At 47.1% G+C, this 72,089-nt stretch overlaps 1 long non-coding RNA gene across 2 annotated transcripts; it reads left to right on the forward strand.

Annotated features, from left to right (window-relative positions):
• The first annotated feature begins 7,550 nt into the window (after nt 1-7,550).
• LOC131402158 (uncharacterized) lies at nt 7,551-32,773 on the forward strand. 2 transcript variants are annotated; one of them, XR_009218324.1, is made up of 4 exons: nt 7,551-7,599; nt 20,912-20,960; nt 25,989-26,058; nt 32,733-32,773. It is a non-coding gene; the product is annotated as an uncharacterized LOC131402158 (long non-coding RNA). The 2 variants fall into 2 exon arrangements; XR_009218323.1 differs by lacking the exon at nt 7,551-7,599 and adding an exon at nt 12,917-12,974.
• The last annotated feature ends 39,316 nt before the right edge of the window (nt 32,774-72,089 follow it).

A 72,089-nucleotide genomic window follows, 5' to 3' on the forward strand; every position in this document is an offset into this window, starting at 1 on the left:
CAAAGCCAGAGAAATATGTTTTAAAAATGAATAGTCTTATGTTAGTCTTAATATATTTCTCTTAAATAAACCTAATTAGAACTAGTCAAGGATCATACCTAAAACATATCTCATCCTCATACAGGATACTGGCTTCAGAAGTTCATGCAAACTTATCAAGAATGAATGAGGCTAACTAGATTTTGTCTTACAATACAAATCAATGTTTTCTAAAATTCTAACCTATAATTAACAATCCTGCCTACAAATAACATCAATTTCTGAATATCATTTATTTTGCCTTGCCTGCTTCAAAAAATGATTTAAGCTAGCAAAATGTCCAAATCAATTAAAAGCCAAGCCAAGAATAAAGTAGTCCAAGGATTTCTGACCACTCTTGTGTTCTCTAAAAATAATTCCAGAGAAATTATATGGAGGTACCTAATCAATTATGCTCATCAAATTTATCAAATTAGGTCTCATAACAACAGTAATGAAGGTTCCTACTACAGATACCAACAGACCCAGGCAAAAATATAACCTACCTTGACAAGTTGATGAAGTGCCATTTCTTTCAGAAGGTGGTGTACTTGGACTGCTGAAATGACGTGAAGTTCCTCGGTCCTCGTCATCGTTTGTAAAATTCTTTGAATGGCACGTACAACCACGTGACAATGGTACTTCAGCTTTTTTGCTTAAGCTTTCATCCGCTGGCTTCCCTAAAAGTGAAAGAACCTCTATTTATAATATTTCTAATTCAAAAGACATTAATCATCCTCTGCAGCTACAGTGAGCAAGCACTCGAATTTGCCCAGGATTGGGAGATTTCCCAGGCTGTAAGATTTTCAGTGCTAAACCTGGGAAAGTACCTGGCAAATCTGGACAAGTTGGTCACCCTATCTGTAGCATCAAATTAGGACAGGAGAGAAACACTTATGATGTCAGAGACATTTATAGAGAAATTATCATCAATTTGCATAACTTACAAAAAGATAATAGTCAAAAATTAATAATGTAATAAAGGCACAACCACTTGAGTATTTGTTTATATTCAGACTTATTAAAATATCAAGCAGGGAGGATTAAAAGAAAGACCAAAAGTATATTCTTAGTTACTGCTATTTCTTTAAATGAATCATTCTGGATAAAAAGTACTTTATTATATTTTTTTCCAGTCCCAATAATCAAGCTGAATATATCAACCAAATACTTACCACGAAGAAGAGACTGTTGCCACGCTAAAGCAGCACAAAGTAAAACTAAGCTTTTCCCACTTTCTGTAGGGCTCTCCAACAAACAGTGCTGCTTACTTTTTAATCCTCGGACAATCTATTGACACAAAAACAATAAAAAAATAATCAGTAAACAATTTACTTCATTAGGGTCTGTCTCCATCACAAGTACAAACACAACAAGAAGTAAGGTTGTACTTGAGGGAACATAGCAATAGCAGAAGGGAGAATTAGTATTTAGTTCAATCTAGACCTTATGCCTTTATCTTTCTCCCTAAAATTATGTTGGACTTAAAAGCATATAGGCATAAAAGAAATGAACAAAGCAATTTGTACCTTAATGATGCAAGCACCGTCATTTCTGTAAAACTAGAGTACACTAATATCATGGATGAAAACTTAATGGAGGATACTGCTAGGGGGAGTGTAAATCGCTACAGCCACTTTGGACAGAAATTAACAATTTCTAGCAAAGTTGAAGATACCCAACACCAGGAAGTCCAGTCCTATGTATATATCCAAAACCTGTCCCACAGGAACATAAGGAAACATGCATAAGAAAGTTCATAGCAGCATTGTTTATAATTGCAAAAGAATGTAAACAACTTAAATGTCTGTCAAAGGAAAATGGATAAAAAATTTCTGGTATATTCATACAATGGAATACTACGCAGCAATTAAAATAGATGAACAATCAATAAGGCTACTTCTTAAAAATAATGTTAAGCAACTAAAAACACTTCTGAACAAATATAGGTACAGTATCATATCATTGTACAAAGTTTATAAACAGGTAAAGTAATGCTCTATATTGTTTACGGATACATACGTATGTAACAAAAGTATAACAACACGTCTAGGAAAGAAAAAGAATAAATTCAGCATACTAGTAATGTTACTTGCAAACAAGGTATAAAGTAAATATGGCAAAAGATTAAGATTGAACAACTCTGGAAAGTTGGCTTACTCATTTGTCTATTAATTTTCTATATGATTGAAACATCTCAAAAAATATTGTGAGAAATATAGTATTCTGTGTAAAAGACAGTAAATACTTTGTAGAAGGTAGTAATTCCGTAAAGTAAATAGAAGTGCCAAATGAGCTGAGAATAGTTTTCAGAATATTCCCCTTTGCCTCCTAACCATATACAGTTTATAGCAATCAGGATTATTTTTTGAAAGGTTACATGTTCTTCCATGAACCCAGCAAATATTTTCAATCCATTTACTATCTGAGAAAATGAATGTAGTCACAGATTCAGTATACGTTATGAATTATCAGCATCTTTATCTTAACGAAGACTTAAGTATGAAAAATATTTGCAGAATTCATTATAGCAAGCTATGATGGACAAGCTTTACAAGGAAAGTTCATCTTCACCCCACCAACTGTATATTCAGACCATATTGAAGAGTCATGCTTTCTTGTTTACTTAGATTCCTAACTGCAGCAGAAACGAAAATCAAGACTGAAACAATGCCATTCAAAGAAAACCAGATACCCAACTAGACTAGGACAGAAGTCTAGAAATAAAAAGGGGATTCCTAAATGTATAAACGAAACAAATGCAAGTAAAAAAATTTCCTAGTCTTAACCATCACAGTGGTTGAGAACATGTCTCAGAATCTGACAAATCCGGATTTGTATCCCTACTCTGCCAAAGCTGTGGACCAGGAGGTAGAAGTACGAGTTCTAGATCAGGTTCCCACAACTCAGATGTGTTTCCTTGATCATGTCTTCACTTCTCTAGACTAAGATCCTTATCTGTAATAATCCCTAATTGAAAAGCTGTTGTAAGGAAGAAAATGCCTCGGCACACAGTAGGTGCTTGATAATTCTGATTTAAAGGTCAGAAGGGTATAATGAAAAGAAAATGGGCTTTGGAGTAAAGCAAGCTTAAGTGTGAGTCCCACTGTGTGAATCACTGAACCTCAGTCTGTTTCTTCATCTGTGCAATGGAGATAAGATTATCTACCTGATAGAGTTTTGATGAAAATTAGCCAGGCATTGAGTTAAGAATTAAGTAAGGTAATGGATAGAACGTGCCTAAACTCCAGTATTTGACACAGATGAGGTGATCTACTTTAATCCCCACCTCTTCTAAACCACCTGTGCTTAATCTAGGATCCAGAGACGGAAGTCAGAGACTGTGCTCTCTTGCTATTGCGTGCAGAAGTCTTGGTACATGACTGCGTTTCTCTGAAGAGAAAGTCCGTGGATTTCTCATTCCCAGAACTATATCCTAATAAAATAACTGAAAACAGAGGGGACACTGATATGCACTGTTATCAACTGAGGACTTCCTTGCAATAGTGGAAAAAAACGGTAAATTCGACCTGGGGATGGAGGGATGGTTAAAGGGGTAATTCAACAGCTTATGAAGCCAATTATACCCTGACCCCTAGCCTGTGTTCCAAAACAAGCTAATAACCACTATTCTGAGGTATTTCCCAGTTCTAATATTCTGTGACTCTATCTGTGCAACTCTTGAGTAGAGATTTGGTGGACTCTAACCCCTTCACCGAAGCCAATAACGCAACGCCGGCTAGTTCCTCAGATACAGCCTAGAAATCCATCCCGCCCCCAAGTCACCGCAATCCCCCAGTGGATAAAGCACGAGCCCCCATCCACCTCCCGCCGTCGTCCCCGCCGCCACGAGTCAGCGGAGGGCCAAGGGGGCCCGGGGCCTCTCCCCAGGGGTCGGGACAGGCTCCCTCCGGCCTCCGCGTGTTCAGAACCCCGAGGCCCGGGGACGCGGTCACCCCGACGGCCCGCACGGCGGCCAGGCGAGAGCAGAAGGCTCTCTTCGGGCAGGCTGCACGCAGCCCCAGGAGAGACAGGCTGGCCTGTTCTGAGGAAAACCGAGGCAGCGCTGCCTGGGCTCCGAGTCCTGGGAGAAAAGGAAATGGTATCTGCGAGCACACACTGCGGAGCCTGGCAGAGAGGAGAGGCCCCAAACCTCTCGCCTCCTCACCGGGCTGCCACTCCCTGGCTGAGCGCGGACTCTGGCTCCTCACCTGCTCCCTCCTCCGCTCTCTCCAGGCCGCGCGCAAGCGCTCTTGCGGACGAATTCCCGCCTCCCACCCCCTCGACTCCCAGCACCCAATCACCCACCAGAACAGAAACCAACCAACCAATCCCGGCGTGAGGTTTGGGGGCGAGAACGCTGGCCCCCGAGGGAAGCCTCCGCAATAAAAACCAACGCAAAGTATTTCGTGGCCCTGAGGCGAACGCTTGAAGAGGGAGGGACGCGAGCAGATCGCAGGGTTTAAAGGAAAAGTCTTCTCCGTTTTGAGATTTTGAAACCGGCAACTTAACCCGTGCAACCGTTTCCTTGGAAACTCGCAGTCTCATTCTTCAGGTCTGTAGACCATCGAAAGGAAACCCTTTGAAGCCTTGCCAGGTTCTTCCCAGAGCGCCGGTCAGTGCCGCTCAGCTCACGTTTCCGAACTTCATGGCGGCCCGGGTGTCGCACAGACGGAGGCGGGAACTACCAAATGCCTGAGCCTGGCCAGAGGACAAGGCTGGTTGACGAGTGGCCGCAGAACCTCAGGATGTTCCAGGCTTCCCCGGATAGCGAGTTCCACCAGAGCGAATCTGTAGAGCGCTCTCGCCCCAGTCACTTCTGCTCCATCAAGGCTCATCCGCCTTCTGTCCCTCCTAAAACCGGGTTGTTATTCTTTGCCATGAAGAACATTTCAGTTTCCTCAAAGGTAGGGAGTTAATCGTGATCTCTCCAAATTGTGATTTTGTCAATTTCTGAATAGCCTAAGCTTGGCTCCGATACGAGTGTCTCAAAAAAGTAAAACGTGAGACAGTTTCTCAAGTTTGAGCACCTAGTTTGGGGAGAGGTTTGCTGCAGGGGGAGCAGCGGGAGGAGAGTGGATTTGTTTGCTTCCCTTTCAGTTTTACTGCATCTTCCCCAATTGCAAAATGTACAGTGCTAAAAATAAATTCTACCTTTTAATTTAGTAATCTCAGGCTCAAAAATTTATCCTAAATGAGTAATCTAAAAGAAAGAAAAAGTAAAAATACCTAAATTGATAACATTGCCTATTGTAATCCTGAAAAAAGTCATCAACCTCCCGGTCTAGAAATAGCACCCTATACGGTTATGATACATCAGTTTGATCATTAGGAAGCCAATAAAATAATTATCAAAAGTAAACAACTTTCGGGCCGGCCCCGTGGCTTGGTGGTTAAGTGCGCGTGCTCCGATGCTGGTGGCCCGGGTTCAGATCCCGGGCGCGCACCGAGGCACCACTTCTCTATCCATCCTGAGGCCGAGTCCCACATACAGCAACTAAAAGGATGTGCAGCTATGACATACAACTGTCTACGGGGGCTTTGGGGGGAAAAATAAATAAAATCTTTAAAAAAAAAGTAAACAACTTGCAAAAAGTTTCATATAAAGTTAAATGAAAGAAAGCAGACTCCCTACTGGGTCTTATGAATTCCATTATGTGAAAATATATATGCATAAAGAAAGATGGAAAGTATAAAAAATATAACTTACTGTTAAAACAGTGGGATGAAGGATAATTTATCAATACTTAAAAATATCTTAAAATTTTTATTCTGCTTTTACAATTTTTTTAAATATCAAATCGTTTAAGTAACTGCTCCAGGGAAACTGCTACGATTTTCGATTTTCCTCCGCTCAATTCCTAAGACTCTCAACCGATTCTAGCCTTGTATGGCCATTTGACGTGTGTGGCATTAACAGAAATGGATACACGTAGGCTCTGGAGCCAGACAGTCCTGGATTCCAGTCCCTTTAACTGTTCCTTTCAGGTGAACAGTAGTGAAAGAAAACACAAAAAACTACAAGTTCATTTGATAAAGAATATGAATGTTTATAAACCAATATTCAAAATAGCTGCACACATCTGTTTTCACTTGAATAAAAAAATCACATTGTGACAAATTTTGTAAGCTTAACTTAAAATACATGAATCTTAACATTTACTAATAAAGTTACACATTTTGTTTACATCATCAACGAATGTGATGAAAAACAGCATGTTGTTATTTAAACACAGCAGGTTTTGACCAGCCTTTGAAAACTGATCCAAGAATGTGCGCTGCATTTAGTTAGAAACCATTTATTTCAACTTTTTGAACTCCTAGAGGTTTCCTACTCACATAAAATATTCCAAAGCCTCAGTTTAAAATAAAACAAAACAAAAGAACACAGGACCGCTGTATTTAATCTTAGAAGACTACAAAACTGCCTTGTTTAAAAATATGAATATTCTTAAAGTATTTTTTAAGTGTATGCTTTTATTTTTCACATCGAAATTACTTGATTGGACATTAAGCATCTGATATCTCAGGGAAGGCCAGCCCAGTATCCTGTTTTTCAGAGCTGACCAGGTGTTTCTGATGCAATCTATGGACCAGCAGAGACCCATTTGACTAAAGAAGAAATATCTAATCAAGTGTTCTCTAAACATTGCTGCATAATGGAATCAACTGGGGAATCTTAAAAAAAAATACTAACGCCTGACTCCCAACCGCAGACATTCTGACTTAATTGGCATGGGTTACAATTGGGGATCAAGAGTTTTAACAGCTCTCCATGTGATTTTAATGTGCATCAAAATTTGGAGCCACCACAATGATGCAAGACACAATAGTGATCTAAATCACAATTAGCCACAAATGACAGATGTCTATAGAGGAGAACTCACTTTTAAAGAAGTTTCTCAAGTTGGAAATACTTTATAGTTTCTCTCTGTTTCTTAAGATCAAATTTATGCTTTTTCTGAAAGTTATAATGACTCTTTAATTAGTAGTCTTCAGAGGGGATTTATATTGTTAAACACTCAACAATTTTTTTCAATCATTCAGTTTAGGTTATTGTATATAATCACTGCTATACACTTATCTATTACGTGTAACAATACACTGAAATTACCTTCTAGGCATCACGGTATTAAGAACCATCCATAGTTTATTGACTGAAGCATTCTCCACAGAACCCCTGAATTCAATAGGTGGTTCATATTGGATGTTAATACTTCTGCATATGGTATAAGTTCACTGGCAGAGAGTAGAGTCAAGTGTTCTAGAATCTGTATCGTATCCAAATGTCTTACTGGGACAGCTGAAAATGCTAAAGGGGAAACTTAGCAGTCATAATCTAAATTCTATAGAGCTTACCAAATAGGAAGTAACATTGCTCTATCAGACTACACGCCAAAAAAATCAAGAAAACAATGTTGTTTTCTCCTGCAGGAGACCAGTAGGCAGCTGAGGCTCCAGCCTTTATGCAGTGAGAGCCATCCACTGCACAGGCTCCTGCAGGAGACAGGGAGGTTGCTGAGGCCTGGAGTCTTGGAGGCTGGATGGAAGGGCTGCGTTTGCAGAGGTCACCCCCACTGGGTGAGTGGGGACTCTGGGACACCTGAAGTCACAGATGCAAGTGACCCGCACCTGGGAAGGTGTGAGGGAGGTGCACAGAGGGCAGTGCCTCAGTGGCAGGCAGGGCTTTATGCCCATGGGCAGAACTCCTTGGCAAAGGTCAGCTACTCCTTTGCACCCTGGAGAGCAGAAGGCACCTAGGGCTGCCAGTGGTCCATGGGAGGCCAGGACAGCCTGCTGACTGGCAGACATCAGGCCTGCAGCACGAGAGGTTCATGGTGAAACTGCTCCTGGGTAGCCTGGGCCAGCGGGTTGGACAGAAAAGATGGCCACCTGGTTTTTGTCACTCTAGTATGTACGTGCTCGTCTCCCCAGCTAGCCAGACCCTGGGGAGTGTGGCCCTGTGGCTGAACAGCACTAGGGACTGAGGAGAAGTTGCCCTTGGCAATATCGAGTCCCTCCTCTTCATGTGAGGCCGGGTTGAGCTGGCTCCATGCCTGACCTCACCCCCTTGGCGACAGTGGGCTTCTTCAAGTCAAATTCATACTAGGCTTCGGGTTCATGGTACTGAACACATTGGCATCCTCAGGGGTCTTCAGCATGGGGGTGAGGGGCCAAAGGAGGGTTGGCTATTCTCAGGACAGCCACACCAGTGACAGGGAAATGCACAGAGACAGGAAGCATATCAGTGCTTGTCAGGAGGTGGGGGAGTGGATATGGGGGCATGGCTGCTTCATGGGTACAGGGGTTCTGGTGGGGCGAAGCAATGATCTGGAACTAGATAACAGTGACGGTACACAGCATAGAGAATGTAGTTAATGGCCGGCTCTGAAATGTAGAAATTTATGTGAAGAAAACATTAAACTTTATTGAATCTAAATTTGAACACATAGAACATAAAAAATTATAAAACATTGAAAAGGGAAAAGACATCCTGCCCTCACAGGCAAGGTGAAGGACAGCTCTGGTGTGGAGCTGGAGCCGGCCAGGCCTTAATTGCTGGCGATGAGGGCGGTGCTGCAGCTGCTCTAGCGCTGGATCCACTGCTGTGGCTGATGCTGGAGATCCCACCAGCTCTGGCTGTGCAACTGGCCCAGGAGCTGGACCTGATCTGGGGCTGGAGCTCGGTCTGACTCAGGCGATGGTGCCTGACCTGATTCTAGAATTAGTTCCGGTCCTGAGACGGACTCTAGCTCTGCATTGTTGACAGATTTGGTGCGGGAGCTAGTGATGGAAATGGCTGCTGCTCTGGAGCTGGTCAAGTGTGGGAGCTGGAGGGAGCTCTCGTTCTTGATCTGGCCACAACTGAGCTCTAGAGCTGGCACCAGAGCTCTCACTAGTCCACAGCTGGAGCAGGATCTGGTGCTATGTGGCTCTAACTTTGTAGGTTGAGGTAACTCTGGCTCTGCTGTTGGTGACTGAGCCTTCTCTAGCTCCACAGCTGGTAAACAACGTGTCCTGACCTTTAGATGGGGTCAGTGACATCATCAACCCATCATGACATGTCCATCAGATGGTGGGAGAACTCCAGCAAAGAGCATCTATTACAGTAGTGTTATTTCATCTCAGTTCCAGTTACATATTGATTTTAAATATACTTAGAAGGAGAATAGGATAACAGAAACCATTTACTCTTTGCTGAGATTTAACAGAGCACACCTTATTGATGTCGTTTTTTAAGAAATATTACACAGTGGACGACACCATTTTCTTCCCTCTCTCTTTCCTCCCCAGAGGTAACTATCGTCTTGACGTTAATATATGTATTCTGTGCACATTGTCTTTTGCAAAAAGACAATCGTCCCAAATTTGCTGAGGTTTTTGCTATAAGTGGCCATCAAAGATATGCATCCTAGTGAATACTGTTAAAAACACTCTCCTTTCAAAGTAAAGACAACAGTTCAACAGTTAGTTGAGAAGGTACCTGCTTTGTAGATATGGTTTTTAAAAGAGAGGTTTGAAAATATCTCCATTCTGTTACCATTGATCCTCCTTATTTGGAAGAGTTATGTTCTGTCAATTCTTCACTGACACTGCATGAGCAAGAATGAACCAGTGCTCCCAGGGGAAGGACAAGGTGAGGTTTCTGCAGCCTCTGGTCGTGACATGTTTGGGAACCTCTCAATGCACAACCTTGTCTTTTGTGTGTCTCTTGAAAGACACCTTATTTCATATAGATTGTTGATTCATTAGTTGAACTCTCGGCCAACAGCACTATCTATAACTCATGCCTGAAGGAAGCTCATCTAAGACAACCATTTTCTATGAAAGGCCCATCACAGGCTCCTTGTGCTTACGAACACTACACAACACTTCAGCACTACATTTGAGGGCCATTCTAAAGAGCAAAAGCACCAAGGAGAAGCACAAAACGGGACAAACTTAGCATTCCATAGATTAGAAAAAGGACATTTGTTGACGTGAGAATTAAAACAAGAGTTTTAATACTGTAATAGCAAAAACTGGAAACAACCCAAATGTGCACCAAAAGAAAAACAGTCAAAGGAGATGTTGTTTACTCATACTAACATGTAACAGTGAAAAAGAATGGGTCCAAGCAAATTGTTACAAAAGTATCTCCAATGTAGTTTTGAGTGAAAAGAGGAGGTTGCAGAACCAGGTCCATGACTCACAGGAACAGGTCTGCCTGAGGTTTGATCGCCAAGCAGCTCTATCAAGCTTAATGCCAACTGCTGTGAAAAAGGAAACAAAAATTCTGTTTCTGGACTGTGCTATTTGCCTTAAGAAAATCTTGCAAGCATGTGGCTGGTTGGTTCATCTAAAAGGACAGAGAGCTGAGACTTTGCTTAGCTTACAGAATAGGATTTACGAGTTCTTTCATTCCCTGATTCCTAAGGAATATTTTTAAGTAAATGTGTGCTTGTATGACAACATTTCAGGTGAGACTCGCTTGCATTATAACCTGGTAATGAGGTTGTGGGATTTAGCTAACCATTAGCAAGGCAAAGTTTTGCTGGCTCTCTTCTCTACCAAAAGCAATGTAAAAGTTGGGCAGGACTATTTTGGGTTAGCTGGTGGTATTTGGGCTGGTTTGCAGCACACACCCCCAAGAAGTCTCTCACCTCTGGGCCTCTGTACTTGAGGTAGCCTCTGCCTAGAACCTCTACCCAGGATGTGTAAATGGCTCACTCTTCATTTCTTCATGCCTTGGCTCAAATGTCCTCTGAGAGGTGGATACCAAGACAGGATTAAACGGGCAAGGATTTTATGAGGGGAAATGTTTCTGTAACAGAAAATGGGGTCGGGGAGCCTGGCAAAGTGGGAGAGTCATCAGGCCATGATGCAAGTCTGAATCTAAATGAGGGGGAGATAGAGGGAAGGATGCGTCCAAGTGTCCTACACTGCTGTATAGTCTAAGGAAGGCTTAAGAATGCCACTGGGGAGTCCTTGAGCACAAGCAGATCAGCAGAAGAGTCCATGCCTCCCAGGAACAGGTCTGCCTGAGTGTCTATCGCTGCCTCACTCACTGATTTGGAGCAGTCCAAGGGAATCACGACCTCAGTGCAAACAGAGGATAGATCTCATAGCTCAGCAGACTACTGACTTCATAGCTTTGGCTAATTACATTTGCTGCAGGTGGAGGCCTTCGAGGAGCAGTCTCCTGGATACCATATCTTATCAGTCAATTTTCCCTGATCACTCTCTGCAAAACAGCCCCACAGAACAGTAAAACATCAACCACATTTCACCAGGAAACAGTAAAAACACATTTCAGACTGGATACAAGGCACATTCCAGGACAACAAGTAATCTGGACTGGTGTTCGGAGTAGATTAAAACTGCATTACTTCTAGGGATCAAGCAATATCAAGAGAAAGAGAGAGAAGGAAGCAAGTGAGGGAAGACAGAGGGCGTTGGCCCTCAGCATTTGGGGCTAGTATTTGGCCATGCCCATCAGGGATCATAACTGGCTGCAAGACATCCTACAAGCCATAAAGTCAAAACAGCTCATTCATTTACAAAAATGCATTTCATGTATTGACTTTTGTTTTAACCCGTCCCCTCATTTCAGACAGGAGATCCAGAAAAGGGAGACAACTCAACAGTGGCAGAACCAGGACTAGAACCCAGGGCCCCAGACTCCTGGTCATTCATTCAGGAGGGCACCCCTTGTTCCTGGCTGCCTGCCAACCTGTAGGAGGACAACATTGGTGAGGACAACCTGAAGGAACTGAAGTTCTTGCCTTCACAGAAGTTCAAAGGAGGTGCTTGTGCTGGATCTTAGAGGATGACTAGGAATTTGCCAGACATCTGAAGGGCATTGGAGGCAGTGCCTGCAAAGTAGGGAGGCCTGAAACAGCGCTGGGATCAGAAGGCACAAGTGAAGCCCTCTGCTCGAGTGGATGAAGTGCTGAGGAGCGAGGTGAGAGCTGGGGAGGACGATGCACTGTGGAAGACAGCGGGGAATGCCTGCAGGGGTTTTAGCAGTGAATGCCAATAGGAAGAGCTACCCTCTAGCTCACTGTGGGTGGAGCAGGGACTGAGTGGCTTAGTAGCTGTTGGGGCCCAGGAACGCCCCCAACAAGGCCAGGGAAGAGATGACGATGGACAGTGGCAAAGGGAGTACACAGGACAGGGGAAGGTCTTACCTGGATATGCGCGGAGGGCACCACCCCTCCAGCGTTTCCCAGGCCGATGCCAAGAGGCAAAGGGCCTCATGACAGGAAAGCGCCCTGTGCCTGCCCGAACAGGGCAGATGCTTGGGAAACGTGCGCTGCGTGGGGAGGGGACAGTGCTCAGGGGGAGCTGGAGCTCAGAGGAAGGTCGTGCACCAGGTGGCATGGCCAGGACCTGGGCCCCATCTACCACCCTGAGGATTGCAGGTCCCTGGCTCCACTCAGCCCAGCCACCCCCCCGTCTGCGCCACTGGGGGCCCTCAGCGCCTTTGCCTTCAGCCAATAGGAAACCTGGTGGCGGCGCATTCGCCAGGGCCTGGGGTCACACAAGTTGGCCTAGCCTGGTGGCCTGAAGGTGCGATGGCGCCGGCGTTGAGGGCCTGGCTGGGGCGCCGGCTGGGCTGCCCTGGGCCGGGGCGAGGGCCCTGAAAGGCGGCGGTGTGCTAGTGGAGCAGGCAGGAGGCGGCAGAGGCCAGGGCGCGCCGTGGGCCTGTAGGTTGGCGAGCGCGCAGCCCGCGCCGACTGCACCCTCGTGGGGGCTGCATCTTTTCGGGGCGCAGGTCGCCCCCCCTTCATGCTGCCCAGCTCTGGGCCTAGCCCAGCCCCGTCTCGCGGATGCACCGCCGGGTGGAGTTGCTGCCATCCTGCCTGGAGCTGGAGCGGAAGAAGTGGGCTGCCCCTCCCTCCGCGAGTTCTGCCTGCCGCCGCCACTGCTCCTCCCCGTGCCCTTGCTCCCTTGAGAAGCTGCCACGCTGGAGGGTGAGACTCTGGGAGGGCGCCCCTCGAGCGGCCGCAGGCACGAGAGGGGGAGGCGAGAGGGGCGCTGCCCGCCTTGATGGAGGCCCAGAAATGGCGGGTTTGTGGCGGCCCGCTGCATCCGCACCTCCCCAGGGGGTCGGGGTTGTCCCCACAGATCAGGGAACAGAGGGAGGCTCAGACAGGTCAAGGGACAGGCCCCAGGCCCCACAGCTGATAGTGGTACGTACAGTGGGATCCGCACTCGGGCGGTCGGCCCCGGGGGGTTCTGATGTTAGGACAGCCGGCTGCAAAAGCTCCGGGACCTTGCGGGCCGGCTCGTGTCGGTGGACCAGTGGGAAAGGAAGCATTAACTGGAGCAGGTACAGGGATGAGCGAGGAGGAGCGGAGGTCCGCACACACTAGGGTGTTTGCACAGGAGGCGTCTGCCTTGACTCAGGTTTGAAAAGATGGCAGCAGAGGGCGACTTGCGGTGGCTTCTCTTGGAGCCAACAGTCAGAAGAGCAAAACAAGGTACTTAGGATAGGTTCTTGTTGGGGATGCTTGTGGGAATCTCGATGAAGGATGAAAAAGCAGCAGTTTGGACCAGTTTGGCTTCTGACTTGTCTGTCAAGGGTAACAAGTGATCTTGAACTGAAAAGGGGAGTTCAAGAGAAACGGACCATTGAAGCTCCAGAGGAATGACAAGTTGCATTGTTTTTTCCTTAATATTGAGATGTAAGAGTTATTTATGTGTGCTGGATAGAGGTCCTTTATCATATACATGATATGTGCAGATATTTTCTGCCAGTCCACGGCTTTTCTTTTGATTTTCTTAAGTGTCCTTTGAAGAGGCAAATGTTTAAATTTTAATGAAATTCAGTTGATCAGTTTTTCTGCTGTGGATTGTGTTTTTGGTATGTGTAAGAAGTCTTTGCCTAACCCAAGATCACAAAGATAGTTTTCCTATGTTTTCTTGTAGGAGCTTCATAGTTTTAGTTCTTCTGTTTAGGTCTATGAGCCAGTCATTTGAGCTGGTATTTGTGTATGGTGTGGGGTAGGGGCCTTTCTACATGTGGATATCCCATTGTCCTAGGATCTTTAGTTGAAAGACTAGCCTTTGCTTATTGAATTGTTTGTCACCTTCGTCCAAGTCAGTTGCCTGTAACAGTAAGGGTTTATTTCTGAACTGTCAGTTCTGTTCCGTTGATCTATATGTCTAACCGTATGCTAAAATTATGCTCTTTTGATTACTGTAGCTTTATAATAAATTTTGAAATTGGGAAATGTAAGTCCTCCAGCTTGTTCTTGTTTTTAAAAATTGTTTTGTCTATTCTGAGTCTTTTGATTTTCCAAATAAATGTTAGGATTAGCTTGTCAGTTTTTGCAGAAGTACTTGCTGGGCTTTTGGTAGGGATTATGTTGAATTTGTAGATTGATTTGGGCACAAATGCCCTCTAAAAATTCTTTTGTTTTCCAATCCATGAACGTGGAATTTCTCATTTAAGTAGGTCTTTAATTTCTCTCAAGTATGTTTTGTAGTTTTCAGTTTACAAGTCTTGCATTTCTTTTGTTACAGTTATTCCTAAGCATTTTATCCTTTTTGATGGTATTTTGAATAGAATTGTATTCTCAACTTATTTCTTGGAGCGTTCCTTGTTAGTATATAGAAATACCTTTGGTTTTTGTATATTGACCTTCTATCATTTGACTTTGTTGAACTTGTATATTAGTTTTATATGTTGTTGTGTATTCCTTAGGATTTTCTACATACAAGATCGTGTTGTCTGGTTGTCTGTGAATCAAGACAGTTTCACGTCTTCATTTCCAATTTGGATGTCTTTGTTTCTTTCTTTTGCCTAATTGCACTGGGTAGAGCCTTCAGTACAGTGTTGAATTGAAGTGCTGTCCGTGTTCTGTTCCTGATCTTAGGGAGACAGCATTCAGTGTTTGACCATTGCGGGTGATGCGAGCTGTAAAGTTTTCACAGATGCCTTTCCTCAAGTTGAGGAAGTTCCCTTCTTATCCTACCTTATGCGGAGTTTCTTTTCTTTTTTTAAAATCCTGAATAGGGACTAGATTCTGTCAAATGCTTTTTGTATATCTGTTGAGGTGATCATGTGATGTTTGTCCTTTATTCTGTGAATAGGATATATTACGTTAGTTGATTGTTGGATGTTAAACCAGCTTGCATCCCTGGGAGAAATTCCTCTTGTTCATGGACAATAATTCTTTTTCCACTGAGTTGGTTTTGCTAACATCTTATTGAGGATTTTTTTCATGTGATGTCTTTGACTGGTTTTGGTATGAAGATATTCCTGGCCTCACTGAATGAGTTTCTGGAAAAGTTTGTGAAGAATTGGTGTTATTCCTTAGGTAAATGTTGGGTTAATTTACCAGGGAAGTAAGTCATCTGGGTCTGGACTTTCCTTGGTAAGAAGAGTTAGTTTTATTACTAATTTAATTTTTTTAAGCTTGTTATGGGTATATTAAAATTTTCTGTCTCTTCTTGAGTCAGCTTGGGTAATTTGTGTCTTTCCAGGAATGTGTTCTTTCCTTGTTAGTTATCTAATTTGTTGGCATAAAGTTGTTTGTAGTATTCACTTCTGATCTCCCACAGTTCTGTAGGTTGGTAGTGATCTTCTCTCTTTAGTTCCCGATTTTGGTAATTTGCATTTTCTCTTTTTTCCTTGGTCAGTGTAGCTGAAGATTTGGCAACTTTATTAACATTTTAAGAGAACCAAATTTTGGTGAATTCATTTTCACTATTGATTTTCTATTATCTGTTTCATTGATTTATAGTTCAATTTTTACTATTTCCTGTAATGCTTGCTTTGGTTTTAGTTTGTTCTTCTAGTTTCTTAAGGTGAAGGGTTTGGCTAGTGTTGAGGTCGTTTTTCTTTTATAATGTAGGTATTGGAAGCTACATTACAAGCTTTAAACTTCAGTTTAAAGCTCAAATTATGAGTTTGTCTCTAGGCACTATTTAGCTGCAGCCCATAAATTCTGATATGTTGTATTTCCTCTGTCTTCATTCACCTTCAAGTATTTTTCAGTTTTCTTTGGAATTTCTTCTTTGACCCTGGAGTTATTTAGAAGTGTTTAATTTCCCAATATTGATGGTTTTCCTAATTTCTTTATTGTTTGATTTCCAATTTCATTCTGTTGTGGTTATAGAACATACTTTAATTTCAATCCATTGAAATGTATTGAGATTTTGTTTTTTCGCCTAGCATATGGTCTATCCTGAAGAATGTTCCATGTGTTCTCTAAAAGGATGTGGATTCTGCTGTTGTTTGGATAGAGTGTTCTAGAGATGTCAGGTCAAGTTTGTTGATAGTTTCTGGGTTAATCTATTATTTGCTCCTACTATTATGCACCACCCAGGCAGCTTCAGTGTTCCTCATTAGCCTCTCATTGTTTTCAGCAACCATCCCAGGAGGAAAGGCTGTTTGCTCTTGGTGATATCTGCATCAGGTCAGAAAAATAGAGCCTTGTTAATGTGGTCTTGCAGGGAACCACCAGGCAGAACAAATGCGAGTTCTCTGGGAGTAGGGCTTTCCAGTTGTTCCAATCCTTTTCTGCCTCCCCCCGTGGCTGCCAGATTGTTGATTTCCACTGAAATTGTGAGCTGTTGGTGTTGAGGGCTCCTGCAGAGTTGAGGAGAGGTGGATGGGAATAGGTCAGATTAAAATGCGACCAAGCTTGCTGTTCTGACTGAGAGTCAGCTGCTTTCTGGAGTGAACCTCCCCGAGATTGCTTGAAGTCTTTGGTTCTTTGTCAGAGTTTTGAAAAGTGGATTTTGACAGTTTCCCCGTGTTTTTGTTGCTCCACTATTTTTACTGACGTTGCTCAATCCATATCCTTTGAATGTAGTTACGGATGTGGTCGGATCACATCTGCCGTTTTGCTGTTTGTTTCTTTATGTCGTTTTTATCTTTCTGCTCTTCCTTTGAGGCCTTATTTTGTGGTTAATAGGTATTTTTCTAGCGGACCTTTTAAATTCCTTTGTTGGGTGTTTTACTATATTTCGTTTGTTTTTTTTAGTAGTTGCTCTTGGGATTAAAATATATGTCTTAATTCATCACAATCTACTTCCGGTTTTTAGTGACCTAATCCTGAGGAAACTAAGGCAACTTTGTTCCAACATTGCTCCATTTCCTCCTCTCTCTTTTGTGTGGTTGTTCTGATATATACCACATCTTTATACATTTGAAGCTCAGCAAAGCAATTTATAATTATGATTTTGTGCGATTGTCCTTTAAATCTCTTAAGGGATGAAGATAGACAAAATATATTTGTGCAGTGTTTTATATTTACGTTTATAATTACTTTGACTGATGTTCTTCATTTCTTCTTGTGATTGTTACTGACCATCTGCTGTCATTTCCTGTCAGCCTGAAGGACTTCTTTAGTTCTTGTTCAGACACGTCTGCTCTCAGTGAATTCTGTCAGTCTTTGTTTGGTCATGTCTTTATTCCAGCTTCAATTTTTTTTAAAGTGTAATTTTGCTGGATATAGAATTAATGCTTGGTTGACAGTTTTTGTCTTTCAGACTTTGAATATGTCATTCTATTCGTTTCCGGTCTCCATAGCTTCTGATGAGAAGTGAGCCGTGAATGTGATTGTTGTTGCCTTGTACCTGATGAGTCCATTTTCTTTGGATGCTTTCCAGAGTTTGTTTTTTAACGGCTTAACTGTGTTTTGTTGAGCATCTGTGATCTGTAGGTTTATGTTTTTCATAAAATTTGGTGGGTTTTCTGCCATTCTTTCTGTAAGTGTTTTGTTCTACTTTCTTTCTCTCTTGCCCTTCTGAGACTCCCATTTCCTGAATGTCAATACACTTGATGTTGTGCCACAGGTCTCTGCAGCACCATTCGTTTTCTTTTTCGGTCTTTTTTTTTTTCTATTTTTCAGAATGAATACTTTCTATTGGTATTTCTTCAAGTTCACTGATTCTTTCTTCTGCCATCTCAAATCTGCTGTTGAGCCTATATAGTGAATTCTTTATTGGTTATTTTGCTTTACAACTTTAGAATTTCTATTTAGGATATTTGTGTTTGTATTTCTGTATTCAGCGTCCGTATTTGTCAAGTCATTGTCATCATGTATTCATATGGTTTTTTAACATGGTCTTAAAATAGTCTTTGAACAACAGTTCATTGAAATCTTTGATAAATCTAACATCTGGGTCAACTGCATGTCAGTTTCTGTTGGCTGCTTTTTTCCCCCCGGTATATGTCACTCTTTCTTAATTATCGAATGTTTTTTGTTAAAAATTGGAGTTTTTCATGATATATAATAACAACTTTGTATTCTGATATTTTTCATACTGAGTTTTTTTTTTCTTTTTTTGAATTTTTATTGACTTGATTTATAGCCTCAGCCTCCTGGACTGTGCTTGGCCACTGATGTCTTTGCTCGGTTCCTGTTTTGTCCCCCTCCCTCTTATTTTTTTAGCCTGACTTCCTGAGGGTTACCCCCAGTCTGCATCCCTTTGTGGTCAGCCAATGATTTGGGCTGAGGTTGTGCTCAAACACCTTGAGCTTCTAAGGTTTCTACCCTCTACCTTTGATTGTATGTAGGTTGGAACCACATCAAAGTTCAGCCTGTTCTCCAGTCTCCTCATCTTTACTTTCCACTGGTGCTCAGGTGTCATCTGTCCATTCGTTCAGTTTCTCATTCAGCCGTGGATGTGGGCAGAGGCTTCTGTCACTCTCTCCTTTCTAGCATCTTCCCGTGAAATTTCTGGCTGGTCTGCCTCTCCTCTTTCCCCAATCAGGATTGCAATCAGGCTCATCGAGGTGTGCATTGTACTTGTTTGTTTCCTACTAGTTTGCTGATGGGCATGAGTTTGCACCTTCCAGTTTCAGCATCCAATGTAAGTCTGTGCTTTCTGGCAACAAAGCTGAAGGATTTCATGGCCAGCCCTGCCTTGTTCAAAATTCTGTGCTAACTGAGCTGGGGCAGACGGAACAGCACGAGACAAGAAGTCTGAAGACTCCAGCTGTTCTTACCTGTAGTTCTTGCAGTCTTCTGTGAATAATTCCTCAGTTTATTTGTGTTTTATTGATTTATCAGGCTGTGAAGTGATTTTTTTTAAATAATTTTGTCCATTTTTGTAGTTCTTTTTTGGTGAGAGCTTCACTAACCTCTTCACTCCACCATAGTTGGAAGTGCTCTGCTCGCACTTTATTATAACACACATTACTGAATGCTGACTCTGTGTCAGGTGTTGTTCGAAGCCTTTTCTCATACTAGGAGATTTAATAACACAGTAGGTGCTCACCAAGTATTTGTTGAGTGTTGAATCAACAGCTACTACAAGCAATGAGAAAAAGCATAGAGTGCTGGACATCCTTTGTGGACTCACTTCTTTTCTATGTTTCCTGCCGTGTGGTCCGGGGCTGTGTCCAGCCTCCCCAGTGGGTCGTTTCTGTGGAGCTAGAGCCGTTCCCAAAGGCCAAGGAACTGACCTTTTTGACTCACACAAGGATGCATGTGTATATGTTCCCTGTGAATGTGAGGAGAGAAAATATCACAGGGCAAAAGGAAGGATATGTCACTTTGGGATGACTTGATGAAACAAGTCACCAACAGGTCAAATTTAAAGGAAATATTTAGCTAACTTTCTTCAGGCCGTGATGCAATTAAAAAAATAATCTTTTTTTTTTTTTGCTGAGAAAGAGTCACCCTGAGCTAACGCATGTGCCAATCATCCTCTATTTTGTATGTGGGTCGCACCCCAGCTTGGCCACTGACAAGTGGTATACGTTTGCATCCTGGACCCGAACCCAGACCGCCCTAGGAGAGCGTGCCGAACTCACCCACTGGGAACTAGGCCACAGGGCCGGCACCCCCGCCAAGAAAATTCTTCACATTTGTTCTTTATTGGTCAGCTGGCTTTTCCTAAGGATTAGGTTTATATATAGTCTCTGAGACTGACTACAGAGGCCTGTGATAAACTCTAAACAGCCAACAGACAGTGGGGCGTCGTTTGGGTTACCATAGAATTTGTCATCCAGTTTGTTCGAGAGTGAACTTTGGGACATCAGGTGTAAGCTAGGACTACCCCAGGCCACCCGGGTAAGGTGCTCACTCTGGGTTTTATGGGAAAGGAGCCGATTCTAAAGCCAAGCTGCCTTTGGCTTCAGCCCTACCAAATCCTCAGTTTGCTCCTGCGGCCCGTGAAAGGGAGGATTGATAACATCACATCGCGTTTGGGTGAAACACCCAACAGAGTCACTGGGCTGTGAATGTGTTACTTTTGTTGTGGCTGTGGTATGAATGGTTCTTCATGGCAGGTCTTTGAGAATGTCACAGTGCAGCATCAGGGTCAAGAGGGTGCATTCTGGAATCAGACAGCCTCCACTTCTTAGCCGCGTGACTGTATTAGGCAAGTTACTTAATCTCTAGGAGCCTCGATTTTCTCCTCTATCGACTACTCCTCTTACTACCACCAGTAATGATAGTGAGTATGTGCCGTCGCTCTTACACATGAAGTCAGGCACTATTCACTGTAGGGGCTTTAGCTCTATTAACTCATTTAGTCCTGACAGCAACCCAATAAGAGAGATATTATTCTGAACTCCAGTTCACATAGAGGGAAAGAGTCACAGAGAGGTCAAGCAGTCTGTGTCAGGTCACACAACTGGTCAGAGTCTACCAGCTGTAGACCCTTTGGCGTTGCGAATATTAAAACGAAGGTTATGTTCAACTTTACTGCTTTGTGAGACTGTGTCTTGGTGAATGGGGAGGATCTGATAACTAGATCCTTGGGTGAGTGTGAAGATGAAATGAGATAGTGCATCTCAAACACTTAGCATGTAGCAAACATTCCATAAGTGTTGGTTGCTGTGTTAATAGTGTGTGTTCTTGGAATGGGTAAACAAGCTGCCATTTATTTCTGGAAAAACTGGATGTCCCAGATAAGTGAATGCTTTATGGGAACTCTTTTTCAGATTTCACCTGCCGCCTGTGGCCATGGATTCACACTGCTGTCCTCTAAAAGTAAGGATGGGATGAAAGTTTGGGAGATGGAACTCAACAGAGATTCTCAGTTTGGATTTGACAGGAGCCAAAAAGAGAAAATTGAGGCTCTCCCCTTGGCTTTTTCTGCTGTGATTCGCTGAGGAAGCTCCCTCTGATTTTCAAGAATCTGATGACATAAAGCAGACCGTAACAACAACATAGATGGAGTCTTCAAAGGCACATTGTTTGGAACTATCTGGACTAGATTATTTTCAGCCTGTTTGGTAAAGGTCCTTTGCTGATAAGTAGGGATGTTATTTTTTGGCCCCAGAGTGATGACCTTTGTTTTCTAACTTGAGATATCCTGAGACACTGTACAGTGACTAGAATGTGGTCTGGGCAAAAAATTCAATGAAAGCCTTAAGATGGAGGCTTTATTCCAGATATTTGAAATTGGATTATAAAATGTTAGAAATGATTTATGATATTTTCAAAAGTAGACACTAGTCAATCAATATTATGAGGACCATATGAAACATTTTTTAAAATAAAGGAGAATTACCCAGAAATACATACTGGACAAATCTTTCTTTTCATTTTTTTCCCTCTTCCTTCATTTGTATGCAAATGTCTGTTTATAGAATTTTGATCACAATGTATATTTTGTTTCCTGCCTTTTTTCACTGAATTTCATATCAGAATCCTTTTACCCTTAGTATTGAAGTCTTTATTGGCTGTACGATGCCAAATGACATTTCTTTTTACCTTTTTTTCGAATGATTGTAAACATATGCAGAGTGGATGGAATAGGGTAATGCACCCCATGGGCCGTCACCAGCTTCCACCATCGTCAGCTCATGACGATCTTGTTTTACTCATTTCCCTCATGTGATCCCTCAGCAAATTTGGAGCAAATCATAAGAAAATTGATTTCATTGATAAATATTTCAGTACATATCTAAAAAAATAAGGACTGAAAAGAGTGGTAAGTATAGCATCACACCTAAAAATAATGAACAGTGTAATCCCTTACTATCAAATACTTTGTCAGTGTTCAAACTGACAGTTGTCTCATAAGTGTCAATAGATTTTTATGTTATTTTAAAAATTTATTTGAATCCAAAGCCAGATAAGGTCTAGACATTGTAAGTGGTTGAGAAGACTTTTATAGTCTTTTAAGTCTGTTTGAATCTTTTTTCCTTGAAATGTATTTAACGAAGAAATGACATTGTTTATTCTATAGAATTTTCCAGTCTGCAGTTTGTTGAATGCATCCCTGTGGTGCTGTTTGACATGATCCTCTGTCCTCTGTATTTCCTGTCAATTGGTAGTTGGAGCTAGAGCCAGTTTACCTTTCAATGTTATATAGTAACCTTGCCCAGGCCCTTAGGGGTCTATGCAGATAGTAATGGTGGATGTGAATCACTTGTCAGTATTTTAATGTACTTCATATTTTCAGCTACTAATATGAGCTAACAACATTGTCCATTTTCTTTGATTTTGCCTAGAATCATATCATCTCATTGTGATAAACCAGTTATTTCATGCAGATCAAAAGCTCTGTCTGCAAATTATATCAGTCACTGATGAATATGGATGGACAAATAGATTATTATAACAGTCATAATGCCATTTATTAGGTAGATGAGATGTTTTTAAAGATAGGGATCATAGGAGAAGATAGAGGGTCATTAGTGAGGAGTATGTTGAGAACCAGTGCGTTCGCAGATCTTCTCCTCAACTCCAGCCTCCACTGTAAATAGTCAAAAGTTCATTGTTTAAGACCTGTCAGAGGAATTCCCTATGTAGACCAATCTGGCCTCTCCAGTAGGATTATAAAGAACACTAAGTTTCTTCTTTAAATCATTTATTTATTTATTTATTTATTTTTTGTGAGGAAGATCAGCCCTGAGCTACCATCTGATGCCCATCTTCCTCTACTTTATATGAACGCCACCACAGCATGGCCTGACAAGTGGGGCGTCGGCATGTGCCCGGGATCCAAGCCAGCGAATCCGAAGTGCAGCGCGCCCACTTAACCGCTTGCGCCACCAGGCTGGCCCCAAGTTTCTTCTTTAAAGTGACTTCTAGACAACATTCCCACTTACTTGCTTATTTAAAAATTAAAATTTTCTGTTTTGAATACATAACATATTTACATAATTCAGAATCATACTGGCGCCATAGAACATATGATGAAGAGTCTGCTTTCTACCTCTGTCCTCCCAGCATCATGATCTTTCTCCTTGTCGTTAACATTTTCCAGTTTATCCTTCTGAAGAGATGTAATGCATGTACAAGCAAATGCATCTACAAATGTATTCTTTTTGCTTCCTTTTATTAGAAGAGGAGTCATATAATATGTGCTGTTCTTCACCGTACTGAGAAATCCTAGTGGCTATTGCAGAAAGTGGCTATTGCTTTTACTTTCCTGAAAAATTCAAATGGTGTGAAATGACATGTGAAGAGCTTTCTTTAATAAGACTAAGGATGCTTTTCAGTAACCCCGTGTGTCATGGAGGCAGTGTGGTGCAGTGGGTTGGACTTGGGGACTTATGTGGTTTGAGTAAGTCGTTCTGATCTCACTGTGTAACAATGTGGGGGTGGGGCAGTGTCATCTCTCATGTTAGAAGTGCTCTGACTCTGCATCAGTGCACTCGCCCTGGATGTGTTTGTTTCAGCGAGGGGAGACGCGTGTGTTTTGGAGCTCTCACCTGTCCCACTGCCTCTGGACAGACCTCAGGAGACACAGGTGCTACAGGTCTCCTGCGGCAGAGTCCACTTTCATCCTGACAAGACGGTGAAGGACGTGAATTGACCTGTTCAAGATTGATGGAGGGTGGGGGGACCACTTTCTTGCCATAGGGCCTGAAGTGACCCATTTGATTGAGTCACATCTGATTGTGAAGCTTTGGAATTTCCCGAGCAAATCAGGAACATGGCTCAAGAGACTGTGTTGGGCAGACTTGGCTGACTCTTGTCTGTTCTCTGCTCTCTGTGGTTCTTGAGAAATCTCAGGTATTTATAAACATGACAGCGTACACCAGGCAACCTCATCAACGCCTGCCTTTGTTGTGAAGTCACTGAGCTGGGCTATGTGTGTAAATGGCTTTTCTACTGTACTGAGAGAAGCCTGTTTGCTAACACTTCCTCCAAAACGCGGGGCTTTCAGAGTCCAGGCTCTTGGGTAATCCCGACCGTCTCAAAAAAAGCGGTTATTCCAGGGAAGGCCAACTTCACGAAATTCATCACATTTCATTTTCTGACTTAGGGTGCTTTGTAGGAAAAGGCGAAGGTGGTGATTAGGAACTCTTTCCAGAGGGGCCTTGGCCTTGAGGGCAACCTGGTGACAGGTGCAAGGAATGGGGTGTTATGAGTGGTTCGGAGGATTCAATCAGAGACGTAAAAGAAACTCCATTCCAAACAAATGGACTGAAGGTATTTTTTATTATCTAGAGGATAGTAAAGGCGATAGTCCTCCAACAGATCTGAATAGGTCAAGTAATAAGAGGGAAAAACACCAGCTCGATCAGAAAGGGAAACACCAGATCGACTGAAGGGAAATGACACAAGTCAACGGGAAAGAGAAACACCAGGTTGACCGAAAAGAGAATACATCAGCTCAATTACTTCACAATGAATCAATTACTCAAAACATCCACACCCCACAGCCGGGAGAGTCCTGTCAATCGACACGGCTGGTTGGGAATCATACATCCTGGGCAAGGCGTCCCTTCCACAGGTAGAACTCTCACCAGGCCTCGCTTTCCAGCTGTTTATATAAGCAGTTACAGAGTTTACAGAGCAAGTATTCAGTGTTTCAATGCACAAAATATTATCAGTGGTGTACGTGCACTGAGCCCCCTGGCTATTGTCGCAGCCCAGTAGCTGTGTATGTGCATTGTTTTTGTGGTTTCTTTCCAGCCCGGCACAGATGGCCAGTCAGCACCAGGCTACGGCGCCCGAAGGGCCTTGAAATTTTTACACAATGCAAATATATCCATCGGAGAATGGCCAGTTCCAACCATGCAGAAAGCAGCTTTTATATTTCTTTTTGTGCTGCTGGTTGTAGGTCAATGGAGCGGCCAAACATGGCTGTACTCATGTCAAGACATGGGGGTGCTGAGGCCTATCACAGGAGGTGCTGGCCTCTCATGGAATTCCTGAGAGGCAGAACGAGGGCCCAGAGAGGAAGCAGAGGGAAAGTACAGGTGGCCCAGCCTGTTGCAGCATGTCTGCACCCCAGCATGCCTGGAGGTGAGCCTGCACTGGTTGGAAATATTGGAGAAGGAAACCCAGTGGCAGTTGGGTGACCAGTTGGACTAGGACCGCTTTCCAGACCCCTTTCCAGTCCTGACGTCCTCAGATTCCCCAAACCTGTAGAACTGATTTCTGATTTCATTGGTGGTGGTATTCTTTAGTCTTCAGCCTGGGCAACAGCTATGATGGACAATGTGGAAGGAAGGTGGTGGAAAATGAACTTTACAGGTGAGTTCCCACAAGGACTACCCCTCTCCAAGTTGTATTGAGTATTAAACATCTCTGGAGTGATTACTATGTGATAGAGCCATAGAGCAGTACAAAGCCAGGTTCCTCATTCCTGAGAGGATCAGTGAGCGCTCCCCGGAGAGTTGTGGAGGGTGTTGTTCCATCTCAGGGGGAGATTCGTGCATCAGCCTGGTGGGAGGGAGGGCGCATGAGCATTGATTGGGATGCCTGGACCTTCTTTGGATTCCTTCTTTATTTTTAGCCAAATTGATTAACTTCAAAAATTCCTCTGTTTCAGTTATATTTCTGTTGGTCTTTAAAAATTTTCTCTCTAGTTCCTCGTGTTATGCTAGTTGGTCTAAACACCAGTCTCAGCTCTGGCAGCATATTAAAATCACCAAGCGATTTAGTTTGTATTATTTTACCTTCGCGCCTGTGTCTAACTCTGCCTTCTTTTTAACCTAGAGAGTTTCCCTAACAGTTACTGTGTGTGTGTGTGGGGCCACCAGTGAGGAATGACAGAGGGGAGGGCAGAACCCCACAGTGCTTACCATGACCATATCTTTTGCTTCTCTCCAGATTGCCCTCAGCCATTAGCGGAAGTCACAAAGTCCACAGAACGCAGGCCTTCGATGGACAGGTGGTCCGGGTAAGAGTCGGGGGCTGAGAGCCAATCATTCTGCACCCTGGGGCACTTTTGAAAGGGGGAAACTTGGGTGGGGTGATGGGAAATTTCTTAGGGGGATTTTCTGAGTTAATAAATTTTTTTATGCAAATGATTGCCTGGCTACTGTAGACCAGGATGTACAGTACTCGAACATGGGGTACCAAGTTGAATAAGGTTTGGGGGGGATAACACTCTAGTGGGAGAGACAATTGAAAAAACTAGCTGTACTCGAGTGTGTCCTGGCACTGTGTGTGTTCCAGGCTGGCTTTATCTTGTTCACCATTTATTCCCATGCCTGGGGCAGTTCCTGGCACATGGTAGATAGCTATAATCAATACTTAAATACATAAATGAATGCATACAGAAAGTGCTATAAGAGTAGCAAAAGGGAGTCGTTAAGTCTTCCGTGGGTGGAAGGAAGGGACAGAAGACATCGTGAAGGAGGTGGCAGAGGAATTTACCAGATAGACTGGGGATGGGTGGTAGGAAAGTTTTCATGGCAGAGGGGAGGAGGCAGGTGGAGACTTGAACTGCTGAGAGCAAGTGGCGTGGCTGGAGTTTGGTATGCTTACAGGGGAGTGCTGTGGCATAGGCTGGAAGACAGGTGGAGAGTGAGCGATGCAGGGTTTTCTAAGGTTGGGGGGGAGGTGATGAAGGCCACTTGGGAAAGCGTGGGGAAAAAGGACATGTGGAGAGACATGTAAGGAGGATTGACAAGATTTAGGGCTTGATAAGAGGTCCAGGGAGTGAGCTAGAGGGAGTGGAGCCTGACTCCACTGGCAAATGAGTGGCTGCTGATGTTCTCAACCCAGATCGGGAGTCCTAGAGGAGGGGAGGCTTGGGTTGAGTGGGAGAGAGAAGCTAGGAGGAGGTAGAGAGTGAAATTGCTTTTAGTATGCAGTAGAGTATAGTGCTTCTTGCACAGACTTGAAAGTCCCATGGATGCGAATTCAAGTCCCTGCTTCCCCACATATTAACTGGATGACTTTGGGCAAGTTACCAACCTTCTCTGAGATTCGGTTTCTTATTAGGTGTTCTTGGTTATTGACTTAGCACAGTGCCTGGAATAATAAGCATTTAGTAACCGGTGCTTTTCATTAGGCAGTTAGAAAAGCAGGTCTGGAACTCAGTACAGTTGTTGGGATTGGAGATAACAGTGTACAGGTGACAGGGAAAGCCTTGGAAACGTATGCAACCTCCCAGGGTAGTGTGAAGAGGAGGAGAGAAGAGGACAGAAGACTGACCTTGGAGAAGGATTCCAACACTGAAAGGTAAGGAGTAAGGCTGAGCTAGGGAGCAAGACTGGAAGCTATTGGAGAGGCAGAAGTGAGGGATGGGGAAGAGAAAGGCTTGTGGAGGAGGGAGTGGTTCCTCAGGGATGGACTGGGATGGAGGAGCTCTTGGGTCTTCTCCTTAGGACATCTCGCCCTTTCCTTTAGCAAGAGCCACGTCAGTGGAGGGGCAGGCAGAAACCAGGCTGCAGTGGAGTGAGAAAGAATAAGAAGTGGAGGTTGTGTGGGGCAGCCTGCCTGGATCCGACCCCCTCGGGGCTCAGGAACAGTAGGAAATGCTCCCGTACTTTGGGTCCCTTGAACAGGACACTGGGCTTCCAAGGATTTCTTCTCATCAGCCTTCCCTCTGTTTGTCTGATAGGTTGCCAGTGGTCAGGACTATAGTCTGTTCCTAACGTATAAAGGAGAGTTCTATTCTGGTGACTGGGGCGCAGCTGGGCAAACAGGTAGTGGACCTTACACCCCCTTTGGATGGTGCAGTCTGGAGCTGTGAGCAGTGGTTCTTTCATGGGCTAGAACCACCTGCCTTCATTTGACTCTTACCTCTCTTATCACTTCCTGGGGCGCCACTCTTCTGTTTGTCCCTTCCCAGTGCCTTCACCCCTGGCTCCCATGGAAAGGAACCGATAAAAGATTGGGTGGAGGATTAGAGCCAACCCTCAGCAGAGGAGCTGTGAACCTTTCTCTCAGCAGGGACAGGAAACCGTGTGAGGCTTTCAAAGATAAAACAAGTGTCCCCTAAAAGGAGCTTGATGTTCACTGATTTGGGAAGAATGTGATTAATGCAGGGAGGAATGATTGAGAAATTTTCTCAAGCTTGTATATTTAACCTTTTTGTTTCTGATATTGGTCTGAAGGGAGGGCCATTAAATATAAGACTAAATCTTTTAGAAATCCTCAGTAATCCTACCAGCACATGAAATCATCTTTGTTCATTGTCTAGTGTTTTCTTCCAGTCCTCGTTCATATGTGCACTACTTTTTTTTCCTCCAAAGCCCCAGTAGATAGTTGTATGCCATAGCTGCACATCCTTCTAGTTGCTGTATGTGGGACGCGGCCTCAGCATGGCCGGAGAAGCGGTGCGTTGGTGCGTGCCCAGGATCCGAACCCGGGCCACCAGCAGCGGAGCGCAGGCACTTAAGCGCTAAGCCACGGGGCCGGCCCTTTTTTTCTTTTCTTTCTTTTTTTTTGATGAGAACGTTTCGCCCTGAGCTACCATCCGAAGCCAATCCTCTTTTTTCTAACAAAGATTGGCCCTGGGCTAACATCTGTGCCCATCTTCCTCTACTCCACATGGGACGCCGCCACAGCATGGCTTGACAAGTAGTGCATCAGTGCACGCCCGGGATCCATACTTGGGAGTCCCGGGTCGCCGCAACGGAGGAGCGTGCACACTTACCCACTCCGCCACCGGGCTGGGCACCATGTGTGTACATTTGTATACAGTAATCACACCATAGGTGTGGTTTTATATGCTTGTTTTATCATTTATACTTACATAAAGCATTTTTCCATGGTGGTAAAGTTTTCACAGATACAGTTTTTAATATATGTATGATATAGCATCAATTTAATTTATCATAATTAATTATTCATTTAACCATTTTATTAAATAATTACGTAAGCATTTCCCTGTTGTCAGGTGGCATACTTCTTTGGAGGCGGAGTGCAGTGGCCCTTGGAGATATCATGACATTTATCTTGTGTGCATACGTGATTTTTTCTTTCGTTTGGATTATTGCTCTAGGATAAATCCCAGGAGTGTCAAAGGAGTAGGATATTTTTATTGTTGTCAGAATGTGTTGTTAAATTGCTTTCCAGAAGTTTTACCAGATGATACTGCCAGCAGCAGTGGGTAGAAGTACCACTTGAATTTTGTGGGTGAGGCATCTGGGGGGCTTAGCTGGGTCTTTGGCTCTGAGTCTCTCCAAGGCTGCAGTCATCGTAGGGTTCCACTGGGAAGGCTCTGCTTCCAGGAGCACACCGATGGTTGTTGGCAGGATGCAGGGGCCCCAATTCCTTGCTGGTAGTTGTCCAGCAAATGGTTGCTGGCCAAGCCTTCCTCGGTTCCTTGCCATGTAGGCTTCTCCACGTGGCAGCTCCCAACATGGCAGCTGGCTCCGTCAGAGTGACCAAATGAGAGGGTAAGACGGAGTGCCAGTGAGACAGAAGCCAGTGTTCTCTCATTTAATCTGGGCAGTGACCTCCCTTCACTTTTGCTGGCCTTCTGCTTGTGAGAAGCAAGTCACTAGGTCCAGCCCCCACACAAGTGTGGGGAGTACACGTGGGTGTGAACAGCAGGAGACGGGGATCACTAGGGGCCATTTTAGAAGTAGCCCGCCACAACCATGATCTTGACTGTGGCCTGAGCCTCCCTCTGTCAGTGACAACAGTGATTTCTTTCCAGTGGCCCTTGCCAGAGCACAGTTACGTAAAGAAGCTCTCTGCGAGCCAGGCAGCAGAGGCCAGGCCCCAGCTCTGCCAGCTTCACTCACCTAGGTGTACACTTTCTGGATCAGTAAACCCTTCTTTTCCTTTTGAGTCAACTTAGGGACTGTTGTTGTTCCGCTGTCTTCAACAAAGCACTTAGAATCTGTCTTTCCAAAGCACTTAGAATCTGCCTTTCCAAAGTTATCCCTCAGCAGAGGCACCAAGATCAAATCCTGCTGGAAAGCTAAGTTGGCCACACTTCATCCTCCAGACCGCTGACCCTCCCATCTCTCGCTCTCAGCAGAAGAACCTGCCTCCTGTTTCATAGAGGAAACAGATGCCGTCAGCTGAGAAAGCCCTCAGTTTCCCACTCGTACTCCTGCACACTTGCCTCTACCTGTCCCTGCCCTGGGTCCCTTCCCTTTATAGCGGTGGGGGAAGCGTGTCTCTTCCTAATGAAGCTGATGCTTCTCTCTGTGCCCTGGATCCCATCTCCCCCCGTTCCTCAGATGTCTCACTCCATCTGCTGGGCCTTCTTCCCCACAACTTCAGCATCTCCCTCTCTACTCGTCCCTCGCCATCAGTCTTTACACATGACTCAGGTGTCTTCCACCTTAAGAGGCCCTGTGTGGAGCCCTCCACATCCTCCCATTCCCCCAAGTCCCACCTCTTCGCTTCACCTCCTGCCTCCACTTCTAGGCCAGACTTCTCAGGAGCTGCATTGACTTACTGTCCCCATTTCCTCATCTCCTTCTCATTCCTCTGCCCGTTCCACTCAACTTCCACCCTTATCAGTTTGCTGAGTGGCTCTTGCTAGGGTTACGGTGACCTCCATGTTGCTGAAAACAATAATAAAGAACCTGGAGACCATTGTCCAATCTTTCCCTTTCTTGATCTCTCAGCAGCGTTTGACATTGGCTATGACGTGCTGAGCATCTTGGTGAAGAGCAGTCTTCCTTTCGCCACTGTGACAGGGTTCTCTGAGGGCTCTCTTCCTTTCTCATTCCTTCTAGGCTCATTTCCTGGCTGTGCTCCTGGGCCAGGCCCTCCCATGTCGGAGGTCCCCATGGCAGGACTGTGCTCGCCTCCTTTCCTCTGCCTTCTCCTTCAGAAGGTCTCACCCTCACTGTGGCTGCAGTCACCGTCTGTGTGCTCAGGACTCTCCAGCTGGCAGCTGAGGCACAGCCTGCTCTTGGGAGGTACAGACATCTCTCAGTGCCACTTGACGTTTGCCCTTGGCCATCTCTAAGCACTGTGAGTTCAGTGGGTCTAAAAGTGAACCCCTGCTCGTCCCCCACTTGCTCCTTCTCCACTGCTTGCCATGTCCACTTACGTTCCCCTCTAGGAATCATGTCTACTTCTTACTTGGAACACTTACCAGCTACGCATTGTGCTTAGAATAAAGACCAGGCCCTTCCGTGATCTACAGCATCCTGCATGATCTACCCTCCCTGCTCCCCACTGGCGTCTTGCAAACTTTCCCCCTCGTCCCCTGGCTTCATCCACTCGGCCCTTGTTTAAACTCCCTCAGTGGGCCATGGCCCCTCCCTCCCTGTGCAGGTGCTGTCTCCCCTACGTGGAATACCGTGCTCTCCCCTCCCCTCCACACTCCTACTCATCCTTCAGACTGCGTGGATAGAATGAAGCCTCCTGAACACTCCTGCCCATGAGCTACTTCAGGCTTCCTGAGTTTCCTCACAGAGGCCCCTGTCCTGCCATCCTTGCAGTCAGCACACATTAATTGGGTGATAATTTTGGCTGACCTCTGCCTCCTCCACTAGACTGAACTCAGAGAGAGGGACCGGGTCTCTTCCTTCCCCTCATGTTCCCATCACCAGTTAGATATTTAGCTTATGTTTGCTGTTTGGGACATATTTGTGGAGTGAATGAATGACCTGGCAATTATCTGCTCCTTCCATTCACCAGAATCCTTCCAAGTTCTCACTGGTTTGTCTTCCTATCAGTATGGACCCTTCCTGTGACTCGGGTGAATGTCCCCCGGTACTTGCCCTTCTCAGTTGTGGGGACCGTTAAGCACGTGGCGTGTAGGTGCACGGGCTGTGCTGTATGAAATGGTGAGAGCCTCTTGCAGGCAGGTCATTGGGAAGATCTAGAGGGGTCGATGGCGAAGGGTCGGTGTCTGTTGGATCCACAGCCACAGACCTCAGCCTGAGGGAGGGAACGTGGATGTGGGAAGACCTAGTTAGAGTGAGTTCAGTTAATAGAGGGTGAGGGTGACGTTCCTGACAGAACGATAGTAGCCCTGGTTTCTCTGTAGACAAATAGCCAGCCCAGAGCTTAGTAATTCTGTAGTAAACCTCTGGAGTGGAGAAGGAACTGCTTTCTCCCCCTCCCGTCGCCTGGGCCAGAGACTCCGTCCCTGCCTTCTCCAGAGAGACTGCACCAAGAAACAGAGACAGAGGGAGAAGATCCTTAGTGTTTCGACGCTGAGGTCCTTGCCCCTGGGATGAAACATCTGGCATCACTGATAGGTATTTCACTTTTTATAAGCAAAACATCATTTCTGATGGTTTTCGGCATCTGGCCCTAAGTTGTTTTGTACTTGGCTTGCTCTCCTGGTCAGTGTGAAACTTAGAGCTGTTAGTAGGGGGACAACTGTCTTTCTGAGGCTCTCCTGTGTTCACATGGGGTTTCTGGGTGATTTGTTGACTAGGCCCCTCCAGGTTGCCCTCCAGGTTTGGGAAGTTTATATTCTGAGCTTGGTTAGTTTGCTTGGCATACGCCCAGAGTAAGAATTTAAAAGAGGAGAAAATAAACTGATTCTTTTCCAAGTGTCATCAATGTGTTTTGCCAAGCAAGGAGGAGAAAACAATCCCTGTGGATCTAAAGCATCCCGGTGGTGCAGTTTGAATTTCTGGTGAGGAGGGCTGCACTTGGTTTGACTTACTGACCGCTGTTTTTACTGTCATGTAGAAGGACATGTTTTTGTCTGAGGCTACGGAATTCTTGGCAAAAGACCGAACCTAGTGGAAACTGCTCTTCCGGAAGTGATTCCACCCACTCTCTTCAGCTTGATGGAGTTCAACCCAGAAGTCCAGGTTTCCTGCATTTGCTGTGGACTCAACCGCTTTGCTCCCCATACCAGTAAGTGACCAAGCTCGTGTGGCCCCAGTGACGGGCCGACTGCATTCTCTTGGGTTCACCCCAAGCCGTGGGCAGCTTTCGGTGTCCATCCATCCAGTGGAGGGGCGCCCCACGTGGATAATTACAGAGAGCAGATCATCCAGACGTTGTTTGGCTTGAAGTTGTATAATGTGTGTCTTTTTTCATCCTGGAGTTTTGTTTTTGGTTCCTTTGGTTTGTGGTTGGGCTCATGTGAAATTGAATTTTATCAAGAGGACGCCAGTCGGTGGGGGGGGGGGGGACCCTCGAGATTTCGGGTTGTTGGGGAACCCAGCAGAGGTTTGGTGAATGCCCGGGAGTGCAATTGGGAAATGAAAGTGTGGGACTCATCCCGCTCCTGGCCAAGCCCAAACCCTGACCCGACCCAGGAATGGGGGACGGCAGGACGCTGATTTGTCAGATGCCCTGGGGTTTTGTGGAGGAAAACATGCCCCATTTCTCCAAAGTGCCGAGAGAGAATGATCAAAGCCAAGGCTGGAATGGAGCTGTTCTTGAAGGTTTGCCCAGTTACAAAGCCATCAGACACCCAGGTGCCTCCCGCCCTGGGATATGCGCTTTCCTTTTTTGCCTCTCCCGTTCCACCACAGTAACTGTCGGGTCAGTCTGCTAGTCTTTAGTTGACCTGACTGGTAAGACTGAAGAAAATTAATTTCATTTTGTGGAGATCCTCACGTAACTTCGCAATTTCCTTGCACCTAAGAATGTTAATTTGTAAATCTCAATTACTCATCTCTGGTGAGTTATTATTTTCGCTTTAAGCGTCTGGGCCGGGACAATGAGTTGGGTCATCCTCATTTGTGTTCTCTGGTCCCACGTTACTGTGAGGACTATCCAAGGGCCCCCCGACCCAGAGTCCTGACTGCCCTTAAATTGTCTTCTGATGTTCAGATCTCAGGCCTGTAACACACATGGGCTGTGGCGTGGACTGTGGGGGGGTGACTGTGTGCACAGCACCCTTGGTTGTAGTGATGACCGGGCTAATCCCTCAGCACCGTCACTCGGAGTCAGCACTTCCATATGCTAATGTCTTGAGGGTGCCAGACTCTTCTAAAGCTATTTTGATTTAAAAAATGAGAGTCATTATGGACTCAGTCTGGAGGTATCAATGATCTATGGCTTAAACTGTGCAGAGTCACATCCTTGGAAATCCGTATGAAATGTGCAAAGTATTCAACTAGAGTACACTCTTTTCTGTTTGATGTCATGCCATGTGGACATTTTTGGGTCACACCAAAATGAAATCCCCTGCTAGATTTCCCCCAAGACCCCACAGCCACCCTCCAAGTGCCGTGACTGTCCTCAGTAGAGGGAGCATCAGAGCTTGGGTATCTCCCCTTCTGTGCCCAGCGTTTGCATGTGGTCAGCTGGGAGTTGGACTTGGTTTGTTTCCCCTGAGATCTGCTAACCTTTTGGGTGCCGGACTGAATTGTTCTGTTAAATATGTAAAATCTGAGGGTGGAGGCCCCAAGGTGGTGGTTAGACCAGAGGGCCTCTGGCAGATGGGAACAAAGGGATTCCTTATTAATCAGTCAGATTATTTTAGTCCTGGCTTCTCCATGTCTTGTCTACTTCTTCTGCTTCTCAGGTGGAGGTGGTTAAATGGGGCCTCTGTGGCAAGGAATGCCTAGAGCTGATGTGGACGGAAGTGGTATCTAAAGGCTGGGTAGCGGGAGGCTGCCCCAGGAGGTCTGGGGTCCCATCCTGGAGGTGGACATTCCCGAGCCCAGTCTAAATTTGTTCTCCTGGACTGTCCTCTAGAGCACTCTGTCCTTTCTTGTCCCTCCTGGCACATTTTACTGTTTGTAAACACGTATATATTGGTTTGATCGTTTGTTTCTTTCTAACTGTTTGACTAGCTCCTGCCCCATGAGGACAGGAACCGTACATGTTCACTCACTGTCCTGTCCCAGCTCTCAGCACACAGACATCAACCCGGCCCAAAGAGGTGCCCAGTCACCCTGTGTCCCTTGACCAAATGCTCCCGAGATGTGGAAACCCAGACAAGGAATGACAGATGGAGGTCTCCCTCTATCAGGGCATGACCAGGACTGCAATGTGTTCAGACTTCGGGAAGTGTGGAGCTCAGGGTGTGGTCGGAAGTGGCTGTGGGTGAGGGATGTGCATAAGGGGCGAGCAAAGCAGGCCATGACCGTTAGTGAGGGGCATGCATAAGGGGCGAGCAGAGTGGGCCGTGTCCAGGAGCCTCCTGGGCCTACAGCTCTGTGCACGTGCTCTTCTCCATGTGAAGGACACACCGTCATTCGGGGCTTGCACATGTCTTTGGTTTGGGGATAGTATACCTTTCCTTTCAAAAGGAGACGTTAATACCTGGTAGAAATTGAAGTTTAAAATTGGGCTCTGTTTGTACCTGGTTCTAGAAAGCCTCTTCTCATGACCCTTCCTCTTCTTGGTGACTTGCCCCTGGCCTAGCCCAGCCAAGCCACCCTTTTCCTTTCTATGCAGACAAAGGAGAGCTGTTTGTGTGAGGCAAGAACATCCGAGGGTGCCTGGGAATCGGTTGCCTGGAAGACCGTTACTTGCCATGGATCGTAAGGCTGGACTGGATGGGCGTGAATGCGTGCCCACAGAGCAGACTACCTGATGTGGCAGCAGCATCCAGTGTGTGGCTGGGCCAGGACTAGGTCCCTGGGCACTGCTTCCCCTCCCAGGTCCCCGCTGGCTTCCTCCTGCCCCAGCGCACCCTCTGCCAGGGCATCAGGAGAGACCACGTAGTGGTGAGGAGCCAGAGCGAGCGCCCAGCAGCAGCTTCTCAGGCTGCAGGCTCCCTGGCGCTGAGCTCCTTCCTGGGGCTGTGAGTGAGCAGCCTGTGCAAGAAGGGGACAGCCTGACCAAGGGTTCCAGTCCCATGGTGCCCTGGAACAGGCCTCATCAGAGGCTGTCCACAGGCACGTGGAGCAGGAAAACAGAGGCCCCCCGGGACCTCACTGAGGCAGAAGCTACAGGCTGGGCTCCACTACGCCCAGAGGGGCTCCCAAGGGGGAAAGATTTGAAATTACAAAGCTGGCGTGCCAGGAGCTGTTTGCAGAGGCCCGTTTGGAGGAATGTTTTACAGCGCATTTAAAAGAAAGCAGGATATTTAATATTTAGAGTGCCTTACCGCAGCCACCAAAGTGAAAAATAATGGTTTTCATAACGGGGAGGATGCAATTAGACCAAAAGTCTCATTTCAGAGTTAAAAGGTTCTTTCTTAAATTGTAGTTTATCTTACTGTTTACTAAGTCAGTTCTTCTAAACAAAGCTATTGATATTTTTGAACACAGAACATATGTACTTGGTACAAAGTGTCTTATGAAAACTAAGTCTCCCGTCTCTTGTCCCAGAGGCACCACCGGTTCTGGTTCTCATGTTCCCTCCAGAGAAAGACTGTGGAGAGAGCGTGTGTGTGCACGTGCGACAGTGTGCACACACAGGCCTAAGTATTTCCTTTGCAGGCTGGATTTTAATAATGTCTTTTGAAATTGTGAAAAGCATTTTTAAAAAACACTTGTAAAAATGCAAAAGAAATGTATAATTTAAATACAATAAGGATTTATCTTTCAAAAACCCACTGCAGAGTGTTTCGAGGCACTTTGGTGTTTCAGGGGCTGTTTCCATCGGGCCTTCCCTCTGCCGCTGGCTCTCCTGGTTCCCTGTGACCTCGGCAGGCCCAAACACACAAACTGTCTACACCACTAGATTCGTTGCTATAATTTATCCTTTTTTTCCCTGCAAAAAGTCTGTCTGCAGGCTCCGGGCTCCTGTCACTTCAGTGAGTGTGTGAGGACACCCTGAATACAGTGACCACGGGCCACTCCGACGTGTCCTCTGGCTGTCCTGACTTCTTACACTCAGGCCCTGTACTTCTGCATGTATTGGGGTCTGTAGAGGAGGGCAGTGCAGAGCTCGAGTGGCAGGTGTGGCCTGAGAAGGTGGAGGGACTGTCATCACACGGTGGCCACCACAGTCTCCCTCAGTGGATAGCCGTTCCCAGGGGCCTAGGTCTCGGTCTTCTGTTCCCTGACCACATGCCGGGCATACAGGCTGCCACTCGATGATTTCTGGTGGGGACGGTGCCCTGCTTGCTGGCAGGCAGACCCTGACATCAGTGAATCCAAAACACTTGGCCTGCCATTCTCGTCAGGTCCACCCCTGACTCACACAGGAGAGTCCTGTCCTGATCATGCTTGTTTCTTGAATATGTGGTTGTCTCACATTTTCACGAGGTCAGGAAACACCTACTGTGCAGTCACTGTGTTCATGTGACACAGTCAAACGCTGAGCACCACACGGCAGGAAGAGTGCTCTGAATTGGCAGAGCAGGTGACAGTCTCGCTGAGCACCTGGCACAGGGTAGACACTCGGGCTGCATTTCTGAAGATCCACACTGTTCTCTCTCACATTACACTCAGGTCCCAGCACCTCCTGACCAGCAGCAGAGTTACTCACACCTTCTGAGGGCCGGTCTCCCCGCAGGGGCTGCATGGGGGCTGCTCAGGTGCCTCCGCCTAACCATGCTGCCTGACCTTCCCAGAGACCACTTCAGATGGCGTTGGGGGTGGCCCCCAGGACTGGGGTGGCTCTGTGAGGCCTCCATTCTCCTGGGGCCTGCCCTGCCCCATGATTGAGCCCCAGGAATATATCCCCTCCCCCAAGGAGACCACACTTGCCTTCTCTCTCCCAGGGTGCATCACCCAGCTACCCTCAGGCACTCATGCTGCGGCGACGAAGAAACCCATCCTTTCTTCCACACAAACCTTGATATTTCACACGGAACAGCCCAGATTGAGCTTGAGCTGGAGACAGTGCTTGGAGTCTCTCTTGTTGTGATTTTCTTGGGGCCACACTGAGGGCATGCTGAGCAGTCAAGTTTAAAAGGAAAAATCCTGAGAGTGTGGTCACCTCCTTGAACCAGGAGTCCATTGTCTTGCTAGGGAGGCAAACAAGTGGGATGTAGCTGGTGTGGGGGCTGCCCATGAGGAGCGGAGAGACTTGGTCTTGCTGTCGTTCTGGTAGGGTGGTGCCAGCTGTTGCCAGAGAAGTGCACAGGAATCTGTGCCCAACAGAAAAATGCCCCGTGTGAGTCCACCCTCAGAGACGGAAACTGAACAGGATCAGGCTCATGACTTGTAGCTGTTCCACAGCTAAGTCATCCACCCTCATTACAGCGGGAGAACACTGAAGATGAAGTAAAGGCCTGATTGGGTCCCTGTTCCTGTCTGACTGTATGCCAGGAGTTTCCAGGTGCAGGGGATGCAGTGGTGAGAAGGACTCGTTCATTCCAGCTGGTGCATCGGGCGGCAGGCTGCCTCTAATCAGTCTGGCCTCAAACTAGGAAATCAAGATGAGGCCGCCTGCCCCCAGAGCAGGCGAAGGAGGCCATGTTCATGAGGGGATTCCTTTGGGCAGATTCTACGCCTCACCCTGGGCCTCACAACCGTGCCTGTATGATAGAATCATCTGGGAGGTTACTGATTGATTGTTTTGCTGTACTGTATTCAACAGTTGGTGGACATTTGGGTGGTTCCAATTTTTGGCAATTATGAATAATGCCAGAACTTCATGTATGAGTTTTACGTTGGCCCAGCGTTTTATTTTTTTGGATCATTCACATACAAGTGTCTGTATGAACGTGTTCTCAGTTTTCTCGAGTGTATACCTAAGGAGTGGGATCACTGGGGCCTTCATTTAATTTTTTAAGTTTGGACACTTTTACCACGTAATACATGACACGCTCGGTGATCTTGAGTCCAAGACACCGAGTATTAACTGCCCTGAAGACAACACGGGCTGTTCCCTACAGGCTCCTCAGAGGCTCTGCCTGCTCTCCGAGGTTCTCCCTGGACATCAGGACCCTCCCGGTGCCCCCATGCTCATCAGGGTGGCAGATGGTCATGGGTCTCGCTGATGCTGCACTGCTTCCCGCTGGGTCAGCTCAGGTCCAGAGCTCCTGGAAAAACAGCTCCAATGAGATGCTCCCCCATCAACATTTGTGAGGTGGGAGCTCCGGGTTCTTGCCTCCGTCCTCCTCCTCGTTCTCTGTGCTGCTTCCGCCATGTTGATAGGGACTTCCTTCAACCCTCAAGAGTGTCAGAATAACTCACATTCTTTCTTGGCCATCCTTCACGCCCAGCATCCATTCCTGTTCCTTTTTCTATGACATCGATATTTTTAAAACATTGACATGTGGGTCACATAATGTAAGACCATTTTAAAGTGTACAGTTCAGTGGTTTTAGTGTATTGTCTATGTGGTACAACTACCCCCACCATCTCATCCCACACATTCCCTTTGGAGAGCTCGTTTTCACCATCATGAGCCCCCCCGCACCCCCAGTGGAATGTCACATGATAAAACCAAGGGGGCCCATGTGACCACAGATGCTGCTCTTTCCTCATGTGGCCGAGTTCTTTATGTTAACTTTTGAGAGAGGGTGGGGGAAGCTTTAAACCGTTATTTTATCCAAGAGAAACTGACTCTGACTCCTTTGGGTGGAGTCCTGGCATGGGTAACCCCCTTGGGCATCCGAATGTGTGCTGCGGTGAGAACCTACCAAGAAGCAGCCAGAGCTGCTCCAGGAGGAATTATGCCCTGGTTGGGGGCGGGGGGGCAAAGTCATGATTCTGAGGGTTGGCTGGACATCTGCTGGTTCCCTGCATGCACCACTGCCCCCACCACCCCAACTCTGCACACAGAAGACACTTGAACCAGCCAGGGACCCCTCCTGAGAACTGAGGCCAGGACGCTGGCAGTACCCTTTCCCTCCTCCTGTCAGCCCTCTTCATAACGCAGACCCCCACTCAGATGTTAAGTTTTATCCCCTGCGTGGAAGTCCTCGGTGGCTCCCCATGGCCTGTAGGAGGGTGAGGTCCCTGGCGGACCTGAGCACCCACCTTGCATTTCAGCCTCAACCCCTACCTGCCCCATCCACTCCTCCCTCCCCCGCCACACTCCTCCATTCCAGACAAGGTTCCCTCTGGCCCTCTGCGCCTTTGCTCCTCCCTCTGCTGGGTCCCCATCTTACCAAGCTCAACCATAATGTCCTGTCTTCTTGGTCTGCCCCCTACTGCTGGACAGTGGTCATTCCCTACCCCTGGGCACAGCACACCCTTGTGGTCTAGCCTGGCTCTGCACTCCCTGAAATAGCTCCTTTCCCTGTCTTCTCACCTCCTAGAGAGACTCAGGTGCAGGGGCCACAGCAGGTTCCTCAGGGTCCCCAGCATCTGGTACAAGGTCCAGCACCGCCTGAGTGACAGCAACTGTGAGTGAGTGGTGGGAAAGGGAGGTCGGGCTCTGGAGGCCTTTGTAACTTTTGAGAGTTTGGGGGACATCAAGAGTCCCTGTGGATGTCCTAGCTCCAATGGGGTCTCTGAAGGAATGAGGGGGGCATAGTCTGAGGACCCCAGAAGGGAAAAGATCCACAGCATCCAGAACTTTCTTGGGCTCAGGGTGGTGAGAGAGCTTCAGCCCCATTGTCACTCCCTTCAGACACCAAGTCTGCTTGTCCTGCGGGCGGGGGTGAGGCGGGTGGGGATGGAGGTTGGTGGGGTTCAGTGCAGACTCAAGTCTTCAGCCCTGTCCTGGTCACACCGGCCCTCCATGGAAAATGTCAGAGAGGGGCAGTGAAGGATGTCCAAGGTCCAAGACCTCTGTCCTGCCTGGGCATCCCCAGTACCTACCTGCCAAAAGGGCAGGAACCAAATGCCAGAGCCCTTGTAGGAGGGACGCTGGGCATGGAGCTCTCTCTCGTGCCCCCAGGGTATCTTGTCGGGAGCCATCACCTCCTGGGCTTCTAGCACCAGGGACCTTCCTGGGGACGTGACATCCACAGTAGGGCTCCAGGCTTGGGCCAGAGGCCCTGTGGCCCGGAATCCAGCCCCTGATCCTCTGCCTGCCACCAGCAAGGCCCTGTCCTGCTCCGCAGGCCCCCTGACCCCCAGGCCCACCTAAGCCAGATGTTTGGGAGGATGGATGGGCATAGCAGTTGGTCTCCAAGATGGCCCCAGTGATCTTGCCTTCTTGGTTTCACACCCTTGTGTGTTCTCCTCTTGTGTCAAATCAGAGCGGTGCTGTATGCTCACAGATTATGGTGGAGGCAGAGGCATGTGAATTCTGAAGCTTGGGGCCAAAAAACCATTTTGGCTCCTATACTGGCCCTTGAATCCCTTGCTCTGGGGGAAGCCGGGCACAGTATTGTGAGGTCACTCAAGCATCCCCATGGGGAGACCAATGTGGAGAGGAACAGTCTCCCTGCCAACAGCTGAGCCCAAATTGTCAGCCCTGTGAATAAACCACCTGGGAAGTAGATCCTGCTGTCCAAGCCAGGACTTGAGATGATCGCAGCCCCCTGAGGGACCCTGACCCAACTGCTCAAACTGCTCTCGAATTCCTAACCTACAGGAATGGTGACACATAAACAATCATTTTAATCCATTGCGTTTGGGGCAACTAGTTACCCTGCATCAGGTAACTAATACAGCCCCTCTCGCTCTGGGGATGTGCCCTCTCTCAGATGCTGGGTGTGGACGGGAAGGTTGTTCTGCCTTCCTCCCAGCCCCTGACCATGTTCCTCGACCATGGAATGGAGAAGGAAAGAGATGAGATGTGGCCCTGGAGCAGCACAAAATCAGAGGCCCTCAGCCAACATATTTTTCTCCGTTTTAATTAACACTTTACAAAGTACAAAATACATTGTCTTTTTGGGGGGACATTTGGTATTTGTTTCTCTCCATCACACAGTACATGAATCTTGAGGGTTTCGTGTTTCTTCAAGAAAGAAAGAAAGCGTGAGGGTCCCCACCAGGGTGTAAGGTTGCCCGGTTCTCCCCTCTCCAGACCTTGGGACAGATGTAAGTGCCACTGCTACAGCTGGTGACCTGGGGCAGGCCAGGTGAGGGCCAGACCCCCAAAGACGAGGTCCTGGACATGGCAAGACCCCCCAGAATTCCACTCTACCCCTAACATCCACTCACCCCATCTCAGGATAATGGAAATGATCTTGGCATAGAGCAAGAGGGGGGTGTGGGATTTTGTTTCTTACTCCCCGACCCCAGCATGGAGCCCACCCTGCTCAGTTCTTCCCTGGACCATTTCCTGCAAAGGTAAACTGAGGCAGGGGACGGGGAGACTCACTGGGCTTGGCCTGTGACTTGGGACATCGACTTGGCCTCTTTTTCAAACCCCCTTCCCACCCCATCTCCAACTTTGCTGGACCCTCTTCAGGGACGAGCCCCAGTAGGCGAGGGGGAACCAGCACCCAAAACCTCTCCCTATGAACAGTATCCTGAGGACTGCATGCTTCTGAAGAGCAGGCTCAGTAGGTCTAGCCCCTTTGGGCTGCATGGACTGCCAGGCCTCGCAGAGCACAGCAGAGCCCCTACTGGGAACACCTCTGCCCCCTCCACAGAGCAGAATTACACAGTCAAGTGGGCTGGGGCAGTCCTGCATGCAAGGCCTGCCACACCACCATCAACTCCACATGTGGCCCCGGGGTAAGAATGCTACCAAGGCCTCAAAATACTGAATGGGTCAGTCCCTCAGCTAGGATTTGGGCTCTACACACGTGTGCTCGCACACACACTAATGTGGATGACATGGCACATGCTCACACATACATGTGTGTATATGAACACATGTGTGGCCGTCCACAGAACACTGTCCTGCCCCCAGCGCAGGGGCCACCCTGCACTCCTGACTCTCACAGCCTCCCACCACCTTGAAGCAAGAGCCACAAACTCCCTCACCACCAGGCTGCCCACAGACGCCAGGGGCCGGGCCGCCGGCTCCTACCTCCACTCCAGTCGCTCCTGGTGCCGCCTGCCTCAAGGACAGAAGCTGCTTCAGCCACCAGCTCCTGCCTTTACCTTCCCGAAAGAGCAGGCATCAAAGGAGTGGTGGACATCAAAGCTGAAGGTATGGAAAGGGGATGAGAGACAGTTAAGCTTGTCCTTTTGCTGCCTCTAATTTGAAAATGAAAGAAAGAAAAGATCTGGATAGGTCTGAGAGGTAGGAAAAGGTCTCTCCTTCAGCCGGGCTCCACTCCCCTCAGGAGAGCCCCACCACTCTTCGTAAGCCTGCCCTCTGCTGGGCCGACCACCGTCCACCATCCTGGTTTCTCCCCTCCCAGGAGGACTCTGTGAATGGAGGGCTGCTGCCCCTCCCTCAGCACAGTATCCAGGAACCTGAAAGGCCAAAGCTCATTTTTTTCCACTGCTGGGAGACTCTGTCATCCTCCCCCAGGCTCCGCTCACGAAGCGACACCAACTTCATTTCTCCATGGATGTGACAGCAGTGACTGGCTGCTCCCTGCCCTGGCATACAGTAGGCATAGATATATTAGGGGTATTTTCTTCCTACCCCTGCCCAGTGTCCACTCAGAGAGTGGCAGCAAAAATTCCTCAGTCACGGGACTGGAGTCCTCTGCTCTCATTGGGTGCTCCTCAAGGCCCCTCTCTTAGCTGGGACCGACAAGGGCCCTAGTTATCCCCACATCCAGATCCAGAGGCTCAGAAAGGCGGCCCAGGGTGGCTGTGGGACTCCTAAAGTTCTTCCAGGGAAATGCTGCCAGGTGGGTGGGCCGGATCATCTTTGATTATTAGGCAAATGGTGCCTTGGCTTGGGGTGGGAGCCTGGCCCTTCCTATCTCCTCAGAGCCTTCTCTCCTGACCTCCATGGCCTTCTCTGTCCCCTCATAGGGGACAAGGTGCACAAGACCATTCATCTTCTTCTGGACACTACACTGGTCCCGAGGCCATGCTGCCTGGTGGGAGAGGGCACAGTGGACAGCTCTGGGTCACCTGGCTCCCTCCTTCCCCTCAAGGGGCCTGTGGCCTGGAGTTGGTGGGAGGGGGAGAATGCTGATTCTTGGGGGGCTCTGGACCCCCTGAATCTTGGGGAGGAGAGGTCTGCATGCCTCTCCAGCTCAGATGTGTGCCCTGGGCTGAGGGCAGTGGCATGGGCAGCACCTGCTGGGGGTCTTTGGAGACCCCCGTGGAGGAAGGGGGTGCAGAGGTGGCACTGCACATCTCTCTGATGGAATAGGGTTGGGGGATGAGGGAGAAAGGGGTTTCTTGGGAACCAGTGGAGGCCATGCTGACGGTTGAGCCAGAGCACATGTTTCTAATTGGGGGTGAGGGACAAGGGGTGGTCAGGGCTCCCCCGTCCCTCACTCTCCCCTCCTTGAGCTCTCACCACTCTGGAATGTACAGGGATGGGGCAGGGAGGGGCTCGGTATGAGGGTGGTGCAGAGGGTGTGAGCTTTCCTCACCAGGGAGAGGCACAGAGGCAAAGACACACCCGGGAGCCCAGGTGGGGGCTCCAGTCACTGACTCACCCCGTCTCTCGGCAGCGGGGCCCAGGAACACCATTGCCCTCTCGTGCACCTGTCTGTCCAGCCAGGGCCCAGAGATGCTCAACACCAACAGGACTCACTCCTCAGGCCTCCCTGAGCTATTGGCTGCACTCAGTGCCTTTGCCTTCAGACAGTAGGAACCGTTGCCATGGGCTCTTCCACTGGGGAGTGAGGGCAAAGGTCATGCAAGATGGCGGTGCCCAGGAGAGCTGAGGCGTGAAGCAGAGAATGGCACTGGCAGCCCTGGCATTTTGCTGACGTGAATTTCCACTCCTGCGGAGATGGCTGAGCTTGCCAGATGCAGGTCCCCTTGTCAGCCCAGCAGAGTGAAGGAGATCACTGAGCAGTGCCTCAGATCACTGATGGTCCAGCTCAGGGCTGCCCCAGGTGTCCTGCAACAAGCACAGAGCAGAAGAGAGTGGGGACCTCCCTAACCACCACCCAGATGAGAAATCTCCGGGAAAACCTTGGCCCTGAGTCACAGAACTCCCTGGTCCCATGAATGGCCCAGAGTAGAGTTCACAGGGCTGTGGGGAGGACAGGATAGGGGCTCAAGGTGGGCGCTGGTATTTTAGATGATTGGGAAGGCATGAATTTTACCACATTTTATCCTTAGGAGAGTTGGAGAGGAAGGTGAAGTCGTGTCTCCATATCTGCCCTCCCTGTGTTGATTCTACTCACCTTGACAACTACCGCTGCACTGTCTGCTCCACGTGCACTGATCTCATTCAACGGCACAGAATCCCCACCCTGAGAGCAGCATTGTCCCCATGTCATATGGGGAATTGGAGGTGCAAAAAGTGTCACCAATGCCCTCCTTCAGCTAGCAAGTACACCTGGTGTGGAACTCAGGGTCAGGAAAAGTGTTCCTGGAGTTTCTACCTGCTGAGCTTGGCCAGGTTCTCACCCTGCCCTGGGCGGCGTGGTGTCTCCTGGGTTTTGGGAAATGTGTGGAGGCTCTTTGGGCTGTGCCAGTGAACGGGGGAGACCACTGTCATTTAAGGGGGCAGAACATGCCACAGACTGAAGAATTGTCGCCACCCCCAACCCACACCCAGTGTTCCGAGGTGAGAACCCCTGGGAAGACAGGAGAAGGACATTCTAGCTCTGACCTCGCTTGGTCACTGGGGATAAAGAAGGTGCTCCTAATCAGCACAGGTGATTGGTCCCTGAGGGCATGGGCACTTTGCACTTGGAGCATATTAATAAAGACTTTGAAACACTTAGAGCTCCAGAGTGCTCTGGTCCTTTCGCCTTCTCTAAGAAAGGATACCCTTGGCCTTGGAGCTGAGTTGAAGGCCACAGGGTCAGGGGCCTTGTGTGACCTTGAGGGAGACTCTTGTCACTGTCAGCCCTGGGCAGCTTCCCTGAGCCCCAGTGACACCCCTGTGCTCCTCAGCATCTCTCAGACATAGCCCTGCCCCTTAGCCAACCCTTGGTTCCTTTGCTGGGACTCCCTCCCAGGCCCCTGCTCTACTTTGTCCCAGCCCCTGTCCAGCCCCCCACCACCCCTCTCCAACTGAGCTACCAACCTTCCTTGGTCCTGCCCACCTGTGACCAAGATAACAAACCAGGTCCTGCTGGTCACTCAGAGGCCACCACTCAGCAGGGCTTCACCCTGATGGGGGCCACCTGCAGCAGGAGCTCTGCAGCCACACTGGTGGGGCCTGGTGGACACCTGAAAGGCTCTGGGGAAGGAGACCCTGGGCCAAGCAGATTCAGGGCTGCCTGCACTGCCCACTGTTCTCCCTCCAGCCCTCCTGGGACCAGTAGGGCTAGGGGTGCACACTCTCATCTCTCCACCTTTTGTTGTGACTCACAATTGCTGCTGGTTTTCTTCTGGTGAAGTGAATGTGCTTTTAAAAAACGTGAGAAATTGAGAAAGGTGTAAAGAAGAAATTATTAATCGCTGTTAATCCCTGCCCGTGTAACCGAGCAAAGGCTCCTTCTGCTTGCTGCAACCTTGAAGCCAATCAATCACAAGATGAGTCGGTGGTCAAGAAAGGGATTTACTCGATTAGCTAGCAAAATTGGAAGATGATGGACTCATGTCCCAGAGACCATCTTAAACAAGGACATAATCTGTGGCAGTTCTATAGGGACTAGTGGGCTGTGAGGGGGCTCAGGAACATTGACCATCTGGCATCGGCGACTGGAGACATCACACCAGGTCTTTCAGTTGTCATCGATGATGGATGCCGGCATAGATGATCTTCCTGAGGAGGTCGTCATGTTCCTAAGAAACTCAAAAGAATAAAGTTATCATCTATCACTCTTGGGAGGTACGTGTGTCAGCCAGGATTATTTCCGAGAGCTGTTTATCTCCTAGGCTATGTGCAAGGTAAAACACACAGAGCTTGAGTGAGCTACTCAGAGGTTACTCTAAGTTACAACACGGCTTCCCTCGAGTTAACTTGCTCTAGGCCAGTATCACCCACGGGTAACATTTGGCAAATTTTCTCCCAGGCCCTGCTGCATTTGTGCTTTCACTTTTTGTTTTCCTCATTCACATTAATTCGTAAGCATTTTCTGAAGTCAGCACAAATATTTTTCCACCTGTATTGAGGTATGATTAACAAAGAAATGTTGTATATATTGAAGGTGTACAATGTGATGATTTGATGTATGTACACATTGTGAAATGAATACCACAATCAAGCTAACAAACAGTTCCGTCACCTCCTTTAATAACTCCCCCGTTTTTTAATGCTAAGAACTCTTAAGATCAATTCTCTTGGTATAAAATGCATTATTATTAACTCTGGTCACCTCGTTCTATATTAGATCTTGAGAACATCCTCATGTTATAATGAAAGTTTGTACCCTTTGACCAACATCTCCCATTCCCTTCGCACCCACCAACCTCCATCCCTGGTAGCCACATTCCACTCTCTGTTTCCACGAGTTTGACGTTTTTAGATTCCACATGTAAATGAGATCATGCAGTGATTGTCTTTCTGTGTCTGACTTATTTCACTTAGCCTAATGTCCTCCAAGTTCAACCGTGTTGCCAGAAAAGACAGGATTTCTCTCATATTTAAAGCTGGATACTATTTAATTGTAGATACATGTAATTTTTCTTAATCCATTGATCCATCAGCAGACACTTAGGTTGTGTCCATATCTTGGCTATTGTTGTCACCAACTAACTGCCCCGAGTCATTCAAAGGCAGTTTCGAAAGTGCTTAACTGTTTCTTTTTTGTTGTTTTGGTGAGGAAGATTAGCCCTGACCTAGCATCTGTTGCCAATCTTCCTCTTTATGCTGAGGAAGAGTGGCCCAGAGCTAACATCTGTGCCCCTCTTCCTCCGTTTGATATGTGGGACGCCTGCCACGGCATGGCTTGATGAGTGGTGCATAGGTCGGCGCCAGGGATTCGAACCTGCTAACCCAAGGCTGTTGAAGCTGTGTGCCAAAACCCAACCACTATGCCACCAAGCCGGCCCCTTAACTCTTTCTCAAAGTTGTTTCTCAGTTACGTTAAGAGACGCAATCACCAACCACCCTGAACCAGTCCAAACCCCACTGCAAAAGCAACGCCTGCACAGATGGGCCAAGAAGTCTCGAAAGTTACTTTTGCTTCATTTTAATGTTAAGATCTCCACCTCAGGAGGAGCTTAAGCCTTATTAGCATAACATGAAATATACGGGAAAGCATCTTTTCAAACTACGACTGGGATAGCTTGTACTCACCTCTATACGTGATGACGAAACATTCCTTTTGACTATTTATTCCCTACCAAAAATAAAAGGCACTTGTTTTCCCTTGCTGGGAGAGCCACAGCTTTGGAAGTGATTCCCTATGGTCCCCTTATTTGCGGCAAATGAATTGTACTTTGTGTGAGAACTACTTCTGCTAAAGGCTTTGATTTCAATTCACCAAATAGGGAACTCATTTTGGTTCGGTAACATTGTGACAAGTGCTGCAGTGAACATGGGAGGGGAGATATCACTTGAAGATACTGATTTCATTTCCTTGGGAACTATACCTAGTAGTGGGATTGCTGCATCACATGAGAGTTCCATTTGTAATCTTCTGAGAAAACTCTGATCTTTAATCTTTGAGAAACACTATTTTCCATACCGGCTGTACCAACAAAAATCAATTCCAGGTGTATTTTAAATCTAAACGGGGGTTTTTACAATAACTTCTCTAGTAGGTACCTTAGGAAAACAGTCTCAAGATCTTGGGGCATGCAAAGATTTCACAGAACACAAAGAATAGTAAACATAAGGAACAAAAAGATAAACAGGAAATTATTAAAAATGAGAACTGTCAGTGAAAAGAAACTTTTAAGAGAGGAAAAAAGGCAGGCACAAAGGGGATAAACACTTGCCATTTATTTACCTGACACAAGACTCTTATCTAGGATATTTAACTAACTCGCATAAATTTATAAAAATATTACAGACAATCCACCAGAAAAAAAGGGCCAATTTTACAAGGCACTTGAAAAAAACGATAACAAAATGGGAACAATGAAATGGAAAAGGGCTCCACGTTATTACTCAGGAGGAAAATGCAAATTAAGACCACAATGAGCTACCACTACACATACACCACCACGGTTAAAATCAAACCTCTGACGGCACCAAGCGTTGGTGGAGATGCAGAGCAACTGGAACTTTTATACACAGCTTGGAGTGCAAACTGTTTAATCCACTTTGAAACTCTTTGGTGGTATCTCCTAAAGGTGGACGTACACATACTCTATAACCCAACAATTCCACGCTTAGGTATATACCCAACACAGATATGTTCATATGTTTACCAAAAGATGTACAAGTTGTCCAGAGCAGCATTTTTTGGCATATCATCAAATTGTAGACAACTCATCCCGCATCCGTAGTGGAATGGATACATAAAATGGGTTATATATTTTATAGTGGAATACTATACAGAAATAAAAATTAACTACAGCCACATTCAAGAATATTGATGAATCTTACAAGCAAAATGAAAGAAGCCAGACACCAAAGAAGACACTCTGTATGATTCCATTTAAATAAAGTTCAAAGACAAGAAAAACAAATTCAGAAGTTAGAATATTGGTTCCCCTTGGGGGAGAGAGGGCAGTGACCTGGGAGGGGCACATAAGAGGACTGTTGGAGGGCTAGTCATGTTCTATTTTTTGTGGGTACTGGTTAGCGGTTGTGTTCCCTTTGGATAATTCACGGATCAATGCAAGTATGATTTCTGTACTTGCTGGTATGTCTGCTATGCTCCAACTTGCAAATCCAATCTCATGATTATAAACTTTTTTACTGATTAGTCCCAAAGCATACATGTTAGTGCGAGACTCCAGACTTATGGGTCTACATTCATATCCTGGATGTAACCTCTTCCTACCTCAGAGACCCTGGCCATGAGATTAAATCTCTGGGCTTCAGTTTCTTCATTTGTAAAATGGGTTACTTTTGGAACCTCTCTCTTACTCAGTGAGATAATTAACTCCTTGCTGGCACAGCGCAAGAACTCCATAAATAATGGCTCTTGTAGTTGTTCTTGTCATCCTTAAATCTTTGGGCTGGGGAGCTGGTGGACAATGGCCTGTGGCGGAGGGAGGAGCAAGATGGGGATCCAGTCAAGACACATGCTCCAGGTGAGGGTGAAGGGACAGAGCAGAGCTGATGCTGAGGTGCAGGAGGAAGGGTCAAAGACCTGGGGCTCCTCCTTCCTTACCCATCTCGGTTCCTGCCCCTCTATAAATACAGAAGGTTAACTAACCGGGTGATCTTTAGCTGGTTAGTCCTTCCAGCGTGGACGTTGAAGAGTCGGAAGGGTTATGGAAATACCATGAAAAGCCAAAAACGAATTTCCCAGTTTGATCCACACTCAAACCCAAAGGACCAGACCTGGCAGTTAGGGGAGGTGGATATAGTGGTGGGATTATGGGTCCTGTCTATTTTCTTCATTGTACTTTTTTCTATTTGGGACAGGAGCCACCTGAGCCAAGGAGCCGCCTGAGTGGCTGAGGCCCCTGGGGTGGTCCCCTTATCTGAAGACTCCACATGAAAGGGTACCCTTGGACCGGGAGAGCAGAGAATTGCCCTCTGTGGATGGGATGTTGTGGAACTCCCTGGGCTCAGGGGTGCTCTGTCCACCCTGCTAAAGCCCCTCCATGAGGGACATACCTGCATTTGATGGCTTGCAGGGGGACCACACCAAGAGGAGGGGGCTCAAGCTGTCAGTGCCCGGCCTCCAAGAGCCAGTGACCTTAAACTCTCTTCCCCCTCACCTGAATCAGCCGCCAGCCCCTCCTGAGTGGAGTCCCATCTTCCTAGCCTGGCCCATTAGAACCTGAAGCCCCCTGAGATGTTCATCCTGGAGAGGAGACAGTCCCTTTGTGTGGTCCTTGTCCCTTCCAGGGTGTCTGCCCTTCCCAGCCACCGGGACCTGACCTCTCCCTGGGGGAGTCTGAGTCTCAGAAGCTGCACCTCAGCCCTCTGCCAGCTGGCAACATGTGTGCACACCATACCCACAACCTGTTCCACAGAGCCGTGCACACTGCACTGTGCACAATCCGTGCACTCAGCCTTGTTTGCGGTAAAGGTTTGTCCTGCACAGGGAAGCAGGGGTGGATGGTGAGGAGAGAAGGGACATGTGAAATGCACCTAGAGCGGGGAGGAGTGAGGTGACGTGGGGACATTGGGAGGGGTGTGGGCAGTACCGAGGGACCTTGTGGTCTGCCATCATGATGTGATGGTGGGACCAGCCCTCGCTCTGCACCAGCCTCTGCCCCTCTCACAACTGGGGCAGAGAAGTGTAAGGCAGAGGTGCAGAGAAGGTGCAGAGCTGGGTCCCAGGGTGGATTTCACCTTGCCAGGACCATGGAACGAACAGGACTGAGTTGCAGGACAGGAGCGTGGGGCTGTGCTGGAGCTCAGTGTGTGCAGAGGAAGGAAGGACGTGACGTAGAAGAAGGAAAGCAAACGTGGAACAAGGTTGGCAGACGGAGACCTAGTGGGCTGAGGACTCATCAGAGGAGGGAACCCCAAGTGGGTGGGCTGGAGAGACAATGATGGGTACTGGCTAGAGTGGGCTGGCCATAAATGGGGGTATCGGTCATGGTGGAGATAGTTAAATGCGCAGAGTGATGCCAGGGCAGTGGGTGGTGGGGGTTGAGTGAAGGTGGGCGGAGGACAGGGCCTGAGGGTCCAGGATGTCAGAAAGATCATCTGGGTGGATGCAGAGTGACCAAAAGGGGTCGATACACAGTGATGGTGGAGAGACAGACAGTGCGGCCTTACACCCACACCTTGAAGTGCACACAGGTGAACACACAGACACACACTCCCCCATCAGTGCACAGGGTGCAGTTTGGCCCACAGGCTCAGTGCAGCTGCTAGATGTGCTGGCCCAGGTAGGCAGCCCACTCTGTGTGGCCACGCCACTACCTCTAAGGCCCCTCCTGACCTGTGGAGACCTCCAGTGAGGAGCTTCATCATCTGCATGTCCTGGTTACTCATCTTGTCTTGGAAGTAAGCGATGCCATGGTCCCTCTCCAGGATAAATCAGCTGTTGATGATGGGTCTCCACCCTGGAAGCGACATGGGTTAGGGTCATGTTGGACTTGTTGGGGTTCATGCAGTTCGGGAGGGTCTTAATGCCTAAAGGAGGGAGAACAGGGTGGGGCAGGCCCCAGTGCAGGGAGCTGCGAGGTCAGGAGGGATGCAGGCTCAGATCCCCAGCAGTACAGAGTACACATGTCTGGTCGCTGGTAGGGATGCTGTCCACCCCAGGTCTCTCTGCTGGCCTCAGATCACTGCCATCAGTCAAGGCTCCCTAAGGCTTGTTTTGACAAGTACTCCCATATGCTGCAGGGAGCTTAGGAGCAGCTGACCTGAACCCCAAATTTATTTGCTGGGTCTCTGGATGGAATAAGAGAAGATGATTGAAGTGTATCAGCATGGTGTCGTGTCCCCTGAGGGTGATGACCCTGTGAGTTAGGGGAAGCACAGGTGTCCTGTCCCTGGGGATGGGGCCAGTTTCAGTGAGAAAGGCTCACAGGTGGAGGGCTGCCCAGCAAAGGGTGTGTCTGGGCTCTGGGAAACTGGAGAAAGTCGGTTCGTGGATATGGTGTAGAAAGAACACGAGCTGTGTGTGGGGACCGGCCGGGATGACTGATGGCTCTGAGCAGTAGAGGGGAAACTGTCTCCCTAGTTGATGATCTGAGGTTTTCAAGGGACAGGCGAGGGGGCTCTATCACATGAGTCCTCATCCAAATTCACAATCTAGGTGGTCACCTGGCACATTCCTGCAGAAATGCTGCCCCCTGGAAGCCCAGGCCCTCCATGCAGCTGAGCCAGTGGCCACTTACAGGTTTTGAATTTCGAGGTGATGATTCCACAAAGGGCACTTTAAATACTTTGCATCCGTTGGGCTTCCTGGACAACAGAAGCCACCTTGGAACCCTGTTCTGGTGATGGAAGCATCCCAAGGTCTCCAGGGGGTGAGCCCCGACTGTTGAAACCAAAAGGCACCCTCCTCATTCTTCACTCAACGCCCATCCCGCCTCCCCCAACCCAGGGAAGCCCCACTAGCCTATCCATTTGGCCCAGCCCCTGCCTGTCCTGGGGTTCTGCACCATCTTTACTCAAACAAAACTAAAGTATATGGTCAATCCTGTAGCCCCTTCCGTCACCTCTCATCATCCTCCACTGCCATGATCTTCTGAGCTCACGGATACCCATGACATCCCCCACCAATGTCCCCAGGATGTACCAATGTGGCCACATAGAATGAACGGTCAGGAGATTGTCCAATGAATCTTGCAAATTCCTCCTCCCTCAATCTCAGCCAGGAACACACTCCTTGGTGAAGTCCTCCCATCTCAAGCATGATGAGGCTGCGGACTGCAGGTGGCAGGACTGTCATTCCTCTTGGGACAAGCTTGTCCATCTGCTGCTCAATGAGACGGTGAAGGTGGGCTGAAGACTCCATCTGATATCTCTTTGTGTCTCCAGAGACCAGGATGTTATAAAACAACACCCAGCAAGTGTGGTGGGCAGAGAGAATGATCTACGAAACATTCAACCTCCTGACTACCTCCTCTTGCCCCTGAAGGATGGGAATTTTGGCCTCTCATTAACAGAATTTCAGAATTGCCCCCTCAGGCCTATTTTAAGTACTCATAAATCTCATCTTGCTGACAGCGCCCAGCAGGATCCTGAAGAGGCTGTCAGCCTACTGTGGGGAATATCCTGACCATCGCCCCCGCCCATCCCACTTACAGTGCTAAGCCGACAGGTGAGCCTACCTGGGCCCCACCGGCTACAGCAGGATGACAGCGGTACTGTCTGCCCCTTGCCCATTTGCCCACCTGTCCTGTAGACAAGAGACCTCTGTTCCTTGTCTCAACAGAAGCCAGTCCAAAACTTATATTCCAGGCTCAGAGATCACCAATACCTATCAATCTATTGAATTTCTAGCTCACATGAGAAGTACAAAGACTCCCCTTCCTCAAGCACCCGCAGCACAGGGCTTTTGCAAGATATGAATGAGGTAAGGTGGGTAAAGCATTTTTCAGAGAACCACCCCAGAATTAGTTTTCAGTACACGATGGTGACTTGCCGTTACGTTCCTTACCATCACCACCATCTTTGTTGTGTTGAGTCTGCTAGAAAAACCAGCACATTAATAATGTAGAGGATGTTGGATCAACTTGGCAGACTGCGGCCTGGCTCCAGAGCACAGGCGGGGGGGTGAGGCCTGTTTCCAGGACCCCAGGCTCAGGATTGGGGAGCTTGGAAGTGGGAGAGGAGAGAAGAACACCCGCATGATGAGCATCTTGAAAACCAAATGACCTTGAAGTTCATTGTGAAGCTGAAGGGCAGCAGGGCTGATGTCACTTTTCCTCGAGGTTACTGGTCTAGCCCAGGGCTTTCTATACCATTTTCCTCAAAGCTGGAATAAAGGGATGTCTGCAATAAGGGCTTTCGGGAGAAAAATGTAAAAAACTGAAAGAACTGAGCCCAGATGTCTCTAAAATGACTAACATCGGAGCAGATGTGCATAGCTCAAGGATTATGGACTGTGAAGTTGGATGAAATAGGGAAAGAAGGATCAAATGGTTGAGGGAGTTGTGGGAGGCAAACAGCCATGTGTCCTCACATTTGGGTTCACCCTCCCATCTGATCAGCAGAGGAAGCTGACACTAATAGGAAACGTCTTGTAAGATTTCCATAGGAGCTGCCATGGCCCTAAGATCCTGAAGGGGAGGCGCAGTTAATGGGCCCTTTGAGAGGAGAACTCCAAAAGGAATTGGATGCCTCTCAGAACTGGACATGCCCCCAATCCAGATCAAGGAAGGTGTGAGCAAGCAAGAGGAGAAGATGGAGCAAATGTGCATGGAGCTCACAGTGATGGTCAAGTGGATCTAGACCCCATTACCTTAGAGGTGTCCATGTGTGCTTTATTAATCCTGGCCTCATAGGTATCCATCGATCCATCTATCCATCCATCCATCATGCATCCACCCACAATCCATCCATCCACCATTCATTCATCCATTCATCTATCCCTCATCCATCCATCCAACTGTAAACCACAGCTCCACCCACCCATCCATCCATCCATTCACTATCCTTGCATCAACTACCCTTTCATCCATCCATTCATCATCCATCCATCCAGCATCCATCCGACCATTCATTTAATTGAGGAACATGGGATGAAAATTATGATGATTATGTGTACAGACCTTCCTTTGTCCTGACACCATTGAAGGCCTCAGGTCCTCTAACCATTACTATTGCCAAAGTGTTTCCCCTGAAATCAAGTACAGTTTCATTCTGATGATGCGCACATATTGCATGATATTCCCCAGGTTTTGGGTGTGACCAACCACCAGGATCTGGTTTCCCAGCACCAGCTCCCACCTCACCCCTGGGTCTGCTGGGACTCACTTTCCTTGAGAGGCTGAGGACCACTCTCAGGACTGAATGAGACCAGTCTTTTCAGGGGTAGGGGAGAGGGAGGACCTAGACATGGGAATTTAAGAAGGAAAAGGCAAAGAGAGGGGAACTTGGGTCCTCAGGCCCGGGTGGACAAGACTGAGGCTGGCAAGTTGACCAGCTCCGAGAGAGGGACAGTGGGCATAGGGAGGCAAGTGGGCAGACAGGGGGCAGGAACCTTGTACTGTACAGTTGGGGATGCCTGGAGCCCAGGCCTGAGTGTCAGGGATGTCCAGGTCACATAAGTACCAACAAGAGGCACAGAGGGCTCACAAAGAGGTGAGGATGTGACGGTCCCTGTGGGAGGGTAGTGACTAGGGACTGGGTGGCACCTAGACATTTGCAGACCTCAAATATTGTTCCAACAGCACCATGGATTTTTGAAGTTGGAAACACGTTTTGTAACAATGTGTTTGATTTTTAATGGCAACCCCAGCGCAGTAGTCTTGCAAAATATAAACAAATAATAAGGACAGCAGTCCTCACATTTATAGATGGGCTTATAATATACAAAGTTTCTTCCAAAACATGACTTTGGCCTCTGAGGAAACTATGTCTTAGAAAGGCTACCTGACTTGGCTATAACTTCACCAGGAGTAAGGGGTTAGCAGGGACCCGTTGTGGATGGAAATCTGTCCAAGGCCTCACTGAGTTCCTCTCTCCCCTGCTGGGCAGGAAGATGTCCCGCTGTGCCTGGGAGACACCATCAAAGACACAAGAGAGTAAATTCTGGCCCAAGTCCACCTGGGGTTCTGAACAACAGGACTGAGACCCTAACCCAGTGCGGGTGGCTGACCTGGGACACACACATGCCCACTGCCCAGCCCTCCCAGAGACTCTCAAATGACCTCCACAGTGTGGGGAGGAATAAACTGGGTCCCTCAGCTCACAGCACGAAGAGCAGACTCAGTCCAGGAGTCACAAGGGACAGCTGCAGGGCTGGGTGGGGGACCCTACACCTGCTCCCTGCTCACCTGTCTGGCCCTTGGCTGACCTGGAGACAGGATCCTGCACCTCCCTCATCTTCATAAAGGCCCCTCATTTTTGCCATGTAGGTGGTGATTAAATCATTTGGGGAGGATCCTGTGAATTTAGGTTCTTAATTTTGCATAATTAGCCATCATTACTATTGGCTTTGATTTCTTCTGAGAAAGCTTATCTGGAAGGGAGCATGTTATCAGAATGGGAAGCAGTACACCTCTGCATTAAGAGCTAGCAAGATAAAGCAATGGCTTCCTCGTATGTACCCCCTACTCCCATGGTCTTTGCTGCCCCAGCCCCAAGGATCCTGGACCAGCCCCCGTCACTCCAACCTCCCCTGAGAGAGCTGGTCCTAGTCCAGGCTCCAACTCCAGCCTTGGAGCTGATGTCGCCACCCCGCCCTTTCCTACCAGACCTCTTGAACTACAAGCAAAGTGTCCAGCCTGCTCTAAATGTCCCCACCAGGATGCCCATGGTTCCCATTGCAGCCCCCTCACCCCCTTGCAGGCTGAATTGATCTCCTTTCCCTCAAATGTACCCCGACTCGTGTGTTCTGTATTCCCATCAGTGCCCCCAGTGACTCTGGGAGACCACATTGACCTTCATGTCTGCTACCCATACCACCAGGGCTGCTGGCCCCACACACGCCCCTAATCCACCTCCTCCCTCTATTACTGCTGCCCTTCCCTCGTTCCGGTATTGTGAGTACTGGGGTGACTGCACTGACTGACACACCCTGAGTGGTCTCTGCTTTCCCTGTCCCTCGTTCCTCCTCCATTCTTCTCCCAGAACTTTCTACCAAATGCAAATGGCATCATCTTGCTCCTGTGCATGTGTGGGTGCATTTGTGTGTTTGTGTGCATGTGGATATGCCTGTGTACACGTCTCTTTGTACATGTTTCTTTCTATTTGTATGCAGCATGTGTACACGTGCATATATGTCTTTTGTGCCCACACATATCCATGTGTATGTGCGTAGACGCATGTGTGCATGTGTGTCTTCTGAGTGTGTGCATGTGCAGAGTTGTGTATGTGTCTCTGTGTGTGCATATTGTGCTGCATATGTGTCTGTGTGTGAGTGCATGTGTATGTGTGTGTGCCAGTGCATGGCAGGGGGGAGGCTCCAGAACATTCCCACTGCTACCAAGTTCTTGCTCCAAGGGGTGCGTGAATCCAACTTTACCAGGCCCCATAACCTTCTGTGAACCCTCCAGTCCCAACCATGCTGCACCCCTGCTGGGGTGCATCATGCATATGGTAACCACAAAGCTCAGGGATCTCTTTTTTGAGACATCTTCCAGCTGCTCCTGAGGAGGGTCAGCCATCCAGTTGTGTCCCCCTTTCATGGCTCCTCACACACCAATGACTCCATCCATGACTGCTGTAGGCAGGAAGGTATATTTGCATTCTGTGTGCACTGCCCCACCCAGAGGTCCTTGGAATTGTTCATGTCAGAGAGACGGATCCTCACTGATTCTCTAACAACACTGCATGCAATGCCCTTCCCATCCAGTCAAGGGCCTGAACCTGTGAATATGTTAGGTTTCAAGGCAAAGAGACATGAAAGTCCTCATGGATTAAGGGGCTGGTCAGCTCACCTTGAGATGGGAGCCATCCTCGATTGTCCAGGTGGGCCCAGAGTAATCATATTTCTTACAAGTGGAAGAGGGCGGCAGGAGGGTCAGAGGAGAGAAGACGTGAGGACGGAGGCAGAGTCAGAGTGATATGATGTGAGGAGGACTCTGCTGGACACTGCCGGCCCTGAAGTTGAAAGAAGAGCCCAGGAGCTAAGGGATGCAGTGACCTCTAGAGGCTGGAAAAGGTGAGAAAATGGATCCTCTCCAGAGCCTCCAGAGGGAACCTGCATGAATTAGAAAAACCACACTGGTCTGTTGAAATTGGTGATTTGAGCAGCACCACTTCAGCTGAGTCAAGAAGGCGTCCCGTTGTCCAGCAGACAAGGAGGCAGGGCTGGTCTGCACAGAAAAGGTACAGGAGGTGTGTCTATGTGAAGATACCTGGCCCAGCCCCTGCAGGACCATGGGCAGGACTTGTTCTCCAGTCTTCAAGTGGACGTTTCAATGGGTTGTGATTCAGCCTGAGGTGGAGAGCACTGCCCCTGAGCATGAGATTGGCCTGTGAGTGTGTGTGTGTGTGTGTAAGTTTCTTAGGACTGTTGTAACAAATCACCACAATGTTGGTGGTTTAAAATAACAGAAACCTTCTCTCACGGTTCTGAGACCAGGTGTCTGAAATCAAGGTGTTGTCAGGGAGCTGTGTTAACACAGCGCAGATCCTAATGAATGATACCTGTGGCCTCAGCCCCATGTCTGAATGCCCAAGGTGGCCTACTGACTGGGCTCTTCCTAGGGTGGGACTGGGGCGTCCCACTGCCCCCTGCTTCCTGTACATTCTCCAGGACGATTGTCCAGATATTTGTGAATTCTGTGAACTACAGGATCATCACCTTGTAGTTTATTTCTGCTTAAATTAGCTAGAATTTCCTCTGGTATTTGTAGTCAATTACCCTCATTGGTCCAGATGCTCATAAAGAAAAAATTCACCACTGTGACCCTTGCACTTCGAGATCAATGGCAAAAATAGCTTTCTAGTGTCCGTGGACTGGGTCTGTCAGACAGAAGGACAATGAAACGTACAGCTTGTGAAGGGAAATAGAAAGCTCCTGAAAGGTGCATTGAGAGCCTACAAAACTTTTATGATCCAAAGAATTGCGACAGGGACTCAGACAAGTCCATGAATGAGCATGTTCATTGCAACATTATTCACAATAGCCAAAGGGTGGGAACAACCCAACTGTCCACCAACGGAAGAATGGATAACCAAAGGTGGTCTCTCCGTGCAATGGAATATCATTCAGCCATAAAGAGGAATGAAGTTCTGACACACACACATAACATGGATGAACCTTGACAACATCATGCTAGGTATTTTCATATTGTAGGATTCCGTTTATAAGAAATGTCCTGAGTCAGCATATCCATAGAGATAGGGAGTAGATTAGTGTTTGTCAGGGGGTGGGGAAGGGAGGGAGAAGTGAGAAATGACCGCTAATAGGCATGAGGAAGCTTTATAGGATGATGAAAGTATTCTGGATTAAGACAGTGGATGGAGGAGGTGTGGCCAGGGGCTGCGCCTCTCAGAAGGGGCAGTGGAGGAGTTGAGTGGAGTTTCTGAACTTGATGTGGAGCAAAAGTGCAGTGATCAGCGACCTTAGCTGGCCTAGTGGCCTTTGCAACCCCCACCTATGGCTGGTACCCCTCAAGGCTGACCCCAGCAAGGTTAAGGTTGAGGTCAGTGAGCCCCCATAGGGCCAGCTTCTTGGCTGTGGGTCATTTCCTTCTGCTGAGTTGGATGGCAGGGCCTTTGAAGTGCTGGGCAGACTCAAACTGAGTTCCTCTGGGAGGAGACCAGCGTGACTCCTTCTCCAGATTGTTCTTCCCAACACTTTCGTAACTAGACTTCAGTGGGCAGGCAGCTCGTATGTGCAGACCAGTTGTTCCTAGGCATAGTGACCATGAGTAGACATGCACCGCCCTCTTGACCAGTGTGTGAGCAGGAGGAAGTCTGGCATCACCCACCCTGGGAACTACTGAGATGAGGGGGTCTCAGGGTGAGTAGCATTGAGAAGGGACAGCTGAGGGGAGGCAGTGACAGTCAGACTGGCCCCAGGACCAGCTGCAGCAGGTCGGGGCTGTGGTTTGACCACTGACCTCCCTCTTCTGAGTGTCCCCTCAGGAGGGACATTTCCTGGACCCGGAGAGTCTGCTCCCCAAAGGTGAGCAGGGGCATTTACTTGCACACATGACACAGCAGATGGGCTGTGTTGTCCTCACAGAGCACCGCTCAGAGCCTCTTCACAAGAGAGCTTGCCACTGAGCTGCAAGACCAGCAGCTGACTGAAGGCCATCAGTGGCAGTGCCCCAGGATGGAGCACATGGGGAGATTTGGGGAGGAGGGCGCTGGGCTGGCCTTTCCACTCTGAGGCCTCCTCCAGGGGCAGCCATGGCTCCCACCTCCCTGCTGGGCCAGTGAGGCTCCTGGGAGGGTCTCCTGCCTCTTTGGGCTTCCTTCTCCTTCATATCAGGCATCAGCCCCCACACCCCTCTCGCTCTCCTACACAGCTCAACAGCCACTTCCCAAAGGACCCAACTGAGTAAGAAACCAAAAAAAGGTGCTAGGAGTAGAAAGGGAGAAATAGAAATGTTGTGTCTGCAGGAAAGATGAACTCTACATGGTCAAACCCCTTGGGGTCCCAGTGTCTCCATGATGAGCTCTCTGGATGTCATGTGTGTTCCTGGAAAAAAGGCTTTGCTGTATTGTATGTGTAGGGAGTATCTTGTTCTTGCAGACATAGCGTGAATGTTCCAGTGTGGGAATGAAGAGTGCGGCCAAATGGGGCGGCCACAGAGCCTTGGGCCCCAGCATTTCAAAAGGCAAGCATATGCTTTGGTTCATACTTTTTGAAGCTGAGGTCCAAGTTGTCACTGCTAGAAAAAGTCCCACCCCAAAACTAGAGAGTATGGGCGTTGACACCAAGTAGGTCAAGAAAGGATCGGATGCCCATAGACAGCCCGTGTTAGCAGTGTGTCCTGTCCAGCCAGCAGGCTCAGAGCCCCACATCATAGCATCTGGGTCCTCAGCCACTGGCAGCACTCTTGTATTTCTCAGGCCCGGCACTCGATCAAGGTCCTGCAAAGATGAGCCCCTCAGATATGGAAAACCGTGAACACAATTCTTACAGGGTTATTTTGTCATATTGTTTTAATAATGCGGCACATTAGCACCAAAAGTCTGTCTTATTTAAGGACATTTGGGGACAAATATTCTAAAGACTCAATCCATTCCTGAGAACTCCACCCTCTATTTTCCCACACCTCCTGAGTGGTGCCTGCGATGGGTCTAAAGTATTCCTTAGCATCCTTTTCATCATTGCCCCTCTGGCACCTGCCACAGGCAGACACTCCATAGATGCAGGTGCAGTCAATCCAGCCCAGTGTCTCGTCTGGGGTGGGGAAAGACAACAGCAATCAGAAGAATAATAATAGGTGAGCATCGGCACATACTATGTCTCCCTGAGTCCCCCTATCCAGGAGGCACTTGACCCATGGTCACATAGCTGGTCGGGCCTGTCTGACTCCTAAGGCCCAAGCCTTGGCCCCTGCTCCCTGGGACTTCAGAGAGCCCAGAGGTGAATGGGAGTGAATGGGGTCACAGGAAGGGTGCTCTGGTGTTGTTGACACTGGCTAACCCAGAAATAGCTGTCATGCATCTCCAACATCCCCTCTCCTCTCAGGACTGCTTCACCATCCATTTGGTCTCAGTTGTAAAGATGAAATGTGTCTAGTCAGGAGTAATGAATGACAGATGGAAGATGTTATTTTCCCCCCAAAAACATCCTCGGTTCTTTTGGAATCCCTGCAGTGCAACTTGGACCAGCAGGTTTGGGGAGCAGGTAAGCACCCCACTGGTTGCTGGTCTCCTCTTGCATCAGGCCCAGTGGAGGTGTTGGGGATGGGATGGACAACACCTGGTGTGGGCCAGGGACTCTGACACCCACTGGGTCCTAGGAGCACCCAGCTTCACCGTGCATCCACACAGACCAAGGCAAGGAACTGCCATTGAGGATGGTTTCCAAGTCTTCATGGCTGGTTTCTCCTAAATTTTAAATGGCTCCAGGGGCTCAAATCTTCCCCCAGTGGCCCTCCCATGCCAGGGTGCAGGGTTTTCCAGTCTGATGTCTACAGCCTGCGGGGATGCGTTTGGGCTCTGGATGGTCACCTGGATCCCACAGCAGCAAGTAAATCCCAGAAGGAGGCGAGGAGCTGTGAGAACCAAGGCTATTTTAGTTCTGACATGTTAATTTTGTAAACTTGTATGAACTGTGCATTAGACACCAGCTTTTAGTCACTCCCATCTGATCTTTCCACGTTTTTCTCCCCTCCAGATAACTCTTGTGTTGTCAAGCTACCAGACCATAGTAGTGTGTTTCCTCCTTCCAGGAGAGGTTCCTCTGTTGTGGGGTCCCACCTTGCCTATGGGTTCAGAAGTCCAAAAGATAGATTGTGTTTTGAGTGAGTTGTCAGTGTCTCTGCATTCTGCCTCTGTCTTCCCTGGGCGAGGTTGAGCTGAGGCATGTGGAGCATCCCTGGGGCTCAAAGTTCACAGAGACTGGTACCCGACACCAGTCCCAAGGCTCTAAAGGCAACGACTGGCCAACTCCCAGGTCCTCAGGGCCACAGGGAGCTGTGTGAGGCTGTGCATGCTTCCTAAGCACCAGGTGTGAATGCTGGGAGGAGATCCAGGCTGAGCTGTCTTCAGGGGGACTCTGCCTACGATGAGAGTGGACCTCAGAGGCCAGGCCTGAAGGGCTGTCACAAGCTGTCAGCTCAGAGCACCATCACCTCTGTCCGGGGCTTGAAGACAGAGACCATCAGCTGGGGGGAGGTCTGAAGACCCACAAAAGCACTTCCTTAGAAATGGGGTAAGCATTTGGACCTCCACTGAGCCCAGTGGGCACCCAAAAGAAGAGTCAAGAAAGGATTTTGCTTCTCTCTAGCCTTTCCTCTGTGGCCTGTGTTGGCCCCACAGGCTCATTTGGAAACCTGGTACACGTGGGAGAGGGACAAGTACAGCAGCTGCAGCAGCACTGGTCTTTCCTTCTGTCCTGCTCCCTGCCCAGCTCCTGCCCCTCTGGTAACAAGACTAATGGGGACAGACTCTGTTCTTCTGCTCCCTGGTGTGGGCATCGGCCTGGAATCATGTTTTAAACCTGTTACTTTCCCAGGAAATGACCAAGTTAAGTATCTGAAGAGGTGGGAAGGGACTAACGGCCAGACATAGTTGGGTATGAACTTGGAATTCTTCCTCTCTTCCTCCTGCAAAACTCACAGTGGTGGTCCCCAGGCTCACTGGCAGAGCCCAGGCAGGAGTCTCTGCAGGCTGGGGTGAGTGTCCACTACTCGCTCAAGGAAAAGGGTGGAAACTAGTTTGGCATCCAGGCAGGGTGAGCCACCAGCCAGATAGCTACCATGGACAGGCTGCTTAGAGCTAATGCCCCAAAGTACGTGATCATAGAGCAGGGCGCCCTTGAAGACTCCAGGGAGGCAAGGCCAGTGTGCGCTTCTCGTTGAGCTTCAGGTGCTGAGAAAGACAGGTGTATGGCACCCACAGACGCAGATGTGGCAAGAAAAATGAAGAGTCGAGAGCCAGGCAGGGCAAGGCACACTCAGACCTGCAGGACAAATTCCCTTTGATGCTACTACATGCAAAACAACATGTATCAGTTTCTCTGAGACTAAAACAAGCGAAATCAGATGTTCTGTGCTGCTGCGGCTCCAAAGACTCTCTGAGGCACCACATGTGAATTGTGGCCTACAAAAGGCTGCTGCTGGCCTTTTGTAGGCCTCTCCAACCAAAAGTGAACTCGGGTCACCCATCATCATAGCTGCCATCCTGGGTGCTTGAGCCCACCTGGGGGACTGTGGGGAGAAGGAGGTACCCCAGAAGACAAGGAGGAAAGAAGGAAATAACTCCACCCTAAATCTTGCAGTTCTGCCCAGAAACCAGTGCTGAAGTGACATTTCCCATGACCAGCTTGCACGTGCAGCCTCCACCCTCATGCCACACACACTCTGGAAAAAGAGGGGGTGTGCAATAGGAAGATCCCTGCTGCTTGTTCTAAAACTGATCAAATGTCGGAAAGCACTTAGTGAAGACTAACTAACTGCTCTAAGATTTCTGATAGATTTTTCTTTATAATTTCAATCTCTTTTGTGTAAAAATTCCTGATTTCATTGAATTGTGTTTTCTTATATTTCATTGAGCTTTTTTATGATAGCTATTTTGAATTCTCTGTCATTAAGGTTATACATTTCTGTGCTTTCAGGGTTGATTTCTGGGTGCTTGTCGTTTTCCTTTTGGTCTGGAGATTTAGTATATTTCTTGGAAATCTTTTCATGTCAGTACATGTGGATCTACCTTATTGTTTCTAATTGCTCTATAATATTCCACAGCATAGAATTACTATAATAGTTTTAGTGTAAAACTGTCATAGAAATAGTGATATTTTTGAAATTTAATTTTTTTATAATATTTTCCTTTTTTTAATAACATTTGAGTGTGGGTTTTTTTGTTTGTTTCCTTGAAGTTGGAATTTTCTTTTTCTTTCTGTGTTATGGTTGGTTTCAAGGAGGAACATGAACCTTCTTTGGTCATCTTCAGACAGGTGTCTTCATTTATTTACTCGTATCTTTGCATAATCTAATTGTAAAGAAATTATGTTGTATTTGGCAGCATTTGGGAACTGTTTTATTGAAGAGATTATGAAATGTAGATTGATTTGTACTATTGTAAGCAGTCACTTGTATGACTGTTTTTGGAAATCTTGCTTTGTTTTGTTTTGTTTTTTTGTGAGGATGATCAGCCGTGAGCTAACATCCATGCCAATCATCCTCTTTTTGCTGAGGAAGACTGGCCCTGAGCTAACATCCATGCCCATCTTCCTCCACTTTATGTGGGACGCTGCCACAGCACGGCCTGAGAAGTGGTGCCTCAGTGTGCATCCGGGATCCGAACCCAGACTGCCAGCAGCGGAGCGCACGCACTTAACCACTATGCTGCGGTGTCGGCCCTGGGATAGTCTTCACTGTACACATACTTGTGCATTGAGACTTTTGAACTTTAAAATTATACCACTTTTGATTGTTACAGTGTCTTTTCAAACAGAAACATCAATTTTAAGCAGTTTCTATGAGAAAGGAAGCAGATACCATCCCTACTGGGACTAAGCACTGGTACGATTTGATTTAAGTTGCATGAGAAGTTGATGATTGTATCTAAGGCACCATTGTTGCTACTAATATTATTACTACTACACTTACGACTCTGATAATGATACTAGTAGTATAGTAACAAAAATATTTATTAAGTATTTATGTGCCAAGCACTTGGCATAGTGGTATCTCATATATCTAAATAGGCATTTTTACAATATCATCATGTACTTTCTCATTATTGATATTGCACAATAATTATCACAAATGGTCAAACCATGGTATAAGCAAAAGGTTAGAAACAAGCATTTGATTTACAAAAAGGAAGCTTTCCCATTCCTTTGGAGATTCCTTAGCCCTTCTTGAAGGAAGACAAATGCATCCTCTTGTGGGTATCACCAGTACTGCTTCGACTGGCTGACATAATTAGCTGTGCGACTTTGGGATATTAATAAATGTCTTTCAGCCTGTTTCCTTACAGTAGAATGGAGAAAATATTGCTTACCTTGTAGGAATGTTAGGGTGAAGTGAGAAAATATACATAAAGTGCCTGAGAACTTTTAGGTATTTAAAGTGAGCAACTTGAATTTTACCCATGTATAGCAATGATTGTCAACAGGGTTGGAGGAGAGGACATGTTCTCCTATAGAAGCCTATCAGAATTTATTTTAGTTTTTATTTTTTTGGTGAGGAAGAGCGGCCATGAGCTAACATCCTTTGCCAACCTTCCTCTCTTTTTTTTGCTTGAGGAAAATTGGCCCTGAACTAACATCTGTGCCCATCTTCCTCTATTTTGTATGTGGAATGCTGCCACAGCATGGCTTGATGAGTGGTGTGTGGGTCTATGCTCATTATCCGAACCTGCAAACCTGGGGCCACTGCAGCAGAGCATACAAATCATTACACCACTAGTCATCAGAATTTCTGAGTGAGGCCTTTTTAAAACCATATATGATCTCCCCCAAATGGACATTCTTTTCTCCTCTTTTTCTTTCTTCCCCCTCTAAACTCTTGAACTATGGCTATGTCAAACAACTTTTCCTCATGAAAGACTTTTATGTTGGGATAGAGTGGAAGAAAGCTTGAGAACTTTTGATAAAAGTAGTAGTTTCCAACTTCCCTGTATCAGATCACTTGGGGATCTTTATCTAAGCAGATTTCCTGGTTGAACTACCTAACAGAAGTTCTCAAACTCTAGTATACATGCACAAGAAGTGCAACTTCCTTTGGATTGCTGATAGTGAAAGGGAGAAGGGAGGGGGAGCGAGGAGAGAGATGAGTTTTGCGTTTAAGAATGAAGAATCCAGTTGACTTTCTGTGAATTTTTAAGGGTCGCATTCTGCTTTACTATGTCTCCTTGTACCTAACTACCCTTATTTATGCATTGTGAAAGATTGGATCTGTGAAGAAAAAATCACAGGGACTGACGCCCTGTTAAGGGAAATGCTCTTGACTAATAATGCCAAAAACCACTCTCCTAAACAACTCCAAGAAGGTGTAGTAGGTTGACACTCCTTTTTCCCCTTTAGTAGTGCAAAGAGATGTTAGGCTCATTGAAATCTTAAAATCACGCAGAATTTCCCTGGGGATATAATAATGTTTTCGTGAATATAATTTTAATAATTCTCTTTGAGTTTAAGGAGTTTTAACCATTTATTTCTGATATGCTTGTATCTGTTACCTCATCGGTCCTACGTTATATCACTGAACAGGTTGTGTGAAAGGTCGATAGAAAGAAGTCAGAAATAAGTGCCATGGAATAGAGCAACGGACTTGCGGTTACTGGATAGTGTTCTAGATCACCACTGTCAAATAGAAATAAGACGCAAGACACACATATAATTTTAACATATAATTTGAAACTTTCTATAGCCACATTAAAGTAAAAAGAAAGGCAAAATTAATTTTAATAATTATTTCATTTAACCCAATATATCTAATATATTATTTCACCAGGTGCTCGATATAAAAAACGATTAATGAGATATTTTACTGTTGTTCCATACTAACTCTTAGGAATCCAGTGTATATTTTATACTTACTGCACATCTCATTTTGGACTAGCTACATTTCAAGTGCTCAACAGCCAGATGTGGTTAGTGTCTGTTCTATTGAAGAGCACAGGATTGATATTATTGAATAACAGCAATCTGCTGAGTGCTTATAACCTATAAAGGGGGCCACCCTTATAGATATCAACAAATTCCAATCTTTCAAATGAATGTGACTACCAAAGGCAATACTTGGGTATATTTTCATATTTCAATCAATTTTTAAAATCTTTCTGAATCACCAAGGAAATGAACCTGGTCTTTGGGTCATTAATGTGATTTCTTAAATGAGATATGTTTTGTTCTTTGTGAAATAACTATTACCTAAATGAATTTTTCTTAAGGACCTTATTTTAAGTATGGCCAAAACTATGGCTAGGATTGAAAGTTTTACGTTTAAAGAAACATTGATTTCTTGATTTGTTTGGCCTGTAGTCTGATAGAGCAATGTTACTTCTTATTTGATAAGCTGTATAGAATTTAGATTATGACTGCTAAGTTTCCCCTTTAGCATTTTCAGCTGTCCCAGTAAGACATTTGGATACGATACAGATTCTAGAACGCTTGACTCTACTCTCTGCCAGTGAACTTATACCATATGCAGAAGTATTAACATCCAATATGAACCAGCTATTGAATTCAGGCGTTCTGTGGAGAATGCTTCAGTCAATAAACTATGGATGGTTCTTAATACCGTGATGCCTAGAAGGTAATTTCAGTGTATTTTTACACGTAATAGATAAGTGTATAGCAGTGATTATATACAATAACCTAAACTGAATGGTTGAAAAAAATTGTTGAGTGTTTAACAATATAAATCCCCTCTGAAGACTACTAATTAAAGAGTCATTATAACTTTCAGAAAAAGCATAAATTTGATCTTAAGAAACAGAGAGAAACTATAAAGTATTTCCAACTTGAGAAACTTCTTTAAAAGTGAGTTCTCCTCTATAGGCATCTGTCACTTGTGGCTAATTGTGATTTAGATCACTATTGTGTCTTGCATCATTGTGGTGGCTCCCAATTTTGCTGCACATTAAAATCACATGGAGAGCTGTTAAAACTCTTGATCCCCAATTGTAACCCATGCCAATTAAGTCAGAATGTCTGCGGTTGGGAGTCAGGCGTTAGTATTTTTTTTTAAGTTTCCCCAGTTGATTCCATTATGCAGCAATGTTTAGAGAACACTTGATTAGTTATTTCTTCTTTAGTCAAATGGGTCTCTGCTGGTCCATAGATTGCATCAGAAACACCTGGTCAGCTCTGAAAAACAGGATACTGGGCTGGCCTTCCCTGAGATATCAGATGCTTTATTTTTTCCCCCCAAAGCCCCCGTAGATAGTTGTATGTCATAGCTGCACATCCTTTTAGTTGCTGTATGTGGGACTCGGCCTCAGGATGGATAGAGAAGTGGTGCCTCGGTGCGCGCCCGGGATCTGAACCCGGGCCACCAGCATCGGAGCACGCGCACTTAACCACCAAGCCACGGGGCCGGCCCGAAAGTTGTTTACTTTTGATAATTATTTTATTGGCTTCCTAATGATCAAACTGATGTATCATAACCGTATAGGGTGCTATTTCTAGACCGGGAGGTTGATGACTTTTTTCAGGATTACAATAGGCAATGTTATCAATTTAGGTATTTTTACTTTTTCTTTCTTTTAGATTACTCATTTAGGATAAATTTTTGAGCCTGAGATTACTAAATTAAAAGGTAGAATTTATTTTTAGCACTGTACATTTTGCAATTGGGGAAGATGCAGTAAAACTGAAAGGGAAGCAAACAAATCCACTCTCCTCCCGCTGCTCCCCCTGCAGCAAACCTCTCCCCAAACTAGGTGCTCAAACTTGAGAAACTGTCTCACGTTTTACTTTTTTGAGACACTCGTATCGGAGCCAAGCTTAGGCTATTCAGAAATTGACAAAATCACAATTTGGAGAGATCACGATTAACTCCCTACCTTTGAGGAAACTGAAATGTTCTTCATGGCAAAGAATAACAACCCGGTTTTAGGAGGGACAGAAGGCGGATGAGCCTTGATGGAGCAGAAGTGACTGGGGCGAGAGCGCTCTACAGATTCGCTCTGGTGGAACTCGCTATCCGGGGAAGCCTGGAACATCCTGAGGTTCTGCGGCCACTCGTCAACCAGCCTTGTCCTCTGGCCAGGCTCAGGCATTTGGTAGTTCCCGCCTCCGTCTGTGCGACACCCGGGCCGCCATGAAGTTCGGAAACGTGAGCTGAGCGGCACTGACGGGCGCTCTGGGAAGAACCTGGCAAGGCTTCAAAGGGTTTCCTTTCGATGGTCTACAGACCTGAAGAATGAGACTGCGAGTTTCCAAGGAAACGGTTGCACGGGTTAAGTTGCCGGTTTCAAAATCTCAAAACGGAGAAGACTTTTCCTTTAAACCCTGCGGTCTGCTCGCGTCCCTCCCTCTTGAAGCGTTCACCTCAGGGCCACGAAATACTTTGCGTTGGTTTTTATTGCGGAGGCTTCCCTCGGGGGCCAGCGTTCTCGCCCCCAAACCTCACGCCGGGATTGGTTGGTTGGTTTCTGTTCTGGTGGGTGATTGGGTGCTGGGAGTCGAGGGGGTGGGAGGCGGGAATTCGTCCGCAAGAGCGCTTGCGCGCGGCCTGGAGAGAGCGGAGGAGGGAGCAGGTGAGGAGCCAGAGTCCGCGCTCAGCCAGGGAGTGGCAGCCCGGTGAGGAGGCGAGAGGTTTGGGGCCTCTCCTCTCTGCCAGGCTCCGCAGTGTGTGCTCGCAGATACCATTTCCTTTTCTCCCAGGACTCGGAGCCCAGGCAGCGCTGCCTCGGTTTTCCTCAGAACAGGCCAGCCTGTCTCTCCTGGGGCTGCGTGCAGCCTGCCCGAAGAGAGCCTTCTGCTCTCGCCTGGCCGCCGTGCGGGCCGTCGGGGTGACCGCGTCCCCGGGCCTCGGGGTTCTGAACACGCGGAGGCCGGAGGGAGCCTGTCCCGACCCCTGGGGAGAGGCCCCGGGCCCCCTTGGCCCTCCGCTGACTCGTGGCGGCGGGGACGACGGCGGGAGGTGGATGGGGGCTCGTGCTTTATCCACTGGGGGATTGCGGTGACTTGGGGGCGGGATGGATTTCTAGGCTGTATCTGAGGAACTAGCCGGCGTTGCGTTATTGGCTTCGGTGAAGGGGTTAGAGTCCACCAAATCTCTACTCAAGAGTTGCACAGATAGAGTCACAGAATATTAGAACTGGGAAATACCTCAGAATAGTGGTTATTAGCTTGTTTTGGAACACAGGCTAGGGGTCAGGGTATAATTGGCTTCATAAGCTGTTGAATTACCCCTTTAACCATCCCTCCATCCCCAGGTCGAATTTACCGTTTTTTTCCACTATTGCAAGGAAGTCCTCAGTTGATAACAGTGCATATCAGTGTCCCCTCTGTTTTCAGTTATTTTATTAGGATATAGTTCTGGGAATGAGAAATCCACGGACTTTCTCTTCAGAGAAACGCAGTCATGTACCAAGACTTCTGCACGCAATAGCAAGAGAGCACAGTCTCTGACTTCCGTCTCTGGATCCTAGATTAAGCACAGGTGGTTTAGAAGAGGTGGGGATTAAAGTAGATCACCTCATCTGTGTCAAATACTGGAGTTTAGGCACGTTCTATCCATTACCTTACTTAATTCTTAACTCAATGCCTGGCTAATTTTCATCAAAACTCTATCAGGTAGATAATCTTATCTCCATTGCACAGATGAAGAAACAGACTGAGGTTCAGTGATTCACACAGTGGGACTCACACTTAAGCTTGCTTTACTCCAAAGCCCATTTTCTTTTCATTATACCCTTCTGACCTTTAAATCAGAATTATCAAGCACCTACTGTGTGCCGAGGCATTTTCTCCCTTACAACAGCTTTTCAATTAGGGATTATTACAGATAAGGATCTTAGTCTAGAGAAGTGAAGACATGATCAAGGAAACACATCTGAGTTGTGGGAACCTGATCTAGAACTCGTACTTCTACCTCCTGGTCCACAGCTTTGGCAGAGTAGGGATACAAATCCGGATTTGTCAGATTCTGAGACATGTTCTCAACCACTGTGATGGTTAAGACTAGGAAATTTTTTTACTTGCATTTGTTTCGTTTATACATTTAGGAATCCCCTTTTTATTTCTAGACTTCTGTCCTAGTCTAGTTGGGTATCTGGTTTTCTTTGAATGGCATTGTTTCAGTCTTGATTTTCGTTTCTGCTGCAGTTAGGAATCTAAGTAAACAAGAAAGCATGACTCTTCAATATGGTCTGAATATACAGTTGGTGGGGTGAAGATGAACTTTCCTTGTAAAGCTTGTCCATCATAGCTTGCTATAATGAATTCTGCAAATATTTTTCATACTTAAGTCTTCGTTAAGATAAAGATGCTGATAATTCATAACGTATACTGAATCTGTGACTACATTCATTTTCTCAGATAGTAAATGGATTGAAAATATTTGCTGGGTTCATGGAAGAACATGTAACCTTTCAAAAAATAATCCTGATTGCTATAAACTGTATATGGTTAGGAGGCAAAGGGGAATATTCTGAAAACTATTCTCAGCTCATTTGGCACTTCTATTTACTTTACGGAATTACTACCTTCTACAAAGTATTTACTGTCTTTTACACAGAATACTATATTTCTCACAATATTTTTTGAGATGTTTCAATCATATAGAAAATTAATAGACAAATGAGTAAGCCAACTTTCCAGAGTTGTTCAATCTTAATCTTTTGCCATATTTACTTTATACCTTGTTTGCAAGTAACATTACTAGTATGCTGAATTTATTCTTTTTCTTTCCTAGACGTGTTGTTATACTTTTGTTACATACGTATGTATCCGTAAACAATATAGAGCATTACTTTACCTGTTTATAAACTTTGTACAATGATATGATACTGTACCTATATTTGTTCAGAAGTGTTTTTAGTTGCTTAACATTATTTTTAAGAAGTAGCCTTATTGATTGTTCATCTATTTTAATTGCTGCGTAGTATTCCATTGTA

This window comes from Diceros bicornis (genome assembly GCF_020826845.1).
Source record: "Diceros bicornis minor isolate mBicDic1 chromosome 30 unlocalized genomic scaffold, mDicBic1.mat.cur SUPER_30_unloc_4, whole genome shotgun sequence".
In the NCBI taxonomy this organism is placed as follows: Eukaryota; Metazoa; Chordata; class Mammalia; order Perissodactyla; family Rhinocerotidae; genus Diceros; species Diceros bicornis.